Source organism: Musa acuminata, chromosome BXJ1-2, assembly GCF_036884655.1.
Source record: "Musa acuminata AAA Group cultivar baxijiao chromosome BXJ1-2, Cavendish_Baxijiao_AAA, whole genome shotgun sequence".
In the NCBI taxonomy this organism is placed as follows: Eukaryota; Viridiplantae; Streptophyta; class Magnoliopsida; order Zingiberales; family Musaceae; genus Musa; species Musa acuminata.
This window is the reverse complement of record NC_088328.1, coordinates 1,267,016-1,339,104: the sequence shown is the minus strand read 5'-3', so window position 1 is coordinate 1,339,104 and position 72,089 is coordinate 1,267,016. Positions and strand designations below refer to the sequence as shown.

The following is a 72,089-nucleotide window of genomic DNA, read 5'->3' as shown; positions in this document are numbered from 1 at the left end:
AGAAGCTCATTGGAACTCGTCAAGATCAAATCGTGAAGTCTAACAAAGTGTCGGATAACAATTGTGTGTGCAAGATTAACTACGATAACGATGAAGACATAAAGCAAAACAAAGTGTCGGAGTCAAGCACGAAGGATTCATTGCGAGTTCGAGAGTTCGACGGAAGTCCGAAGGTTTGTCGGGAATGCTGCCGGAACTAGCCGAGAATGAGTAAGGAGCTTGCCGAAGGGTTTTTCGGAAGCTCGCAGGAAGGTTCGTTGGAAGTTCGCAGAGCTCGCCGAGAAAGATCGGAGCTTGCCGAAGAAGCTCATTGGAACTCGTCAAGATCAAATCGTGAAGTCTAGGAGCTTGCCGGGAGTCCGCAGAATGGTTTCCGAGAGTTTATCGGAAAACCGTCGGAAGTTCGTCGGAAGCTCGCCGGAAGAAGTCTTGACTTACGGACTTTGTAATAGCTTAGAAAATATCTTTAAATTCATATTTATCACGTTACTTAGGGTTAGGATTAGGTGTTAATCCTATAAACCAAGTAGGGGCCAATTAGGCTCTAGGTCATATTGGTTTGGGCCAATTTTGGAGCCCAACTAGTGAGCTGAAATAGTGTAGGCGGTGGCACCGCCAGATTTGGCGGTGGCACCGCCTAGCACCCGAGAGCCAGGCGGTGGCACCGCCAGCATCGGGAATCAAAGAGAATTCAAATTTTGGAGCCCAAATTTGAATCCTCATGAGGCATATAAATACCCCTCAAATCTCAACTGAGATCACAACCTTTTGAAAAGCAATAGTTTGAGTTAAGAGCCTTAGAATAGTCTTTGCAAGCCTTATTTTTCATATTGCTTAAGTGTTCACCTCCTTCCATCTTGTTGAAAAGAATTGTAAGAGTGTGAACCACTTGTAAAGGTTGTAAGAGGGGTAATAGTCCTTCCCCTACAAGAAATTTGCTAGTGGAAGTTGGAAGCCTCTTCGAAGAAGGCTTCACAAGTGGATATAGGTCATTTTGACCGAACCACTTTAAAAACTGCTGCATTATTTGGTTTGCAACCTACTCTAGCCATTTACATACTGCAAACTTCTCTACTTAGTTACTACGCTTCCATACGTTTCTAAGTTATCAAGCTTCTAAAATCGGTTTCCATTGGTATTGCTTTTCATCGTACGAAAGATTTATCAAAATCGAAGTTTTAATCCGCTGCACTAATTCACCCCCCCCTCTTAGTGCCGCTCCGATCCTAACAATTAGTATCAGAGCACGGTATTTCTCATTTCGGATTTACACCCGAGAGAAATGGCTCATCATGGCTTTCAAGAGGGCTTATCGGTTTTTCGTCTACCGTTGTTTAACGGATTGGACTACACTTATTGGAAAACTCGAATGAGAGTTTTCTTGATTTCTATGAATTTGGATTTATGGAATATCGTTGAAAACAGTTTTCAACTTCCCTCTAAACCGATGAACGAATGGTCGGATTTGAAAAAGAAGTATTTTTCTTTAAACGCAAAGGCTATGAATGCCTTATTTTGCGCTTTGGACAAAACTGAGTTCAATCGGATTTCAATGTGCGAAACGGCTTTTGATATTTGGCGAACACTTGAAATCACGCACGAGGGAACTAGTAGAGTCAAAGACTCGAAAGTTAACATTTTATTGCATGATTTTGAGCTTTTTCGAATGCAACCAAGCGAGACTATAGGCGACATATACACCCGTTTCACGGATGTCGTCAATAATCTAAGTGTTCTTGGTAAATCTTTTTTGAATTTTGATCTCGTGAGCAAGATCTTAAGATCCCTTCCAAAAAGGTGGGATCCTAAAATAACCACAATATAAGAAACAAAAGATTTAAATATTTTTTCACTTGAAGAACTAATTGGTTCATTGATGACATATGAAATGGTTCACAATACACATGATGAACATGATGAACAAAATCACCTTCCAAAGAACAGGAAGGATTTGGAACTCCGGACAAATGAATACCCCTTGAGCGATGACTCAAGTGATGAGGACAATGTTGAACTTGAACTTCGAACACTAAATCTTAATAAGTTTATTAAACAAAAATCTAAAATAAACAATGAACTTGAACGGAGGAAGAGGCCAAAGAAGAGGAAGGCAACCAAGGATGAATCAAAAACTTCCAAAGGCGAAACGGTGAATTGGGCTTTGACGGGCTTCGACTACAAGGTGAGTAACTCAACTCTCTTGAATTATTTTAAAATTACTTAAAGCCCTTCATGAGTGCTTAATTTAGATAGTAGGAATAGGAAATAAAAAAATTATTTTTCAAAAATCATATCATGTTTTTCTTTGTAGCATCTTTGAAAAATTAAAAAATTTGATCATGAAAAGTATATTGCAAAGGTTTCATGCATGTTATGTTTTGAAATGTTGAATGATGCAATATTAGGGATGATAATATGATATGTGATAATGCTTAGGATTAATCCATACATATGTATACGTCATGCATGAGTTTTTGAAGTAAATGTTGATTTGAACCTCTCATTTTAGATTAATAAGCTTTTGGTCTAATCGTTTTTATGATGAATTAAGATGACATTCTCATGACATATTAAGATGACATAGTGCATGTACATCTATGTATGAATTTCTTGATAGTCTTTTGATGATAGACGTGATATCATGATGTGTTTGGTTTTAACGGCTTCATGACGAAACTTATGTTTCAATTTTAAATGATGATACTTGTTTTCACAAAAATACTTGAATACCCTCGCATGAAATCAATTGTATGAAATGGAAATAATTTTCTATCTTATTGAGATTAATGAATTTATTTTACCAATCTTGTGAATCTCATGAAAATAAACATGATGAATATTTTATAAATGAGTTGTCTTATAAGATTTTGCCTTTACGTCTTGAACTTTCATGCTTATATTGATTTGGCATATAAAGACTAAGGCATGCTTAGATGAAAAAGAATCACTTAAAAAATGATTTTCCCATCTGATCGAGATTAATGATTTCATGATATTTTGTGAATCTCGAAATTGATTTTGATGGCTTGATTATGAGTTTCAAGTTATCGATTTGATTTGAATAAGTTTTATTTAAATCATAATCTTGATCTTGCAAAATTGAAATCACAAATAATATCTTTTGGTATTCATGAATTGATACTCACAATACGAAAGTATTGGTATTCATGACTTGAATTTGATTGAAACATTGCATGCTTAAATTAATCATTCTCCTATATTTCAAAAATTCTTTAAAAGCCTTATGAGATGACTGAAAATTAATTTGCTTTATGATGAATCACGAATCATGACTTGATCTATGATATTGATATATTGGTTGTATAATTCTTTTGCTCTATTAAAAGGATTTATTGAATGAATCATGTCCTTCTTGAATTTTCTTGATATCATGACATGATTTTGTAAGTTGGCTTGTATAATGATTAAAATATTTTGGCCATTGATTTCTCCCTTCTTTTCGGTAATGACAAAGGGGGAGAAATATATGAATTGATACTATAAGTGCCATATTTGAATGATAAATATATGAATTAATGCTATAAGTGCCATATTTGAATTTGAATTATGTTAAGATATCAAAAGAAGCTTGCATCGAAATATATGGTAAATTGATAATCGAAATGCTATGATTGCCATATGCCATGTTTGCATCATATTAAGATATCAAGAACTTGCATTATAATTTTACTTGCTGATATCTTGTCATGTGATGAAATGCTACGATTTGTTGCTAAAATGATGCATGCAATACTTATGCTTTTTATGTGATGTATTACATATGATGTGAATCATGATTAATATTGCCTTAATTTGAATTCAAGGTTTATCTCAATTATGGAATTTTTAAATAAGAATGATTACTCACCTTTGTCATGATTTAGAAATTGACATAAAGGGTCTTCCCTTCCTTTTGACAATGACTAAGGGGGAGATAGCTAGCTTGCACAATTCAAGAAGAAAGCAAAAATTGCACTTCTCAAAAGAGAAGAAATTGCTATCTTGAATATCACCGATAATTGCAAGCTTGAAACATCAAGAAAATACAAAAATGTGCTATCGTGCCTATCTCAAGAAAAGCAAATATGCCAACTTGCATATATTTGAATTTGCTAGCTTATAAAACTTGCATATTTCAAGAAGCAAGAGTTGCTTTCTTGAACATCTCTAAATTGCTAGCTTGCAAGTTCTAAAATGTTGTAAAATTGCTAGATTGCATGATGATAAAAATTTAATATTATATTTTTCATGCAATGAGTTGAACCCATATAACAAACACTTAGATTGTGGTACTTCTCCTTTTTGTTGATGACAAAGGGGGAGAAGTATGTTGATGACATGACATGTGATGCATAAGTTTATGCATATGTTCATGATGATGTGTTGCAAGTATTCAAGATGAATATTGCAATGACTTGAATTCAGTTTGAATTCAAGGTTCTATCAATATGGCATATTGATAGGGGGAGTTTGTTTAAACTCCGGGAGTTAAGGTTAACTCCATCATCAAGTGGTTGTCATCATCAAAAAGGGGGAGATTGTTGAATCTCGTATTTTGATGATGAAACCACTTGATATGTGTTTATAATTTAAACTGCATTTTGAGTGATGCAAGTCTACTCGATCAGGATTAGACAGTTAACGCAGGAGGAATTGACGTTGCGCCGGAGGAGATCACATCAAGATATTAGACGGCAGAAGGCTTCGGACGTCGGGCATCGGGCCAAGGAGAGCGAAATTGCGCCAAGGATATTGGGGTTATGGAGGTCAACCTCCGATTGGGCAACAAGCCGCAAGAGAGGACGATGCACCGAAGAATCGGACGAAGCACCAACCAATGACGTGCCGGGCAACAGAATGTCAATTCGCGTTGTAATAATTGTCTAGATCGGAGTAGAGTTTTAGCTTGTGTGTGCAGGATTAACTATGATAACGACGAAGACATAAAGCAAAACAAAGTGTCGGAGTCAAGCACGAAGGATTCATTGCGAGTTCGAGAGTTCGACGGAAGTCCGAAGGTTCGTCGGGAATGCTGCCGGAACTAGCCGAGAATGAGTAGGGAGCTTGCCGAAGGGTTTTTCGGAAGCTCGCCGGAAGGTTCGTTGGAAGTTCGCGGAGCTCACCGAGAAAGATCAGAGCTTGCCGAAGAAGCTCGTTGGAACTCGTCAAGATCAAATCGTGGAGTCTAGGAGCTTGCCGGGAGTCCGTAGAATGGTTTCCGAGAGTTTATCGGAAAACCGTCGGAAGTTCGCCGGAAGCTCGCCGGAAGAAGTCTTGACTTACGGACTTTGTAATAGCTTAGAAAATGTCTTTAAATTTGTAGTTAGCACGTTACTTAGGGTTAGGATTAGGTGTTAATCCTATAAACCAAGTAGGGGCCAATTGGGCTCTAGGTCAGATTGGTTTGGGCCAATTTTGGAGCCCAACCAGTGAGCTGAAATAGTGTAGGCGGTGGCACCGCCTACCACCCGAGAGCCAGGCGGTGGCACCGCCAGCATCGGGAATCAAAGAGAATTCAAATTTTGGAGCCCAAATTTGAATCCTCTTGAGGCATATAAATACCCCTCAAATCTCAGCTGAGATCACAACCTTTTGAAAAGCAATAGTTTGAGTTAAGAGCCTTAGAATAGTCTTTGCAAGCCTTATTTTTCATATTGCTTAAGTGTTCACCTCCTTCCATCTTGTTGAAAAGAATTGTAAGAGTGTGAACTACTTGTAAAGGTTGTAAGACGGGTATTAGTCCTTCCCCTACAAGAAATTTGCTAGTGGAAGTTGGAAGCCTCTTCTAAGAAGGCTTCACAAGTGGATGTAGGTCATTTTGACCGAACCACTTTAAAAACTGCTGCGTTATTTGGTTTGCATCCTACTCTTGCCATTTACATACTGCAAACTTCTCTACTTAGTTACTACGCTTCCATACGTTTCTAAGTTATCAAGCTTCTAAAATCGGTTTCCATTGATATTGCTTTTCATCGTACGAAAGATTTATCAAAACCGAAGTTTTAATCCGCTGAACTAATTCACCCCCCCCTCTTAGTGCCGCTCCGATCCTAACATATGAATCTCCTTCCACCCTCTTCCCTTTTGTTCTTGTTGTTCTCTTAGGTGCCATTATCTAAACAAGATGATAGATCAAGAATATGAAACTGTGAAAAGTAGGCAAAATAATGAGAAGAGGAAGGAAAGATTTCAGATTTTACTTTATGGAGAATTCCTTGGAAGATAGAGAGCTTGAACCAACAGGAATCCCTCTCTTAGGCTTCTAAAGGTTAGAATGAGAGTTAGAGAGGTTTAGAGTGTGTTGTGGGAGTTCTAGGGAGAGTTCTCACGGGTTGGGGGTGGTTCCACCACCGGCCCTAACTGTTAGGATCAAGAGCACTAAGAGGGGGGGGTAAATTAGTGCAGCGGAAAACCTTCTACGATTAAAAGAAAAACTACGTTCATTCGATAAAAGTGATTTCAGTAAGAAAGCCGATTCGTAAATCACTTTAACTTTTGATTAAGCGAGATGCATCAAAGATATAAATGCAGTTTGCAGTTATGGTTCAAATCAGATAGTAGGCGCAAACTGAAATATGATATTCGTACGAAAAAACTGATTTACGTCTAAATGTTGATTCGTAAATCACTTGATTAAGCGAGATGCAGTTAAAGCAAGGATATAAAGGCAGTTTGCAGTTATGATAGAAATCAAAACGTAAACACAAACTGAAATATAATGATCGTATGATAAAACTGGTTTACGTCTAAACGCCGATTCGGAAAGTGCAAAGCTTGAAACCCAATCGTATATGCGCAGAAAGCAGTAAGCTTTTGAGGAGGTTTGTAGTAAAGATAATATGCTCAAAGTAAATGCAAACCGAGATTTAGAGTGGTTCAGTCAATCTTGACCTACATTCACTTTTGGCTTCCTCCACCGATGAGGTCACCGACGTCCACTAGAGGCCTTCCTTCAATAGGCGAAGGCCAACCACCCTTTTTACAGTTTCACTCCTTTTGACGGGCTTAGGAGACAACTCTTACAGAATTTTCTCTCCTCTCTTTAAAGATCAGAACTTGGAAGAAAAGAGGGAGAAGAACTTTTGGCCTTTACAACAATTTTGAGCTCTAAAAATCATAGAATAAGATCAGGATTTCGATGTGTTTGAGTGTCATTTCAGTGCTGAAAGGGTGGGGTATTTATAGTCCCCAACCCAGTTTAAATTCCGAGCTCAAAACTGTCAATTCCCGGAATTCCGGGATCTGGCGGTTGCACCGCCTAACTGAGGTGGTTACACCGCCTGGCAGAGCTCGAAGACTAAGCCTCTGGGCGATGCCACCTCCTGTTAGGGGCGGTTGCACCTCCTGCCAGAGCTCGAAGACCGAGCTCAGGCGGTGCCACCGCCTGACTGAGGCGGTTGCACCTCCTGCTAGAGCTCGAAGACCGAGCTCCGGCGGTGTCACCTCCTATCAGGGGCGGTTGCACCGCCCAGTCTCACTCGGAGACTAAGCCCAGGCGGTGCCACCGCCTGGCTGGGGCGGTTCAACCGCCTAGCAGAAATCAGGGTCCGAATGGGTTGATCCATTCGACCCAATTTAGGTTTTTCAGGGGCCCAATTGTCCCAAGATTAAGTTAATGAGATCACCTCCCATTTCCAACTTAATCATTGTGCTAACTACGATATTTCCTAAGACATTTACTGCAACTTGCTCCAGTGCATCAATCGCTTCTTCCGGCGAGTTTCCGGCGAACTTCCGTCGATCATCCGATGAACCCTCGGTGATGCTCCTGCGGACTTCCGGCAAACTCCTAGACTTGTGACGATCCACTTGGCAAGTTCTGACGAGCTTCTTTGGCAAGCTTATGGACTTCTCGGATTTGTTCTCGCAGAACCTCCGATGACTGTCCAAACTTCCGTCGAACTCTCGAACTCCCAACGTGATCTTTGTCTTGATTCCGGCGCAACTCCTACTGCATATTTTACTTTCATCATAGTTAATCTTGCACACTTAAAACAAAACTTCGATTGAGACAATTAATCCTAAGCAATTAACCAAGTTGTCTGGCATGTCATTGGTCCCTCGACGCTTCGTCTGATTCTTCGGCGCATCGTCCTCTCCTACAGCCTATTGCCCAATCGGCCAGTTGACTCCGCAACTCCGATATCCTTGGCACAATACCCGCTCTTCTTGGCCCGATGCCTGAGTCCACGGCCCGAAGCCTTCTGTCGATACGTTGACCGATCCCCCGGCCCGATGTCCAATCTTCTAACATGTTCTTCCGGCACAACATGATTTTCCTGCTTTAATTGTCTCATCCTGATCGAAGCATCCTGCGTCACTCAAAACGCAGATTAAATCATAAACATATATCAAGTAGTTTCATCATCAAAATACGAGATTCAACAATCTCCCCCTTTTTTATGATGACAACCACTTGATGACGGAGTTAAACTTAACTCTCGGAGTTTAAACAAACTCCCCCTATCAATATGCCATATTGATAGAATCTTGAATTCAAACTGAATTCAAGTCATTGCAATATTCATCATGAATACTTGCAACACGTCATCATGAACTTATGCATAAACTTATGCATAACATCATACTTCTCTCCCTTTGTCATCAACAAAAAGGAGAAGTCCAACTATTCTTGTGTTTGGAATATTAGTTTAACTTATTGTATGAAAAATATAATATCAAGTTTTATCATCATGCAGTTTTGAAACCAGAAAATTTAGCAAATATTACATCATGCTTAGAACATTCAAGCTATCAAGTTTTAGATATGCAAGTTTTACAGCATACAAGATAGCACTTTTAGAACATGCAAGCTAGAAATGTTACAACATTTTAGAACTTACAAGCTAACAATTTAGAGATGTTCAAGAAGGCAACTCTTGCTTCTTGAAATATGCAAGTTGCAAGCTAGCAAATTTTTGCTTCCTTTGCAATGTTTGAGCTCGCAATTTTACTTCCATTGCAAGGTGTAAGTTTAGCATGTTTAATTTTCTTGAGATAGCAACTATTTGCTTCTCTTTATACTACAAGCTAGCAATTTTTAGGATATGCATGTTTTACTACATACAAGCGAGCAAAAATTTCAAAAGCAAATGCAAGATAGCTTTCTTGTGTAAGCTTATGATTCTTGCTTCCTATTGCAATGTGCAAGTTGCAAGTTTTGCTTCTTGAGATAGGCAAGATAGCACTTTTATAATTTTTGTTTGCCAAGCTTGTGATGTTCAAGATAATAAGCTCTTTCTTCTCTTTTAAGAAGTATCAGTTTTGCTTTCTTTGCAAAGTGCAAGCTAGCAAAATGCCAAACTAGCAAGAGATAATGTTTTACATGAGGCAAGCAAACAATTTGGCAAGTGTTACATTTGCATCTTCTCTTTAGAGGAGTGTAATTTTTGCTTTCATCTTGAATTGTGTAAGCTAGCTAGTTTGCCTCTTTTCGTGATGTCCACGCTAGAAATTCTTGCTCCCCCTTTGTCATTGTCAAAAAGAAGGGAAGACCCTTTTTTCAATTTTCAGATTATGACAAAGGTAAGTATCAATTTTATTTGTGCATCATTATATATTCAAATTAAAACATACACAATTTCAAAAACCTTATTTTTCATGCACGATACCGAAAAATAAATCAATCATCATTAATGCGTATATCATACATGATACTCAAACATTAAAATTTTTAAGCATTTATCAACATGTTGATCATGATACCAAACATTCATCATTTAAAGCATTCATAATACATATCATATGCAATACATTATGTACATCATTGTCATAAGTATTGCATGAATCATTTCAAATTCATGAATATTTCATCATTGCATGCATCATGCCAAATCATAAAATATACAATCATCATTAATGCATGATTCCTAATCATCATTTATTTTGCAACATGATGGTACCAAATTTGTCAAATTACATTCTACCATACATGATCGAAACTTCTTATTTGTATACATCAAAACAAATTAATGAATATTTCATGTATTCTTATCATCACATAAGGAATATCAAGAAGAATTATTAGGTGATGAGATAAACATTTCATGAATACAAGGAATTGCATAAAAATCATATCATGAAAGATTAGAACATATGAATACCAAAAGACATGATTTCTTTTTGAAAACCTACTCCATAATTAATCAAAAGAAAATCTTAGAAGAACGATTAATGAAAAATTCTTGATTCATAATAAATCTTAATTTGTAAATATCACGGAACCAAGATCATGATTTTGGATAAAACTCATTCAAATTCAAATCTCCAAAAATCATTTTTATGGTTCACAAAATTCGTAACATAAGTAGATTCATGATTTCATTGATAATATATTTTTCCCTTTTTTAAGTATTTCATTTTAAGTGATTGATTTCATGTTAGCATGCTTTTTTATTTATGTTAAACATGCATCAACGTTTAGGATCGAAAAATGAATTTTATCATAAAACCATCAAGATCAATAGATTCTTAAAAATGAACTATTATGATCAAGAAAATCCGAAAATGAAATTTAACACTTTCATGCATTCGGACAAGGTTTTGCTATAGATTTTCAAGTTCAATCATGAAGATAAAACATGCTCATGATCATAAAAATATTTGTATCCAAAACACATAATTTCCAACATGTTATTAAGGCATGTAATAGTGTAAAATCATCATGGCAATTAAGTGATTTGATCATTGAATCAAGAAAGTCCGAAAAATAATCTTAACAAGTTCATGCATTCGAGCACATTTTTGCCATAGTTTTTCAAATACACTCATGAAAATAACACATGCTTATCATCATGTATAGCTTAAAATCTCATGCATAAAATTGTTAATCAAAATATTTAATATTACATCATTATGCATTTCTTCAAATCAAACATGATTTTTTTTTAATCAAAATGTAAATCAATGTAATACACATTATTACTTCTTAACCATGATTTTATATTTTCAATCAAAATTAATTTATCTGTTTATCATAAAATATGCAATATTATCATTTTCGAAATTACTTAGCATGATCATAATTTTTTTTTAAACATGTAATTTTTAAGAAAATTAATTCTAAACTAAAAAAGAAAATACATCATGAGAGCATCAAGTAATTTCAAAATAAATTAGGGGGATTTCGATTACCTCATCATTGAAAGTGGTTAAGGCGTAGTTTGCCATCTCGCCTTTCTTGATTTTCTCCTCATCTTCGGAGGAGCTCGATTCATCCCACTTTGTGTTCTTCTTCTTTGGCCTCTTCCTTCGTTCAAGTTTATTGTTTATTTTAGATTTTTGTTTAATAAACTTATTAAGATTTAGTGTTCGAAGTTCAAGTTCATCATTGTCCTCATCACTTGAGTCATCGCTCAAGTGGTATTCATTTGTCCGGAGTTCCAAATCCTTCTTGTTCTTTGGAAGGTGATTTTGTTCATCATGTGCATTGTGCACCATTTCATATGTCATCAACGAACCAATTAGTTCTTCAAGTGGTAAGTTGTTTAGGTTTTTAGCTTCTTGTATTATAGTTACTTTTCAATCCCACTTCTTAGAAAGAGAACGCAAAATCTTGTTTACGAGTTCAAAATCCGAAAAACATTTTCCAAGAGCTCTTAAACTATTGACGACATTCGTGAAACGGGTGTACATGTCGCCTATAGTCTCGCTTGGTTGCATTCGAAAAAGCTCAAAATCATGCAATAAAATGTTAACTTTCGAGTCTTTGACTCTACTAGTTCCCTCGTGCGTGATTTCAAGTGTTCGCCAAATGTCAAAAGTCATTTCGCACGTAGAAATCCGATTGAACTCATTTTTGTCCAAAGCGCAAAATAAGGCATTCATAGCCTTTGTGTTTAAAAAAAAATACTTCTTCTCCAAATCCGACCATTCGTTCATCGGTTTAGAGGGAAGTTGAAAACCGTTTTCAACGATATTCCATAAATCCAAATTCATAGAAATCAAGAAAACTCTAATTCGAGTTTTCCAATAAGTGTAATCCAATCCGTTAAACAACGGCGAACGAACAAACGATAAGCCCTCTTGAAAGCCATGAAGAGCCATTTCTCTCGGGTGTAAATCCGAAATGAGAAATACCGGGCTCTGATACCAGTTGTTAGGATCAAGAGCACTAAGAGGGGGGGGTGAATTAGTGTAGCGGAAAACCTTCTACGATTAAAAAAAAAACTACGTTTGTTCGATAAAAGTGATTTCAGTAAGAAAGCTGATTCGTAAATCACTTTAACTTTTGATTAAGCGAGATGCAGCAAAGATATAAATGCAGTTTGCAGTTATGGTTCAAATCAGATAGTAGGCGCAAACTGAAATATGATATTCGTACGAAAAAACTGATTTACGTCTGAATGCTGATTCGTAAATCACTTGATTAAGCGAGATGCAGTTAAAGCCAGGATATAAAGGCAGTTTGCAGTTATGATAGAAATCAAAACATAAACGCAAACTGAAATATGATGATCGTACGATAAAACTGATTTACGTCTAAACGCTGATTCGGAAAGTGCAAAGCTTGAAACCCAATCGTATATGCGCAGAAAGCAGTAAGCTTTTGAGGAGGTTTGTAGTAAAGATAATATGCTCAAAGTAAATGCAAACCAAGATTTAGAGTGGTTCGGTCAATCTTGACCTACATCCACTTTTGGCTTCCTCCACCGATGAGGTCACCGACTTCCACTAGAGGCCTTCCTTCAATAGGCGAAGGCCAACCACCCTTTTACAGTTTCACTCCTTTTGACGGGCTTAGGAGACAACTCTTACAGAATTTTCTCTCCTCTCTTTAAAGATCAGAACTTGGAAGAAAAGAGGGAGAAGAACTTTTAGCCTTTACAACAATTTTGAGCTCTAAAAATCACAGAATAAGATCAGGATTTTGGTGTGTTTGAGCACCCTTTCAGTGCTGAAAGGATGGGGTATTTAAAGGCCCCAACCCAGTTTGAATTCCGAGCTCAAAACTGTCAATTCCCAGAATTCCGGGATCTAGCGGTTGCACCGCCTGACTGAGGCGGTTGCACTGCCTGGCAGAGCTCGAAGACTGAGCCTCTGGGCGGTGCCACCTCCTGTCAGGGGCGGTTGCACCTCCTGCCAGGGGCGGTTGCACCTCCTGCCAGAGCTCAAAGACCGAGCTCAGGCGGTGCCACCGCCTGACTGAGGCGGTTGCACCTCCTGCTAGAGCTCGAAGACCGAGGTCAGGTGGTGCCACCTATTGTCAGGGGTGGTTGCACCGCCCAGTCTCGCTCGGAAACTGAGCCTAGGCGGTGCCACCGCCTGGCTGGGGCGGTTCAACCGCCTAGCAGAAATCAGGGTCCGAATGGGTTGATCCATTCGGCCCAATTTGGGTTTTTCAGGGGCCTAATTGCCCCAAGATTAAGTTAATGGGATCACCTCCCATTTCCAACTTAATCATTGTGCTAACTACAATATTTCCTAAGACATTTACTGCAACTTGCTCCGATGCATCAATCGCTTTTTCGGCGAACTTCCGTCGATCATCCGATGAACCCTCGGTGATGCTCCTATGGACTTCCGGCAAACTCCTGGACTTACGACGATCCACTTGATGAGTTTTGACGAGCTTCTTTGGCAAGCTTATGGACTTCTCGGATTTGTTCCTGCAGAACCTCCGACGACTGTCCGAACTTTCGTCGAACTCTCGAACTCCTAACGTGATCTTTGTCTTGATTCCGGTGCAACTCCTGCTGCATATCTTACTTTCATCGTAGTTAATCCTGCACACTTAAAACAAAACTTCGATTGAGATAATTAATCCTCAGTAATTAACCAAGTTGTCCGGCATGTCATTGGTCCCTCGACGCTTCGTCCGATTCTTCGGCGCATCGTCCTCTCCTGCAGCCTATTGCCCAATCGGCCAGTTGACTCCACAACTCCGATATCCTTGGCACAATACCTGCTCTTCTTGGCCCGATGCCCGAGTCCACGGCCCGAAGCCTTCTGTCGATACGTCAACCGATCCACCGGCCCGACGTCCAATCTTCTGACATGTTCCTCCAACACAACATGATTTTCCTGCTTTAATTGTCTCATCCTGATCGAAGCATCCTGCGTCACTCAAAACGCAGATTAAATCATAAACATATATCAAGTAGTTTCATCATCAAAATACGAGATTCAACACTAACCCCTTCTAAGGGAGTTCTCGGGCGGTGCCACCGCCTGGTGACCAAGCGCTCAGACAATGCTACCGTCGGTTCTGGCAGTGCCACCGCTGGCGTGCCAATGAAGAGAAAGAAAAAATTTCTTTCCTCCCCCTTTTTATTTTTCAGAGGTGTTTGGTTCAAGATAGGATAGGATCTTGGATTGCGCTTTAAGACGTCATTTAGAATTAAAAGAGAAGGAAGAAATCAAATCCATGAAAAAATGGAAAGAGGATGAAAAACTCTTCGGAAAATGCATTCAATCAAGCTTATTCTTAGGGACAATTTAACATGCCTAGTTCCCTTTTAATGAAGTCAAATTGATCTTCAACTAAGGCTTTTGTAAAAATGTCTGCTAATTGATGCTTTGTGTCAATAAACTCTAGAATGACATTATTGTTAAAGACATGATCACGTATGAAATGATGCCTAACGTCGATATACTTAGTTTTAGAGTGTTGAATTAGATTTTTGGTAAGACAAATGACACTTGTATTATCACATTTTATGGGTATGTTTTTCAAGTAAATTCCATAGTTTTCCAATGTATTCTTCATCCAAACAACTTATGCACAACATGTACTTGCAGCAATATATTCAGCTTCCGTCATAGATAGTACAACTGAATTTTGTTTCTTGGAAGTCCAAGAAACAAGTGCATGTCCTAAAAATTGGTATGTTCCAGATGTACTTTTTCTATCTATCCTGCATCCGCTAAAATCGGCATCTGCATAAGCTATTAAATCGAATTTATCGGATTTCAGATACCACAATCCTAAATTAGGAGTTCCTTTAAGATATCTAAAAATTCTTTTAACACTCTTAAGATGAGATAATTCAGGATTAGATTGAAACCTAGCGTAAAGTCCTACACTAAACATGATATCTGATATAGTCGCAGTGAGGTAAAGTAGACTTCCTATCATTCCCCTATACATTTTTTTATCAAAGTTTTCACCATTTTCATCTAAATACATGATTAGGAAGAAGAGAATTTTCAAATCCGGAAGGTTGTTCAACATACACTTCTTCGGAAATAACATAATTTAATAAAGCACTTTTGACATCCATTTGAAATAGTTTAAAATCATTACTACTAACATAGGCAAGGAACATCCTAATGGTTTCTAATTTAGCTACAAGAGCGAAGGTCTCTTTGTAGTCGATACCTTCTTCTTAGTTGAAACCTTTGGCCACTAGCCTAACATTGTTTCTAACCATGATACCGCATTCATCTTGCTTGTTTCTAAAGACCCATTTAGTACCTATGACTAAATGGTCACTAGGTCTAGGAACAACTTTCATACCTCATTCCTCTCAAATTGGTTCAATTCCTTTTGCATTGCAATAACCCATGAATCATCTTTCAAGGTTTCGTCAATGCATTTAGGTTCAATTTGAGAAAGGAAGGCGGCGTTAGCACAAAAATTCTTGAAGGAAGAACGAGTTTGAACTCCTTTTGATGTATCTCCTATAATTAGCTCCTTTGGATGAATATCTACATACTTCCATTCCTTGGGTAAGGAAATTTCGGAAGAAGATACATCCAAGTTGCTATTTTGAGGAGGGGGTTCATTTAAATTCAAATTATCAAAACCAAGATCATCATCAAAATCATTTTTCTTAAACTCCAAAAATTCATTAAAAACTACATGAATAGACTCTTCTATAACTAAGGTTCTTTTGTTAAAAACACGAAAAGTCTTAGAAACGAAAGAGTAACCAAGAAAGATGCCTTCATCGGATTTAGCATCAAATTTTCTTAAGGTAACCTTTTCATTCAAAATAAAGTATTTGCAACCGAAATCTTTAAAATAAGAAACATTTGGTTTTTTGTTATTCCATAATTCATAGAAAGTTTTTGATAGAGATGGTCTTATTAGAACCCTATTCATGACATAGCAAGCTGTATTAATGGCTTCGGCCCAAAAATACTTAGGTAGACTATGTTCATTTAACATGGTTCTTGCTATTTCTTGTAAATTTTTATTGTTTTTTTCAACTACCCCATTTTATTGAGGATTTCTTAGAGTGGAAAAGTTGTGATTATATCCATTTGATTCACAAAAATTTTGAAAGTCACGGTTTTGAAATTCGCCACCGTGATCACTCCGAATTGATGAAATCATGAAGCCTTTTTCATTTTGAGTAAGTTTACAAAATTTAAAGAAACATTTGAAACAATCACTTTTGTGAGCCAAGAAATAGGTCCAAGTGTATCTACTATAATCATCTATAATTACGAAGGTATATTTGCTTCCTCCTAGACTCGTTGAGTCAATTGGTCTAAATAAGTCCAAATGAATCAATTACAATGGTCTAGTAGTTCTAATTTAATTTTTTGATTTGAAACTAATATTTATTTGTTTTCCTAGTTGACAAGCATCACACACTTTGTCCTTAACAAACTTCATATTGGGAATCCCTCGTACTAACTCTCTAGATGAAATCTTAGATATTAGTTTCATACTTGCATGGCCTAATCTCCTATGCCAAAGCCATGCATCATCATTTAAAATGGAAAAGCACATTTCATTATTAAGTTCATCAAGGTTGATAGTGTAGACATTATTTTGTTTTAAGACAATAATTGATATGTTATTGTTTGATTTTTCAATAATGCACACATTAGATTCAAATCTAATGATGTAACCTTTAGTGCATAATTGACTAATGCTTAAGAGATTATGTTTCAATCCATCAACTAGCAACACGTCATCAATTGAAAAACTTGATTTGTTACCTATGGTTCCCTTGCCAATGATTTTACCTTTGTTGTTGTCTCCAAAGGTGACATACCCTTCTTCTTTGCTAGTGAGCATAGAGAAATGAGATGGATCTCCAGTCATGTGCCTTGAGCATCCACTATCAAGATACCATCTCTTGCTCCTAGCTTATGAGTTTGTCTACAAAAGAGGATGGTTTTTAGGTACCCATTTGATTTTGGGTGCCTCAAAAATTGATTTACTAATTTTGTCATTCATCATTGAATTATTTATAGTTCCTTTAGGAACCCATATCAACTTATGTGGACTAATTTTCTTAAATAGACATTTGTAAACAACATGTCTAGATTTACAACAAAAATTGCATTTCAAATGAGGTGAAACATATAATGTGGGTTCTTTAATGAAGGTGGTAGGATTTTGGTGAGATCATCTCACAAAACCAATTCCACTTCTATTTGCGACGTGACCCTTATTTACAAGGATCATGTCCAAGCCTTTGCTACTGACCTTAAACTTGTTTAAGGTCTCTTTAAGTAGCAAATTCTCATCTTTTATTGCTTCTAAGTGTTCACACTTAGTGCATGGAGGAGTTTGAAGATTATCAAGCTTATTTTGTAGTAAGGCATGCTCTTTCTTTAATAGATTGAACTTCTTACTAATAGTTCTACACTCATCAAATAATTCATGAATAAAGATAGAAAGTTCATCGAAAGATAAATCTTCATTAATTAAATCATATACCTCTCCTCCTAAAGTCATTAGCGCGAAGCTTGCCTCCTCTTTGTTGCTAGCTTCTTCATTCTCGGAATCACTTGAGTCGTCCCAAGTCACTTTTAAAGCTTTCTTCTTCTTTGGTTGCTTCTTCTTGGCTTGGGGGCATTCATTTTTAAAGTGCCCTGGCTTCTTGCATTCGTAGCATATTACTTGGTCTTTTTTATGTTCAAGTTTGTTTTTGGTATCATTTTTAAATTTGTTCTTTCTTATAATTTTTTTAAATTTTCGAGTTAAAAGTACAATATCATCGTCACTGTCCTCATTACTTGATGTTCCTTTCAAGTGGTCTTCTTGTATTCTAAGTATCATATCCTTCCTATTCTTTGGAAGGGGGTTCTTGAGCTCTTCATGAGCATGACACGTTATTTCGTAGGTCATAAGAGACCCAATAAGTTCTTCGAGAAGAAATGTTTTAAGGTCCTTGGCCTCTTAAATGCTTATAACTTTTGGATCCTAACTCTTTGGAAGGGATCTTAAAATTTTAGTTACAAGTTTAAAGTTAGAAAAACCTTTGCCAAGAGCTTTGAGTCCATTGATGACATCCGTGAAACGGGTGTACATGTCTCCGATGGACTCACTTGGTTTCATCCGGAAAAGTTCGTAAGAATGCACAAGAATGTTGATTTTGGACTCTTTCACTCGGCTAGTGCCTTCATGAGTGACCTTAAGAGTTCTCCAAATATTAAAAGCCGAATCGCAAATCGAAACGCAATTAAATTCATTTTTGTCAAGTGCACAAATCAAGGCATTCATAGCCTTTGCGTTTAAAGCAAAAACCTTCTTCTCCGATTCATCCCATTGGCACATCGGAAGTGAAGATTTTTGAAATCCATTTTTGACAATATTCCAAAGCTCAAAATCCATGAAAATAAGGAAGATCCTCATACGAGTCTTCCAATACGTGTAATCTGACCCATTAAATATAGGCGGACGTGTACTAGAGTGAACCTCTTGCATGCCGGAGTAAGCCATCTCTCTTGGGTATTAAACCAAATATGAGAGTGAGCCTTGCTCTTATAACAATTGCTAGGATCGGAGCGGCACTAAGAGGGGAGGGGTGAATTAGTGTAGTGGATTAAAACTTATAAATTTGAAAATGATTTCATAAATGCGTAGAGATTTCAATTCGTCAATGACTTAGAGAAAGTAGCTCAAGTAAAGTAAGAAGATGAAAATTGAAAGCTTGCTACTATGTAAATAACGATTTCATAAAAGTAAATACTCACACATTCAAGGAACACACCAATTTAAAGTAGTTCGGTCAAAATGACCTACATCCACTTACGAAGCCTTCTTCAATGAGGCTCCCAACTTCCACTAGCAAATTACTTTGAAGGAGAAGGACAAATACCCCTCTTACAACTTTTTATAAGTGGTTCATACTCTTACAAATTTTCAAAGAGAAAGAGGGAGGTGAACACTCAAGTTATTGAAAACAAAACTTGCTAAAGACTTTGCTAAGGCTTTTATCTCAATCTCTTGCTTCTCAAAAGTTGTATTCTCTGCAAAGAATTGAGGGGTATTTATAGACCCAAGAGGATTCAAATTTGGGCTCCAAATTTGAATTGCTTTTGGGTTTCTCGGTGTTGGCGGTGCCACCACCTGTTAGTGTCTGACCCTGATAGTGTACTGGTGGTGCCACCGCCCAGTCCGGCGATGCCACCGCCGGACCTTTCGGGTGCTAGACGGTGCCACCGCCTAATCCAGTAGTTTGCTGGCGGTGCCACGTTGGAACTCTCGGGTTTTGGGCGGTGCCATCGCCCAGTCTGGTGGTGCCATTGCCTAGACTATTTCAGCTCACTGGTTGGGCTCCAAACGTGGCCCAAACCAGTCCGAACTTGGGCCCAATTGACCCCTAACCGAGTTTTAGGATTAACCCTTAATCCTAACTCTAATTACATGCAAACTACGAAATTAAGACATAGTCCTAAGCAAGATTTTAACCGGCAACGTCGAGTTTCCTTCCGGCAAGCTTTTTGGCAAACTTCCAACGGACTTTCGATACACCCTTGGATTTCTTCCGGCGGACTCCCAACAGGCTCCCAATCTTGTGGCGAGTTCAGCGAGTAGCCGAGCCTTCTCGGTGATCTATGCGAACTTCCGACAATCTCTTCGGTAGACTTTCGAAAACTTCGACAAGTCCCCGATTTCTTCTCGATTGGTTCCGGCAGCATCTCCAACAAATCTTCAGACTCTCAAACACCCATCGAACTTAAATCCGGTAGACTTACTTTATATTTTCAAGCTATTGTAGTTAATCCTGCATACTTAACTCAATAATATAGATTAGATCAATTAACCCATCAATTGATTTCATCATCAAAATCCGAGATTCAACACATTAATCTCTCAAATTTTGAAACTTGTGAACTCTTATACATGAATTCCCCTTCTCACATCTTTTGGATTTCTAAATTTATCGGATACATTCCTTTTTTTTTTTTTTTCGGATCGAATTCTATCTAACAAGATCATGAATCTATGTTCGGACCTTCTTTGGATCACTCACATGAATCATGATCTTATAGTGTGCACAATGAGCCATATGCATTTTTCCATACGAGTTTTACAATGCTAGCGTATAAATTTTATATGATGAATCATGAACTCATTGTAAACATATGAGTTCTATATAATGTTTGGGTATGGCATGCATTTTATGTGATCAATCATTAACGTATAAATCTTCTCCTTTTATAATGTGAATTTTTACATGACAATGTAAATAAGGTTGTGTGCTTCACAAACAAAAACTTCCTTCAAATTGAAATCACCCATATCAGCCTCACACAACCTTGTAAGCAGTGTTCACTACCTTAGGTAGTGGCACCGCCCAGTTGGCGGTAGCACCGCTAGTTGTCACGGGTGGCAGGCGGTAGCACCGCCCAGCTAGCGGTGCCACTACCCGCAACCTGTCCCCTTATAAATCCAAGATAGGGCCAACGGTAGAACCGACCCCAACTCATTCTCCACTCCCCCAAACAGCTCCAAACCCCCTTTGAACACCATTCTCTCCCTCTAGCTACCCAAAAAAATCCCTATTTCCTACTAGATCAAGGATCAATCTCCTACATCCTCTTGAAAATCACAACTAAGATATTCTCTAAATAGCATTGATTTCTCCTTTATATTATCTACTCTTGCTCATTATCTATCTTCATAATCACAGTCTTTTTGGGTTCTAGAAGATCCTCTAGAGACAAAGGGAAGAGGAGATTAGAAGAAAATTATGACTCCCTACTTTTTAATTCTAATCAACATGCCCTACAATTTGCATCTATGGAATCTAGATATGTTCATAAGGGAAAATATGTTGATTTAGATGAACTAAGTGATTTGGAATCTATTCAATGGTTTATAAATCTAGACATTCTCTGTTAGAACCCTTGCAGATTCTAAACTTGGGGTTGATCTCTTTAGGGGATTGGCCTCCTTGGAACTCTATAGGGGTTCCTCCCTCCAAGTTGCTGCTCAAAGGCTGTAGAAAAGATTCATCTATTGCTTAAGAAAAGAGGAGGAATACATGGCTATTTATAGGGCTTCTAAACCCTAACTCCTAATAGGACTCCTACTTAAGACTCTTACTTCTAACCAACTCCTAATAGGACTCCTACTCAAGACTCCTATTCCCTTACAACTCCTAATTCTTCTCTAAGAAAAAACCTCATAACCCTAGCCGGCCTCTTCATCTCTTTAATAGGGGTCGACTTAGGTAGGTTTTACATGAATGTCCCTCTCAATTAGGACTCTTCTAGCTAGAGTCCTAACATTCTCCCAATTCTTCAAATAAGTGAACATATCTACCCTAGACTTGTTAGGTTATTTTACAACAATCTACATGTAGATGAAGAAGAAAGGGTATCTACCTATCTATTAGGACGTCATATATCCATTATAGATAGATCAATTTGCGACATCATAGAAATCCCGGTAAAAGAAAGAGGTTATTATTTTAGAGGACAATAGGATGATGAAACAGTTGGGACCACTTACGTTGATGCCTTAGGAACAATTTTTGGCAATCCTAACTTAATGATACTTCCAAAAAGCTGTGAACATTTACTACCTTTAAGCACCAAAATACTTCATCATATCTTGATTAGTATCATTCTCCCAAAGCAATATCATCATGATGAAGTAAGCCAAATGGAACTAGGTACCATGCATTGGATCATAAAGGGATATAGCAATTGTTTTGGTTACCTAATCCAACAAAACATGATTGAAATATCAAAAAAGGATATGATGCTTCCATATGGTGGCTTAATCACAAGAATACTCCATGCCTACGATATTGTCATTCCACCCGACGAAGAAGTTATAAAACTAGATAGATTTAGTATCTAAATAAAAATCTACTTTGACGGATGAGATGTGCATTCAGAAATGGTATGTGGATTAGACTGCCTAGAAGAACCGATCCCCTCCAACCTAAACCAGAACCCGAAACACCAATATTTAGGGGTAATCAATCTCCTCCAACTGGTCCCTTTGAGGAATCACCTCCCGTAGATCAAGCACCTCCTTCATCTATCAAAGACATAGGGATTCGGATGGATCGTTTTGAACAACGATAAGATTGACTTGAACAATGCCAAGATCAAATCTTAACTGAGCTGTAGTAGATTCACTGATAGTTTGATACCTTATTTAGACATTTAACTTTCCACCACCTGAATAAGCTGTGTATGTATTTGGGAAAAGTGGACACAATTTCTCCTTGTTATGTTGCAATACTATATTGTTTACCTTGATATTGTAAACTTAAAATGCTACTCACTTTGATGATTGCAATGCTGTGCTTTTATGCTACTTACTTTGATAGTAAAATACTGTGCTAACTACTTTGATGGTTAAATTCTAAGCTAACTTTAATGAATATATCACTCTAAGAATTAGATTTGATATATCTTTTGAATGGATAAAGTCCTTGATAAATTTAACTATTGGTATCCACGACTTGATGTATTATTTGATGAGCATTTACGGAGTTAGGAATATTAACATGTCTGAATGCATGAATCTGTTAAATTTTGATTTCGGACTTTCTTGATTCTTTGATCACTCACTTAAATTATGTTCTGATAATTTTATAATGTGAATCTTATATGATGATAAGGTTGTATGCTTCAATAACATGTTTACTTTGATGTTAGAAATTTTGTGCTTTGATGCTAAAAGTTTTTATAATGATAAGCATGTTATCATGATGCAAGTAGTGATAATGACAAAATATTTTATAAATGCATAAAGTATTTATACATATCTTCATGTTTGATTCATAGAAGTCATTGACAAAAGCATCTCTCGGATTTATCTCTTGTGAGGTTTTATTGAGAAATGATTTTGATGTGATGCTCCTCTCATCATGAAGGCTTATTTATGGAATTTCCTTTATCCTTCATATGATGATTCTTTCACATGAATTCTTTCTTAATGAAGGAAGAATTTTTATGAATTTTTTTGTAAGAGATGAACACTTGCAAGAATGAGGATTTGATTTCACATGAATATCTTGATCCTTATGAAAATTGAAGCATGATTTAATGAAACTCTTTTATCATTTTTAACTTCATTTCACAAAGTTAGTTCTCAGTAGATTTTCCTCGTTACTTTCCTTCTTCATGCAAAATTTTGATGAAAAATAAAAAGGGAGAAGTTGAAGGAAGCTATCTCTTTAATTTTTATAACTTTTAATGTTGAGAATTTATGAATGATACCATGTCATGAATACTTGAAATATGATTGGTATACAAATTGAAATGTGGCATGAATTTTTACTACACTTGCATTATTGAATCGTTCTCCTTTTTGTTAATGACAAAGGGGGAGAAATAATACCAAATATGATAAATTGATGACAAATGTATGCAATGTATTCATCATATATACTTGAAATATTTGCATGATAAAATTTGATAAGATATCTAGAGCTTAACTTACAATTTTATAATTGATATCTTGCCATAAAATAATGAATTGCTATGTTTGTTACCCTTTATATTTGAAATATCATACTTAAAAATGAATGTCATGCCTTGACATCATTTTGAGAATGTTAGATCATGATAGGAATCATGATGTGTGTATTGATAAGTTTAAATGAACTTAATTTATCAATTTGTTTCTTGAATTCAAAGACTTTGAATTCAAGAATGTCTTTTCTCAAGTATAGCATATAGATAGGGGGAGTTAAGGTTAACTTCGTCATCAATTGATTATCATCATCAAAAAGCAGGAGACTGTTGAATCTCGGATTTTGATGATGAAGTCAATTGTAAGTTATTTGAACTAATCTATATGTTGAGAAAAGTGTGCAGGATTAACTACGATGGCAGTAAGACATAAAGCAGGTATTGTGCCGAAGTCAAGATCAAGATCACGTTGGGAGTTCGAGAGTTCGTCGGAAGTTCTACGGGAACCAACCGAGAAGTCCAGAAGCTTACCATAGAAGCTTGTCGGAACTTGCCAAGAAGATCATCGCAAAGTCCGGGAGCTTGTCGGGAGTCCGCATGAGCATTGCCGAGAGTTCGTTGGATGTTCGTCGAAAGTACACCGGAAGCTCGCCGGAAGAGCGATTGACACACCGAAATATGAAATGCAGTAATCATGTCTTAATTATCATAATTAGAGTGTAAATTAAATTAGCATTGGGAGGTAATCCCACTAACTTAATTATGGGCCAATTGGGCCCTAAGTTAGGCTAGGTTGGGCCAGATTATAGCCCCAACCAGGACCTTGAATTCCTGGCCGACAGTGGCACTGCCTGGGAGACTCGGTCTCCTAGGAATTTTGGGCGATGGTACTGCCCCTATCAGGCGATGGTACCATCGGCAGTTATTGCTACCAGCGGTGGTACCGCCCTTGTCAGACGGTGGTATCGCTAGAGCTCGATCTTCGAGCTTTGTCAAGCGGTGGTACCGCCCAGTAATGGCGGTGGTACTGCTAGGACCCTAGAAAACTGGGATTAGACACTTTTTGGCTCCATTTTTGAAGCCATTGGGGCATATAAAAACCCTACCCTTTCCTGCATGAAAGGGCATGAAACCTATTGGAATAATCTTTAGTTCTTGAGCCTTAAAGTGTTGTAAAAGTTAGAGTTCTCCTTCATCTCTTAGCCTTGTAACCATCTAAGAAAGAGGAGTGAAACTTATAAGGGTTGTCTCCTAAATTGGAAAAATGAGAAAAGCTGTAAAAGGTGGTTAGCCTTCGCCTATTCAAGGAAGGCCTCTAGTGGACGCCGGTGACCTCGTTGGAAGAGGAAGCCGAAAGTAGATGTAGGTCACGTTGACCGAACCACTCTAAAACTCGGTTTGCATTTACTTTGAGCAACTTTCTTTTATAGAAAACTGTCTTTCCTCCTTACTATGTTTTAACTACGTCTACATACACTTTCATGTAAACATCTTCTGAGATCGGCTTTAATCGTACGAAGAATTTATGAAACTGATGCTTTTCATTTATGCAATTTACATTACTACAAATCACCTTAGTCTTCTCTTGCACTTTCACGAAAGGTTTTAAGTTCAAATTCCTTCCGAAATGGATTAAATTGAAACCATTCTCATTCGAATCGGTTTTAATCGAAATAAGTTTTTTGAAATAGCGAAAGTTTTCTGCTGCTCTAATTCACCCCTCCTCTTAGCTCTTGATCCTAATATATATAATCTACAAACACATCATCATCGGATCCAAAAGTTACAACAATATCGATCTCAAGAAGAACTAGACTTGTCTTATCTTCTTTTTCTATCTTTTATAGATTCGCTATGAGTGATGAATTAGAGACTTAGAGAGATTGAGAATAGATTAGTAATCTCAATAACCAATGTTGAGGTATAATCCTTTTATAAATGAGAGTAAGGATCTAAGATGACAATTACAAGAGTCTCCTATCAATATTATTCCTGAGGAATACTATCATAATTGGAATTCTTTTCTATTAGTCAATAATCATAATTAGAATCCAATCAAATATATAATATAACTTACCTAATTATATATGACCACATAATCTAACATTCTTCCACCTATCCCATTATTTAGTAAAATATAAAAAGATTTAGAATCAAAATATTTAAATCAAATTTTTATTTGAAAATAATTTTACCTAATTAGATTCTGAATGAAAATCATTTTATACATGGTCATAAATTTTAAAATAAATCAATAAGTCTAATAAGTACAATAATACTACATTGGAAATCAAATAAAAATTATTTTATACATGGTCATAGATTTTAAAATAATTCAAAGTCTAATAAGTATAATATTATTATATTAAGTCCGGCTACCAATGCGATTCATAGCAATTGTATGTTATCAGCATCACACTCCCTTCTATGTACCACAATATGATTAGTCTTTTCTAATGTAGTCCATAATGATCCCTATAATTTATCTTGTCAAAATAATCATTAAATCATATTCAGTTATAATATGCATAAACATAAATATAAACAGGATAGTAGAAATAAATAACTTCAATTAAGCAAGAAAAATTAATAATAGTATTCACTTAAATATGCATCACTATATCTATTATGGCTTTTTCATAAAGCTTATTCGAAGAACATATTCTTTAAATATTATAGGTCGTAAATCTTTAGTAAATGGATTAGTAATTATCAAGGTGGTGCTTAAGTTCTCAATTGGTACTTATTATTTCTGAACTTTTTCTCTAGCCACTAAGTACTTTATACCAATATGTTTAGAACTGTTATAGTATCATTTTTTAAGAGGAAATTTGATGTGATATTATTACAAAATATCTTCAGTGGCTTGGCAATTAAGTCAATCATACCAAGTCCTGATATGAAATTTCATAATCATAAAATTTGATTTGTAACATCAAAATATGTCACAAATTTAACTTCAATTGTTAATGACGCAATAAGTGATTATTTTATACTTTTTCAAGAAATTATCTCTTTAGCTAACATGAATATAAATCCTGATATAGACTTCCTACTATCGAGGTAATTTAAAATCAACATTTGAATATTCTATCACTTCAAGCTAATATGATCTCAGCATATAATCTTTTGTCTTATATATATATATCTTATCACTTTCTTTACAGCTTTCCAATGTTTCATTCTTAGATTATTCCGGTATCTACTTAATATTTTAACTATAAAACTGATATATAATCTTGTACAGATTTCAGCATATAATAAACTTTTAACTAGCATGCATAAAAATTATCCTTCATTTGATTTCTTTCTGAGTCATTCTTAGGATACTAGCTTTAAATAAATCTTTCACTTCTAGTAATAGGTATATCATTAACTAAATAAAGCTACATACTAAATCTCTTTAAAACTAAATCAATATATTTTTTCTGAGACAATCTTAGCAATATTTGATATATATCCTTGAATATATCAATACTAATAATACAAGTTATCTCATTTATATCAATCATCTTAAAATTTTTAGTAAAAAAAATCTTGGTTTTGTGTAGTAAACTAATATTATTATTGACAAACAAAATATCATTCACATCTAAAATCAATAGAATAAAATTACTTCCACTAACCTTCAGATATATATATACTAATCAACAACATTTTCTTTAAGTCCGAAGGAAGTAATAGTATCATAAAACTTTATATATTATTATTAAAAAACTTGTTTATGGTTATAAATAAATTTTTAAATTTTGTAAGCTAAATTTTATATTTCCTTTTTTCTCTATGAATTATTTATGTTAATCCTTATATTTTTTTATCCAAATTTTCATTCAAAAAAAATATTTTTATGTCTATCTGATGTAACTCAAGATTATGATGCCATAATAATCCTCAACAAGTCCTTTTATAAACTAGAGAAAATATCTTGTTATAATCAATATCTTCTTTTTTATAAAAATCTTTGGTCAAAAGTCTATCATTATATCATTCAATATTATCCCTTAAGTTGTATTTTGTCTCAAAAATCTATTTGCAACCAACTCTTTTATAATTATTGGATAATTCAATGATTTTTAGACACTATTCTAGTCCATCGATCTTAACTCTTTTTTCATTGTATCATACCAATTTTTAGAATTGTTGCTTTACGTGGCTTATGAAAACAATAAGGGATTCCTTTTGATTTCTTTCATAATCAGATTTTTATAGATAAACTACATAATCATCAGAAATAGCAGGTCTCCTTTTCCTTTGAGATCTTCTTAAAACTATCATTTTTTATTGTTCTACAGGATCATTAGCGATGACATCAATATTATGTGAAAGTTCAGCAATGATATCTTGTTACTCATCCTCATCAAATTTTTTAATGATTTAAGGAACAATAATCTCTTAAAAATTATAAAGGAGTATCAACTTATATGTCCATAATATCAATATCAAATTTTGAGATTTTGACTTTCATTAATTTGTTAATTTCTAAAAATATTGTATCATCATATTCCACTATCCTTGTACTATGATTAGAGTAATAAAATCTATATCTTTTGAAATTTTTCTGGATAACCAATAAAATACATAGAAATAATTCTTAGATTAAATTTCTTTTCATGTGGATTAAAGACTCTTATCTCTATAAAATAAGCCCAAATATATAGATGTCTCAAACTAGGTATTCTACCAGTCCGTAACTCAAATAGAGTTGATGGAACTAATATATTAGAAATCATATTCAAGATATATATATATATATATATATATATATATATATATATATATATATATATATATATATATATATATATATATAACTATTCTAAGAGCTTCTCCCACATCAACTCAGGTGCAGAGGAATAAATCATTAAACTTCTAATCATGCTTGTAAAAGTTTGATTTCACCTTTCAATAACGTCATTCCACTATGACACACTTGGTAAGTCACATTGAACACAAATATTTCACTTTTCTAAGAATCTAACAAAATGATCAGGATCTTAATCGAATTCATCATATCTGTTATAAAATTTACTACCCTTATCAAATCTAATAATCTTATTTTTATATCTAATTGTCTCTCGACTTCATTTATGTATACCTCAAGAGTTTCAAAACTTGAGACTTTTCATGTATTAGATATATATATAGTTATATATTGATATGTCATCTATAAATATGATAAAATATTTCTCTCCACTGAAATAAGAAATATAATGTGATTTATAGATATCAATATTAATAATCTCAAAGAGTTCTTTACTTCTTATGATATTTTTCTATATATGCTTAGTTTTCTTTCCCTTAATACAATCTATACAAACATCAAAATCAATAAAATATAAATTTCTCAAAATATTATCCTTTATTATTGTTTAATCCTTTTTATCGAAGATATACCCAAAATATTTATACCATAAAATAGAATATTTCTCATCATTAAAATTATATTTCAATCTAACATTTTATTGTAGGGTCACCAATATCTTTCCAATATTAAGATTTCAATTAATTCTATATAAACCATCACATATAATTTTATAACTAACTTTTATTAAATCATAAAATATACTAAGTTTATTATTACCAAAAGAAAGATAATATATAAACTAATCAATTATAGAAGAGAAACTATTTTTTTAGAAATAGTAGAAACATAATATGTGTCACAAGATCTATCAGATGACCCATTTTTAGGTGTAGGCGATAATTTTCCTTTGTTATCAATTAGTCTTAAGGTGATTCCCCAATATAATGAATCTTTAATATTTTTTTGGCTTCCAAGTTGAAATATATCCCTATATATTATTAGCAATATGAATTGAAATACCATAATCAATCTACTATATATTAGAATGAACCTTTATAATGTTTGATTCGAAACATACAAAGGTTGAGTCTATACCTTTCTTTTCAAATCAAGTCTTACATTTAATGTAATCCTTTTCCATATATCTTTTTTTGCCCAAAAAAAATAGTTTCCTATGAAGAATTTTTTCATTAATTTACTTAGCATTCTCATATCCGATAAATTCATTTGGTGGATGATGCCTTAATCTTCTTATTTTATTATCAGCTCCTTGAGTAGTAACTAAAACATTATGAGATCTTTCTTATTTTAATCTTAATTCTTCTTGAATATATATACTAGTCAACTTATTTAAGTCTCATTTATCCTTAATAGTATTATGGTGAATCTTGAATAAACCAAACTAAGGAGAAAGGGAAAAGACTCATCCACATTCATGTCTATGCTTTTAAGTTTCATAACCTTGTCAACCAGATGTGACCCAGAATCCCTCGAGCGTCATGTTACTAAACTATAGTCAATTCCTTAATTAATGTATCAGCCAATGACTTATCAACATATTTAAATTTATCTTTTATAGCCCTCAAATATTCTTATGCGCTAGTTACAAGCATTAATAAAGTTTTTATGTTATTTATAATTATCATTATTATAAATATTAAATTAAGTGTATTATATTTTTCTCAAGTATTCATCTCATTAATTTGTTCCACTATACTTTTATTAGACAAGTTTGCAAGCATTTCAATAAATAATACTAGGTCAAAATATAATACACCAAATATGAACCGCATATGCTCTATATTTTAAATAATTTGAATCAGATAATACAAGGACACTAGAAGCATGAGAGTGTGTAGAAAAGAAATATCACTATAAAATATAAAATAATACTAATTTTTTAAGTTTTCAAGATATGATGAACTATTAATATCATTCATATTTCATCCTTGGTTGAAGTATAGACATATCTATTGTTTATTCAAAATTATTTATAAAATACTAATATCATCATTACGGAATAGTATTTTTGTCTTTCGATATACAGTCTTAAATTGTAAGGATATTCAAAACAATATTATCATACCCATCATATAATTATTCGAAGTAATTTTTTCTTTGGATTATCTAAAATTTTTATTTATGTGTGTCATTATGAATATTATTTTTTAATATCATTTAAAACTATTTTATAAATTTTATAATTTTATAAAATATAAGTTTATAAATTATTCATTTAGGCCACTTTGACGACTATAAGACTAACATAATAATATAAGATATAATTTAAAATATTTTATAACTGTTCAAATATTTATTATAATTTATATCTTATAAGTCTATTATCCTATGTCACCTTGATAGTTATTAATTAGATAAAACTTAGGGATATAAGTTATAAATAATATTCATAAAATATTTTTAATTAAATTTATATCAAAATAGTTATTAATAATTAAATAATTATCATAATAATTATTAAACATTAATCAGCAAAAGAAAATAATCATATTATAATTATAATCATGACAAAATATAAATTATATATTTATATAAAAAAGTAAATATTACTTCATCATTTTAAATATATGCATGTAAATAACTAAACAAATATCCCAAAATAATAATTAAAATTTAATTATCACATGAAAATTTTTATCAATATGCTATATGAAAAACTATAAAAGAAAACTAAATTAGACTAGTTAACCCTATTTAATTAAGTAGGCAGGCTAAACATCAATCCAATTAAGTTAATCAAAATTAAATTTAACTTTCCCAAATTCGATCAAAACATGATTGAAAGAATCTAAATCCAATTAAGTAGTCAAAATATAATTAGGATAAAGTTTGATCAAAATATTTGAATAAAATAAAATTAATTAATTAATTTTATAATTAAGGACATAATTCAATTTTTTTAATTTTTGAAGAATAAAATTATAATTTTATTTTGGTATATATAGTGAAAATATATTATTCTTGAAAGGTAGAATAATCAAAAGGATATAAATTGGAATTAAAAGATATATAAAGGTAAAACTATAATTTCAATAGTGAAACTTTTTTTTCCTTTTTTTCTCGGTTGTTGTTGCATGAGGCATCTAGCCACCACTTACACACCGCATATGGTCGTCGCACTAGTGCAGTTATTCTTACATGATCGACCAGTGACCTCACCGATTTTCGTGTTGTGCTATCGCACCATTTTGCTAAGCCCACACATGGCTATTCTTATCGTGCATGTGTTCCTTACTAGTAGAACACTTTTGCGACCATGTGTCACTAACTGTCATCCCACCATGCGATTGTACACACGCATAGACCGGCAGCCCCACACACTCGTCGTAGCGTGCGATTATGCTCATGCGTTGGCCCCATGACCCCATCAATCATCATGATTGTTCTTGTCCATTGCATAGTTGCTAGGACCATGGCCTTCAATATCTAGTTGATGTCGATCGCGACCAGCAAACACCACCATAGTGGTATTGCTATAGTCGTCTAAGGCAACACTACAACTGTCGCAAGTAACGACACTGTTATAGCCACCTACGACCAAGCCAAGGCGACTATCGGAAGGCTACTACACACAAGCAGCCACAACCATGCATGTGATCGCTATTGCACATTGCACCATGCCTCTATTGTGTATAATAGCACTTATCTCCGCTGCAGATATCTCCGTTGTAGATATCTCCGCTGCCTGCATATTTCTCCACTGCAAATTTCTCCAAATCACTATAGATTTCTCCTCCAACAGCATCGCTACTACAACTTCCTCCTACAGCATCTTCCTTTGCCGCAGCAGCCGTTGTAGCAGCAGCCACAGCAGTAGCAACCGTAGTGTTGAATCTCGTATTTTGATGATGAAACTACTTGATATATGTTTATGATTTAATCTGCATTTTGAGTGACGCAGGATGCTTCGATCAGGATGAGACAATTAAAGTAGGAAAATCATATTGTGTCGGAGGAACATGTCAGAAGATTGGACGTCGGGCCGGTGGATCGGTTGACGTATCGACAGAAGGCTTCGGGCCGTGGACTCGGGCATCGGGCCAAGAAGACCGAATATTGTGCCAAGGATATCGGAGTTGCGGAGTCAACTGGCCAATTGGGCGATAAGCTACAGGAGAGGACGATACGCCGAAGAATCGGACGAAGCGTCGAGGGACCAATAACATGCTTGACAACTTGGTTAATTGCTTAGGATTAATTGTCTCAATCGAAGTTTTGTTTTAAGTGTGCAGGATTAACTACGATGAAAGTAAGATATGCAGTAGGAGTTGCGCCGGAATCAAGAAAATGATCACGTTGGGAGTTCGAGAGTTCGACGGAAGTTCGGACAGTCGTCAGAGGTTCTGCGGGAACAAATCCGAGAAGTCCATGAGCTTGCCAAAGAAGCTCGTCGGAACTCGCCAAGTGGATCGTCGCAAGTCCAGGAGTTTGCCGGAAGTCCGAAGGAGCATCACCGAGGGTTTATCGGATGATCGACGGAAGTTCGTCGGAAGCTCGCCGGAAGAAGCGATTGACGCACCGGAGCAAGTTGCAGTAAATGTCTTAGGAAATATCGTGGTTAGCACAATGATTAAGTTGGAAATGGGAGGTGATCCCATTAACTTAATCTTGGGGCAATTGGGCCCCTGAAAAATCCAAATTGGGCCGAATGGATCAACCCATTCGGACCCTGATTTCTGCCAGGCGGTTCAACCGCCTCAGTCAGGCGGTGGCACCGCCTGAGCTTAGTCTTCGAGCTCTGGCAGGAGGTGCAACTGCCCCTGACAAAGGTGGCACTGCCTGGGCTCGGTCTCGAGCTCTGGCTGAGCGGTGCAACCGCCTCAGTCAGGAGGTGGTACCGCCTGAGCTCGGTCTTCGAGCTCTGGCAGGAGGTGCAACCGCCCCTGACAGGAGGTGGCACCGCCCAGAGGCTCAGTCTTCGAGCTCTGCTAGGTGGTGCAACCGCCCCAGTCAGGAGGTGCAACCGCCAGATCCCAGAATTCCTGGAATTGACAGTTTTGAACTCCAAATTCAAACTGGGTTGGGACCTATAAATACCCCACCCTTTCAGCACTGAAAGGGCACCTAGAAACCACCGAAATTCTAATTTTACTTTGTGATTTTTAGAGCTCAAAAGTGTTGTATGAGTTGAAAGTTCTTCTTCCTCTTTTCTTCCAAGTCCTAATCTGTTAAGAGAGGAAAGTAAATTCTGTAAGGGTTATCTCCTAAGCCCGTCAAAAGGAGTGAAACTGTAAAAGGGTGGTTGGCCTTCGCCTATTGAAGGAAGGCCTCTAGTTGACATCGGTGACCTCGTCGGTGGAGGAAGCCAAAAGTGGAGTAGGTCAAGATTGACCGAACCACTCTAAATCTCGGTTTGCATTTACTTTGAGCATCTTATCTTTACTACAAACCTCCTCAAAAGCTTACTGCTTTCTGCGCATATACGATTGGGTTTCAAGCTTTGCACTTTCCGAATTGGCGTTTAGACGTAAATCAGTTTTATCATACGATCATCATATTTCAGTTTGCGTTTACGTTTTGATTTCTATCATAACTGCAAACTGCCTTTATATCCTTGCTTTAACTGCATCTCGCTTAATCAAGTGATTTACGAATCAGCATTTAGACGTAAATCAGTTTTTCCGTACGAATATCATATTTCAGTTTGCGCCTACTATCTGATTTGAACCATTACTGCAAACTGCATTTATATCTTTGCTGCATCTCGCTTAATCAAAATTTACAGTGATTTACGAATTGGCTTTCTTACTGAAATCACTTTTATCGAACGAACGCAGTTTATTTTAATCGTAGAAGGTTTTCCGCTGCACTAATTCACCTCCCCCCCCCCCCTCTTAGTGCTCTTGATCCTAACAATTGGTATTAGAGCCCGGTATTTCTCATTTTGGATTTACACCCGAGAGAAATGGCTCTTCATGGCTTTCAAGAGGGCTTATCGGTTGTTCGTCCACCGTTGTTTAACGGATTGGATTACACTTATTGGAAAACTCGAATGAGAGTTTTCTTGATCTCTATGAATTTGGATTTATGGAATATCGTTGAAAACGGTTTTCAACTTCCCTCTAAACCGATGAACGAATGGTCGGATTTGGAGAAGAAGTATTTTTCTTTAAACGCAAAGGCTATGAATGCCTTATTTTGCGCTTTGGACAAAAATGAGTTCAATCGGATTTCTACGTGCGAAACGGCTTTTGACATTTGGCGAACACTTGAAATCACGCACGACGGAACTAGTAGAGTCAAAGACTCAAAAGTTAACATTTTATTGCATGATTTTGAGCTTTGTCGAATGCAACTAAGCGAGACTATAGGCGACATGTACACCCGTTTCACGGATGTCATCAATAGTTTAAGAGCTCTTGGAAAATATTTTTCGGATTTTGAACTCGTAAACAAGATTTTGCGTTCTCTTTCTAAGAAGTGAGATTCAAAAATAACTGCAATACAAGAAGCTAAAAACTTAAACAACTTACCACTTGAAGAACTAATTGGTTCGTTGATGACATATGAAATGGTGCACAATGCACATGATGAACATGATGAACAAAATCACCTTCCAAAGAACAGAAGGATTTGGAACTCCGGACAAATGAACACCACTTGAGCGATGACTCAAGTGATGAGGACAATGATGAACTTGAACTTCGAATACTAAATCTTAATAAATTTATTAAATAAAAATTTAAAAAAACAATAAACTTGAACGAAGGAAGAGGCCATAGAAGAAGAACACAAAGTGGGATGAATCGAGCTCCTCCGAAGACGAGGAGAAAATAAGAAAGGCGAGGTGGCAAACTACGCCTTAACCGCTTTCAATGATGAGGTAATCGAAATCCCCCTAATTTATTTTGAAATTATTTGATGCTCTCATGATGTATTTTCTTTTTTAGTTTAGAATTAATTTTCTTAAAAATTACATGTTAAAAAAAAAATTATGATCATGCTAAGTAATTTCAAAAATGATAATATTACATATTTTATGATAAACAAATAAAATGATTTTGATTGAAAATATGAAATCATGGTTAAGAAGTAATAATGTGTATTACGTTGATTTCCATTTTGATTAAAAAAAATCATGTTTGATTTGAAGAAATGCATAATGATGTAATATTAAATATTTTGATTAACAATTTTATGCATGAGATTTTAAGCTATACATGATGATAAGCATGTGTTATTTTCATGAGTGTATTTGAAAAACTATGGCAAAAATGTGCTCGAATGCATGAACTTGTTAAGATTATTTTTCGGACTTTCTTGATTCAATGTTCAAATCACTTAATTGCCATGATTATTTTACACTATTACATGCCTTAATAATATGTTGGAAATTATGTGTTTTGGATATAAAATTTTTATGATCATGAGCATGTTTTATCTTCATGATTGAACTTGAAAATCTATAGCAAAACCTTGTCCGAATGCATAAAAGTGTTAAATTTCATTTTCGGATTTTCTTGATCATAATAGTTCATTTTTTATAATCTATTGATCTTGATGGTTTTATGATGAAATTCATTTTTTGATCCTAAACGTTGCTGCATGTTTAACATAAATGAAAAAGCATGCTAACATGAAATCAATCACTTAAAATGAAATACTTAAAAAAGGGAAAATATATTATCAATGAAATCATGAATTTACTTATGTTATGAATTTTGTGAACCATAAAAATGATTTTTGGTGATTTGAATTTGAATGAGTTTTATCCAAAATCATGATCTTGGTTCCATGATATTTACAAATTAAGATTTATTATGAATCAAGATTTTTTCATTAATCGTTCTCCTAAGATTTTCTTTTGATTAATTATGGAGTAGGTTTTTCAAAAAGAAATCATCTCTTTTGGTATTCACATATTCTAATCTTTCATGATATGATTTTTATACAATTCCTTGTATTCATGAAATGTTTATCTCATCACCTAATAATTCTTCTTGATATTCCTTATGTGATGATAAGAATACATGAAATATTCATTAATTTATTTTGATGTATACAAATAAGAAGTTTCGATCATGTATGGTAGAATGTAATTTGACAAATTTGGTACCATCATGTTGTAAAATAAATGATGATTAGGAATCATGCATTAATGATTATTGTATATTTTATGATTTGGCATGATGCATGCAATGATGAAATATTCATGAATTTGAAATGATGCATGCAATACTTATGACAATGATGTACATAATGTATTGCATATGATATGTATCATGAATGCTTTAAATGATGAATGTTTGGTTTCATGATCAACATGTTAATAAATGCTTAAAAATTTTAATGTTTGAGTATCATGTATGATATACCCATTAATGATGATTGATTTATTTTTCGGTATCGTGCATGAAAAATAAAGTTTTTGAAATTGTGTATGTTTTAATTTGAATATATAATGATGCACAAATAAAATTGATACTTACCTTTGTCATAATCTGAAAATTGAAAAAAGGGACTTCCCTTCTTTTTGACAATGACAAAGGGGGAGCAAGAATTTCTAGCGTGGACATCATGAAAAGAGGCAAACTAGCTAGCTTACACAATTCAAGATGAAAGCAAAAATTACACTCCTCTAAAGAGAAGATGCAAATGTAACACTTGCCAAATTGTTTGCTTGCCTCATGTAAAACATTATCTCTTGCTAGTTTAGCATTTTGCTAGCTTGCACTTTGCAAAAAAAGCAAAAATGACACTTCTCAAAAGAGAAGAAAGAGCTTGTTATTTTGAACATCACAAGCTTGCCAAACAAAAATTGCAAAAATGCTATCTTGCCTATCTCAAGAAGCAAAACTTGCAACTTGCACATTGCAATAGAAAGCAAGAATCATAAGCTTACACAAGAAAGATATCTTGCATTTGCTTTCGAAATTGTTGCTAGCTTGTATGTAGTAAAACTTGCATATCGTAAAAATTGCTAGCTTGTAGTATAAAGAGAAGCAAATAGTTGCTATCTCAAGAAAATTAAACATGCTAAACTTACACCTTGCAATGGAAGCAAAATTACGAGCTTAAACATTGCAAAGGAAGCAAAAATTTGCTAGCTTGCAACTTGCATATTTCAAGAAGCAAGAGCTGCCTTCTTGAACATCTCTAAATTGCTAGCTTGCAAGTTCTAAAATGTTGTAACATTGCTAGCTTGCATGTTCTAAAAGTGCTATCTTGTATGCTGTAAAACTTGCATATCTAAAACTTGATAGCTTGAATGTTCTAAGCATGATGTAACATTTGCTAAATTTTCTGGCTTCAAAACTACATGATGATAAAACTTGATATTATGTTTTTCATACAATAAGTTAAACTAATATTCCAAACACAAGAATAGTTGGACTTCTCCTTTTTGTTGATGACAAAGGGGGAGAAGTATGATGTTATGCATAAGTTTACGCATAAGTTCATGATGAATATTGCAATGACTTGAATTCAGTTTGAATTCAAGATTCTATCAATATGGCATATTGATAGGGGGAGTTTGTTTAAACTCCGGGAGTTAAGTTTAACTCCGTCATCAAGTGGTTGTCATCATCAAAAAGGGGGAGATTGTTGAATCTCGTATTTTGATGATGAAACTACTTGATATATGTTTATGATTTAATCTGTGTTTTGAGTGACGCAGGATGCTTCGATCAGGATGAGACAATTAAAGCAGGAAAATCATGTTGTGCCGGAGGAACATGTCAGAAGATTGGACGTCGGGCCGGTAGATCGGTTGACGTATCGACAGAAGGCTTCGGGCCGTGGACTCGGCCATCGGGCCAAAAAGAGCGGGTATTGTGCCAAAGATATCAGAGTTGCGGAGTCAACTGGCCGATTGGGCGATAGGCTGCAGGAGAGGACGATGCGCCGAAGAATCGGATGAAGCGTCGAGGGACCAATGACATGCCGGACAACTTGGTTAATTGCTTAGGATTAATTGTCTCAATCGAAGTTTTGTTTTAAGTGTGCAGGATTAACTACGATGAAAGTAAGATATGTAGCAGGAGTTACGTCGGAATCAAGACAATGATCACGTTGGGAGTTCGAGAGTTCGACGGAAGTTCGGACAGTCGTCGGAGGTTCTGCGGGAACAAATCCGAGAAGTCCATGAGCTTGCCAAAGAAGCTCGTCGGAACTCGCCAAGTGGATCGTCGCAAGTCCAGGAGTTTGCCGGAAGTCCGTAGGAGCATCACCGAGGGTTCATCAGATGATCGACGGAAGTTCGCCGGAAGCTCGTCGAAAGAAGAGATTGACGCACCGGAGCAAGTTGCAGTAAATGTCTTAGGAAATATCGTAGTTAGCACAATGATTAAGTTGGAAATGGGAGGTGATCCCATTAACTTAATCTTGGGGCAACTGGGCCCCTGAAAAATCCAAATTGGGCCGAATGGATCAACCCATTCGTACCCTGATTTCTGCGAAGCGGTTCAACCGCCTCAGTCAGGCGGTGGCACCACTTGAGCTCAGTCATCGAGCTCTAGCAAGAGGTGCAATTGCCCCTGACAGAGGTGGCACCGCCTGGGCTTGGTCTCCGAGCTCTGGCTGAGCGGTGCAACCGCCTCAATCAGGAGGTGGCACCGCCTGAGCTCGGTCTTCGAGCTCTAGCAGGAGGTGCAACCGCCCCTGACAGGAGGTGGCACCGCCCAGAGGCTCAGTCTTCGAGCTCTGCCAGGCAGTGCAACCGCCCCAGTCAGGAGGTGCAACCGCCAGATCCCGAAATTCCGGGAATTGACAGTTTTGAGCTCCAAATTCAAACTGGGTTGGGGGCTATAAATACCCCACCCTTTCAGCACTGAAAGGGCACCTAGAAACCACCAAAATTCTGATTTTACTTTATGATTTTTAGAGCTCAAAAGTGTTGTATGAGTTGAAAGTTCTTCTTCCTCTTTTCTTCCAAGTCCTAATCTGTTAAGAGAGGAAAGGAAATTTTATAAGGGTTGTCTCCTAAGCCCGTCAAAAGGAGTGAAACTGTAAAAGGGTGGTTGGCTTTCGCCTATTGAAGGAAGGCCTCTAGTTGACGTCGGTGACCTCGTCGGTGGAGGAAGCCAAAAGTAGAGTAGGTCAAGATTGACCGAACCACTCTAAATCTCGGTTTGCATTTACTTTGAGCATCTTATCTTTACTGTAAACCTCCTCAAAAGCTTACTGCTTTCTGCGCATATACGATTGGGTTTCAAGCTTTGTACTTTCCGAATCGGCGTTTAGATGTAAATCAGTTTTATCGTACGATCATCATATTTCAGTTTGCGTTTACGTCTTGATTTCTTTCATAACTGCAAACTGCCTTTATATCCTTGCTTTAACTGCATCTCGCTTAATCAAGTGATTTACGAATCAGCATTTAGACGTATATCAATTTTTCCGTACGAATATCATATTTCAGTTTGTGCCTACTATCTGATTTGAACCATTACTGTAAACTGCATTTATATCTATGCTGCATCTCACTTAATCAAAAGTTAAAGTGATTTACGAATTGGCTTTCTTACTGAAATCACTTTTATCTAACGAACGCAGTTTATTTTAATCATAGAAGGTTTTCCGCTGCACTAATTCACCCCCCCCCCCTCTTAGTGCTCTTGATCCTAACACGCAACTCTTCTCACAAGCCTCCTCCCTCCCTCCTTTGCAATTGCTCTTCTCACAAGCCTCCTCCTTTTTTGTAAAGATCACTCTTTAGTGAAAAATAAAACAAAAAAAATGACACAAAATGTCTAGGATGTCTTCCTTATTTTCTTCTGACATTCCGGCTACTATTTCTGCAGGGTCTCATAATACTTCTCTTATAGGGCTTATCTCCATCAATGCTGCCATGCTAATCCCTTTCAAGTTATCAAAGGGTGGCAATTATACATCCTGGCAAGCTTAATTTTCTAATCTCTTATTTGGATACGACTTGCTCGGCTATGTTGACGGCTCCTTCAATTGTTTGCTAGCCATGATCAACATCCCCAGAGAACCCAGTCCAGTACCAAATCCGGCTCGCAAATTATGGTTGCGTCAAGATCATCTTATCCTCCAAGCCATTCAAGCCTCAGTTGCTGGATCTGTCGGTCCATTGATATCCTCATGTGGGACTGCTGCCGAAGCGTGATCTAAACTATAAACTAGCTTGGTGAATCATTCACGTACTCGCAAGCTCAGCCTTCTGTCCAAGCTAATGGTGACAAAACAAGACGGAAGTACTATCATTGGTTATCTACAACATATCAAAGTTATCATCGATGACTTGGCTTTGATAGGTCATTCCCTATGTGATGAGGATATTATCATTCATACCCTAAATGGTCTTGGAGATGACTACATGGAATTGGCGGCTACAATTCGGGCACGCGACTCGCTAGTCTCCTTTGAAGAACTCTATGATAAATTGACTGACTATGAGACGTATTTGAAGCATGCGGACAAACTACCCGGACCGACTATCACAGCTCAAGTCAATCATAAGTCTAAGAGGAAGAACACTTGGTACCCTCCGAACATCACCAAAGGTATTCTTGATCATATGGGTCCCATGCAACACCCCCCTTATCCTTCTAATCATAACTTCTCGCAAAGTGGCAACTCCAATACTCGTCCGCCTTGGTATCCTGCCCCTCCAAGCCAACAACGATGGGTCATCTGCCAGCTGTGTGATATAATCGGACACTCCGCTAAAGTTTGTCGATCTCGATCCCGCCTTCCTGCTCCGTCACATTGGCCTCAGGCAAATCTCCTCACTACTCCGACGACTAGCCAACCCAACTGGATTATGGACTCTGGCGCCTCCCATCACATCATCTCTGATCTTCAGAATTTGCCTCTCCACAATCCCTATGGTGGCGATGAAGATATCATCATTGGTGATGGTAAAGGCCTTCCTATAATTCATACTGGTTCCACAACACTTACTTATGATACTACCACATTTACACTCGATGATGTTTTATGCACCCCTAATATTAAACGTAACCTCATTTCTATTTCTCATTTTTGTAAATATAACAATACTTCAATTGAATTATTTCATGATTCCTTTCTTGTTAAGGACTTGAGCACAGGGGCATCCTTGGTCCAGGGCCCGAATAGAGGCAACATTTACGAATGGTCGTCAGCTCCATAAATAACTTAGCCCACTTACTGTGGTATTTATTAGATTGTTAATTTTTATATATCTAAGCGTCCAATTTTAATATTTAATGTTTATAAAATTTTGTTAAATGTTTAAAACATCATAAGCAATAGCAATCTAAACTACTTATCATAAAATATTTAGGGTTTAAAACCTCATTTACCATATTTTCTATAATACTTCGAATATTAAGAGTGCAATTGTTGAATGTGCAAAACTTTATCCAACATGTTTTCAGGACCCACATATCAAAGATTGATGGTTTGACCTTTTTGTTTTCTTAATATGCTAGCTAGTGAATACTTTGTCGAAAGTATTGCAAGTGTTGGTCAACTGATGCGCCGTGATCGAGGAGTCAGAACGGCTTGGTCCACGGGTTGATGTTCAGAGTTCTCGGTCGGTTGGAAGAGGCGTTAGAGCTAACTGAATCAGGGGTTGGGATGTTGACGTCGTCTTCTGGGATCACGACTCTCGGTTGGGATGCTGACGCCATCTTCTGGGACCGCGTCTCTCGGTTGGGTCGACGGTGCCTCCGGGGGTGGCCGAGCTCCTGCACAAAGGCCCTCATTGGGGGGTTCCTGACTTTGGCCCCTCATAGATTAAGTTAGTGGTCATTTCTCTCTCCCTTTTCATCCCCTGGCCAAATGTCAGTCATGGGCTTTTATTTTGTTACGCGAGGATCAGCCGTACGTAGATTTGGCATGGCAACCGATCCCCCGAGTGATGAGATGGTACCATTGTGCGGCCATCGCCCGGTATGCACGGAACTGTGCTAGACAACGTCGTCCCGAGCTTTCTGGGACGGGACCTGCTAAGTGGGTGGCTCTCTGTATGGGTCTTGGCTCGGCGTGAGGAAGTACCCCTCATGCTGACTTGGCAGGGGTGTGATGCGGCGCGAGTCGTGACGTGACTAGGATACAAAATATACCTTATCACTTCTGCCCCCCCCCCGCTGAGGCATGACTGGAGCGGTTGCACCGCCTGGCAGAGCTCAAAGACTGAGCCTCTGGGCGGTGCCACCTCCTGCCAGAGCTCGAAGACCGAGCTCAAGCGGTGCAACCTCCTGACTGAGGCGGTTGCACCGCTCAACCAGTGCTCGGAGACCGAGCCCAGGCGGTGCCACCTCCTATCAGGGGAGGTTGCACTGCCCAGTCTCGCTCGTAGACTGAGCCCAGGCGGTGCCATCTCCTGGCTGGGGCGGTTGCACCGCCTGGCAGAAATCAGGGTCCGAATGGGTTGATCCATTCGGCCCAATTTGGGTTTTTCAGGGGCCCAATTGCCCCAAGATTAAGTTAATGGGATCACCTCCCATTTCCAACTTAATCATTGTGCTAACTACGATATTTCCTATGACATTTACTACAACTTGCTCCGGTGCGTCAATCGCTTCTTCCGGCGAGCTTCCGACGAACTTCCGTCGATCATCCGATGAACCCTCGGTGATGCTCCTGCGGACTTCCGGCAAACTCCTGGACTTACGATGATCCACTTGGCGAGTTCCAACGAGCTTCTTTGGCAAGCTCATGGACTTCTCGGATTTGTTCCCGCAGAACCTCCGACGACTATCCGAACTTCCGTTGAACTCTCGAACTCCCAACGTGATCATTGTCTTGACTCTGGCGCAACTCCTGCTGCATGTCTTACTTTCATCGTAGTTAATCCTGCACACTTAAAATAAAACTTCGATCGAGATAATTAATCCTAAGCAATTAACCAAGTTGTCCGGCATGTCATTGGTCCTTGGACGCTTCGTCCGATACTTCGGTGCATCGTCCTCTCCTGCAGCCTATTGCCCAATCGGCCAATTGACTCTACAACTCCGATATCCTTGGCACAATACCCGCTCTTCTTGGCCCGATGCCCGAATCCACGGCCCGAAGCCTTCTGTCGATATGTCGACCGATCCACCGGCCCGTCGTCCAATCTTCTGACATGTTCCTCCGGCACAACATGATTTTCCTGCTTTAATTGTCTCATCCTGATCGAAGCATCCTGCGTCACTTAAAACGCAGATTAAATCATAAACATATATCAAGTAGTTTCATCATCAAAATACGAGATTCAACACTCTAACCACATCATAGACCTAGTAGGGACCTTCCCAATTCGGTGCAAGCTTTTCTCTTGCTCGGGTTGGGTCACTTTCTTTGGTCTTTCGAAGGACGAGGTCTCTAGCCTTGATCAGTCGTGGGCGGACCCTGCGGTTGTAAAGTCGGGTTGTGGCCTTTTTGTATGCCAGGGTACATAGGTGCACCTCGGCCCTTCTCTCTTCGAGTAAGTCAAGGCTAGCCCTGAGGCCTTCCTCGGAGTTGTCTTCTTCGAAGGCGTCAGTGCATCGAGTTGGGAATACCATTTCGGGTGGGAGGATCGCCTCGATTCCGAACACCAGGTTGAATAGGGATTCCCCCGAAGCAGCTTTGGGGGTCATTTGTAATGCCCATAAGACGCTAGGGAGTTCATCTACCCAGGCTCCATGCGCTCCGGTCACCCTCCTTTTGATGCCTTCCAGAATTGCTCGGTTCGTGACTTTGACCTAACCATTGGTCTAGGGGTGTGTGACCGAGCTAAACTTCAACTGTATCCCATAGGACTGATAGTAGGCTTTGAACTTGGCGTTGTTAAACTGGGCTTCGTTGTCAGTGATGATGGCCTTCGAGAACCCGAACCAGGTGATGATGTTCCTCCATGTGAAGCCTTAGACTTGTTTTTTCGTGATGGATGCCAGGGGTTCAACCTCGACCCACTTCGTGAAGTAGTCGACCCCGACAATGAGGAAGCATCGTTGCCCCATAGTTGGGGGGAAGGGCCCGAGGAGGTCAAGACCCCATTGGGCAAAGGGCCAAGCCGCGTCCATCGAAGCGAGGGGGACCGCGGGTTGGTGGTGTAACCGGGCGTGCCTTTGGCATTGTTGGCACCACCGCACGTACGATAGGGCATGTTAGCACATGGTCAGCCAATAGTATCCTTGTCTGAGGATCTTGAAGGCCAATGTTCAACCACCGATGTGCTCCCCAGATATTCCCTCATGGAGCTCGTCGAGGACCTTCTCAGCCTCAAGTGGTGCGAGGCAACATAGGAGGGCTTGAGAGAAGGCTCTTCGGTACAGCTTTCCACTAATCTCATAGTGCTAGGCTTGGGTTCGTCTTAGTCATCGCGCGACCATCGGGTCATCGGGTTATGTCCCATCCCTCTTGAAGCGAAGGATTTCCTCCATCCAGTTTGGCGAGACCTTGGCCCTAGCGACATCGCAGGTCAACACTGTCGGGGCCATGAGGGAATCGGTTGTTGGGGCTCCTCCCGGGTTACGAGCGGAGGCCAGCCTAGCTAAGGCATCGGCCTACGCATTCTGTGCATGAGATATCCTCGTAATCGAGAGGCAGCCGAAGCGACAAGCGAGCCATCTTACTTCCGCCAAGTATAACACCATGATTGGGTCTCGAGCTTCGTAGCTCCCACTGATGTGTCTCACCACTAGCTATGAGTCGATGAAGACCTCGAGGTTGCCCACATGCATTTCCAGGGCAAGGCGTAGTCCATGGAGTAATGCCTCGTATTCGGCTTCATTGTTGATGTCTTGAATCGTAGTCGAACCACCTGTTCATAGGTTTCTCCGGTTGGGCTCCTGAGGATGAGTCCGACCCCTACTCCCTTGACGATTGTCGACCCATCCACATATAGGGTTCATGTGCACTCGTTGTGTCCCTGTCCAATAGCATGGTCTTCGGGGGTTAGTTCGGAGATGAAGTCAACCAATACTTGGGCTTTTATGGCCATCCTAGGGGTGTATTGGATGTCAAATTCGCTGAGCTCGACTGACCATCGTAGAATCCGACCAGAGGCATCGAACTTCGGGAGGATTTGCCGTAGGAGTTGGTTGGTTATCACCTTGATCATGTGGGCTTAGAAGTATGGTCGTAGCTTTCGGGCCATCTTTATCAGTGCGAGGATCAACTTTTTGATTGGGAGGTATCGTGCCTCAAGTCTGACAAGAATGTGACTGACATAATAGAAGGGTTAGTGTGCTGATGGTGCCTCTCGGGTTAACACCGAGCTGACCGCTTATGCCGAGGCTGCAAGGTAATGACCAAGGACTTCACCCAACTTGGGTGATGCGAGTCGGGGCAATCGGGTGAGGTATGACTTCAGCTTTTTGAAGGCTTCCTCGTATTCTGAGGTCCATGCGAAGCTATCGGCCTACCGGAGAGCTCGGTAGAAGGAAGGTGAGGCACTGCACTTCCTTGATCGAGTGTGGAGGCTGTATCTCTATTATGGCCCGAACCTTTTCCGGGTTGGCATCAATTCTTCTCTGTTGGATGACGAACCCGAGGAATTTCTCCGAACGGACCCGAAAGACACACTTCAAAGGATTTAGGCGAATGTCGAATCGCTTGAGGGTCCGAAAGGTCTCTGCTAGATCAGCCAGATGTGTGCTTGCTGACTTACTCTTCACGATCATGTCGTCGACGTATATCTTCATGTTCCTCCCGAGTTGTTGCTTGAACAGCTCATTGACCATCCTTTGGTACGTTGCCCCAGCATTTTCAGGCCGAAAGGCATTACTTTGTAACAATATATTCCCCTATCGGTAATGAAAGCAGTGTGCTCTTGATCTTGTGGTGCCATCCAGATCTGGTTATAGCCCGAGAACGCATCCATAAATGTAAGAAGTTCATAGCCTAATGTGGCATCAACCAGCTGATCTATTCTCGGGAGTGGATAGCAATCTTTGGGGCATGCTTGGTTGAGATCGGTGTAGTTAACACACATCCTCCAACTTCCGTTGTGTTTTTTAACAAGGACTACATTTGACAACCACCCGGGGTATTTAACTTCGGTTATCAATCCAACCTTTCTAAGACAGTCTACTTTGTTGCTGATTGCTTTTTGTCAGTCGACGGCAAACTTTCTCGGCTTTTGCTTCATAGGTCATGCCTCGGGGTGGACGTTGAGGTGGTGCTGGGCCACCCCCGAATTGATCCCAGGCATATCTTTTAAGGACCATGCGAACACATCAGCATTTTTCTTCTGGAAATTGATAAGCTAGAGCTGGTTTGCTTCAGGGAGTGTTGTTCCGACTTTCATGGTCATGTTAGGTCGGTCCCTTTTCAAGAGTACTTCGGCAAGTTGTTCAAGTGGTTCCAAGTGTGTTGGTATCCTAGCTTCCTCATGGGGATCGAGGACTTGCTAGGGCCATGACTTCTCCGGAAGAGTGACCGCTGTTAGCTAGCACCGCCTTGATTCTCTGGGGTTACTTCGGGATATCCCGACCCCTATTGAGGTCAGAAACTTGATGACTCGGTGGTAGGTGGAGACCACCGCTTTCAATTTATTGAGTGTCGGGCAGTCGAGGATGACGTTGTAGGCCAAGGTCGACTACCATGAAGGTGATCATCATCTTCTTAGCTCTCGGTTCTTCCCTGATGGTAACGGGAAGGATGGTGGGTCCGAGTGGGGAGATGGAGTCCCCTGTGAATCTGGTGAGCGCCGATGCCATGGGGGTGAGGTCATCATTAGTTAAGTCGAGCTTCTTGAAGGCGTCGAGGTATAGCACGTTGGTAAAGCTCCCGGTGTCAACCATCACTCTCTTCACCCGAGCGTTGGTGATCTAGATGGAGATCACTAAAGCATCGTCATGGTGGGAGTGTTCAGCCTCTTTGGTTCCGAAGGTGATTTCGGGTTTGAACTCGGGCCGAGGAGGCTTCTCCACCGTGCTGCGGGCGTAGGCCTTTCTCACTGTCATGCTGCTGCCGCCAGCAACTAGTCCACCGGTGATGACGTCGATTTGCTTCTTGACGGGACCCCTGGGGTGTGGCGATGCTTCTCTTGGTTCCTTGAGGTAGCGCCTGAGGTGACCTCTCCGGATCAACTCTTCAATTTGATTTCAGAGGTCATGCAATCTTCCATATCATGGTTGTAATCTCAATGGAACCTACAATATTTAGATCGATCCTTATGAGTAGCTTTCAAGGGGTTGGGTTGTCGCAAGAGCCCTTTCTCCCTGATCTGGAGAAAGATCTCGGTACAAGAAGTGTTCAAAGGCAAAGGTGGGGGCCTTGGGAGTAGCTACTTGGGTCGGTAGGGCCTCCTGCGGGGTTGCGCTACTGGTGATCTCTATTAGGATCAAGAGCGGCACTAAGAGGGGGTGTGAATTAGTGTAGTAGAAAAACTTTCGAATTCGAAAGACTTTTGTTTCGATTAAAATTGATTTGGATGAAAATGGTTTTGATTCAATCCGTTTTGGAGAGATTATGAACTTGAAAGCTTTCGTAAAAGTGCAAGAGAGAATTAAGGAGATTTGTAGTAATGTAAATTGCTCAAATGAAAAGCAAACTAGGATTTAGAGTGGTTCGGTCAACATCCACTTTCGGATTCCTCCTCCGACAAGGTCTCCAGCGTCCACTAAAGGCCTTCCTTCAATAGATGAAGACCAACCACCTCTTTTACAATGCTTTCTTCTTTTCATGGGTTTAGGAGAGAACCCTTACAAGTCTCACACCTCTCTTGAATGATCTCAAAACTTAGAAAGGGAGGAGGAGAACTCTAGCACTTGTTTACAACACTTTTACACCCCAACAACTTAAAATTATCTCAATGCTTTCATGTCCTTTCATGTAGGAAAAGGGTGGGATTTTTATAAGCCCCAATGGCTTCAAAAATGGAGCCAAAAAGTGTCTAATCCTGAATTTCCGGGGTCCTGGCGGTACCACCGCCTGACACCTGACATTGGGCGATACCACCGCCAAACAGAGCTCGGAGACTGAGCTCTGGCAGTACCACCACCTGATAGGGGTGGTACCACCACTGGCAGTAATAACTACCGATGGTACCATCGCCCAAATTTCCTAGGGCATTGCTTTCCAGGCGATGCCACCGCTAGCCAAGAATTCAAGGGCTGAATTGGGTGCTTAATTCGACCTAATTCAGCCCCGTTAAGGTCCCAATTAGCCCCTAATTAAGTTAGTGGGATTACCTCCCAATCCTAACATAATTTATGCTCTAACTATGACAATTAAGATATGTTTACTGCACTTCTTGTTCCGGTGTGTCAATTGCTCTTCCGGTGAGCTTTCGACGTACTTCCGACGAACATCCGACGAACTCTCGGCAATGCTTCGGCGGACTCCCGGGAAGCTCCTTGACTTTATAACGATCTTCTTAGCAAGTTCTGATGAGCTTCTTTGGCAAGCTCCTGGACTTCTCAGTTGGTTCCGGCAGAACTTCCGACGAACGTCCGGACTTCCGACGAACTCTCGAACTCCCAACGTGATCTCGATTTTGACTCCGGCATAACACCTGCTTTATATCTTACTGCTATCATAGTTAATCCTACACACTTTTCTCAACATATATATTAGATCAAATAAATTACAATTGACTTCATTATCAAAATTTGAGATTCAATAATCTCCCCCTTTTTTATGATGACAATCAATTGATGATGGAGTTAACCTTAACTCCTCCTATCTATATGTCATACTTGAGAAAAGACACTCTTGAATTCAAAGCCTTTGAATTCAAGTATCAAACTAATAAGTTAGATTCATTTAAACTTATCAATATGCACATCATGATTACTATCATGATTTAACATTCTCAAAATGATGTCAAGGCATGACATCCATTTTCAAGTATGATATTTCAAATATGAAAGATGATAAAGATAGTAATTCATCATTCTATGGTAAGTTATCAATTGTAAAATAGAAAGTTAAGCTCTAGATATCTTATCATAATGAAGAAAATTTATCAAGCAAACATTTCAAGTATATATGATGAAATACATTGCATACATTTGTCATCAATTTATCACATTTTGGTATTATTTCTCCCCATTTGTCATCAACAAAAAGGAGAACGACTCAATAATGCAAGTGTGGTAAAAATTCATACCTCATTCAATTTGTATTTGATGATACCAGTTATATTTCAAGCATTCATGAAATGGTATCATTCAAAAGTTCTCACATTAAAAGTTATAAACATTTAAAGAGATGGCTTCCATCACCTTCTCCCTTTTTATTTTTCATCAAAACTTCGTATGAAGAAGAAAAATAAGGAGGAAAATCCATTGAGAACCAACTTTGTGAAATGATTTGAATAAAGTCAAAAATGATAAAAGAGTTTCATTAAATCATTGCTTCAATTTTCACAAGGATTAAGATATTCATGTGAAATCAAATCTTCACTCTAGCAAGTGTTCATCTCATACTAAAAAATTCATAAAAATTCTTCCTTCATTAAGAAAGAATTCATGTGAAAGAATCATCATACGAAGGATAAAAGAAATTCTAATAAAATAAATTCCATGAATGATCACATCAAATCCATTTCTCATTAAAAATTCACAAGAGATAAACCCCTAAGAGATGCATTTGTCAATTAATTTCATGTATCAAAAATCATTAAGTGATGAAGCAAGGATATGAAATAAACTTGATATGGCATAGACTCATGAAAGCTCTATTCAAGGAATACATTAAGTGAAAGATAGTCCGAAAAAGATATATATCAAATTCATACATTCTGACAAATTAGCATTCCTAATTCTCTTGTAATAAAATCAAACTGTTCTTCACTTAAAGGCTTTGTAAAAATATCGGCTAATTGATGTTTTGTATCAATAAACTCTAGGATTACATCATGATTTTTAACATGATCTCGTATAAAGTGATGCCTAATATCAATATGTTTAGTTCTAGAGTATTGAATGAGATTTTTTGTTAAACATATTGCACTTATGTTATCATATTTTATGGGAATGTTTTTAAGATGAATCTTATAATCCTCTAAAGTATTTTTTATCCACACAACTTGTGCACAACATACACTAGCTGCAATGTACTCAACTTCGATTGTAGATAGTGCAACCGAGTTTTGTTTCTTGGATGACCAAGAAACAAGTGTGTGTCCTAAAAATTAACATGTTCCAGATATGCTTTTTCTATCTAATCTATATCCAGCAAAATATGTATCAGCATATACAATTAGTTCAAAGTTCTCAGATTTTAGATACCATAATCCTATATTAGTGGTACCTTTGAGATATCTAAGAATTCTCTTAACTGCGTTAAGATGAGATATCTTAGGATTAGATTGAAACCTAGTACAAAGACCTACACTAAACATGATATACGGTCTAGTTGCGGTGAGATATAGTAGACTTCCTATCATACCCCTATAAGCTTTTTGATCAAAGCTTTCTCCACTTTCATCAAAGTCTAACTTAGTGGAGGCACTCCTGGGAGTATTGATAGCTTTTGAGCTATTCATATTAAACCTTTTTAGTAAATCTAAAGCGTATTTTGTTTGATTAAGAAATATGTCATTACTTAGTTGTTTAATTTATAAGCCTAAAAAGAAGGTTAATTCTCCCATCAAACTCATTTCAAATTCAAGATTCATACTTTTAGCAAATGATTCACATAGAAATTCATTCGTGGAACTAAAAATGATATCATCAACATAAATTTGAATAATAAAAAAATTATTTTCATAATTTTTTATAAATAATGTAGTATCGACCTTGCCTTTAGAGAAATTATTTAGAATAAGAAAAGAACTAAGTCTCTCTTACCAAGCCCTTGGGGCTTATTTTAAACCATAAAGAGCTTTAGGCAATTTAAACACATGATTAGGGAGATTATTATTCTCAAATCCAGGAGGTTGTTCAACATAAACTTCTTCGGAAATAAAGCCATTAAGAAAAGCATTTTTAACATCTATTTGAAATAACTTAAAATTATTACTACTAGCATAGGCAAGGAGCATCCTTATAGTTTCTAATCGTGCCATAGGAGTGAATGTCTCTTCATAATCGATCCCTTCTTTTTGATTGAAACCTTTGGCCACTAATCTAGCCTTATTTCTAACCACGATACCAAGTTCATCTTGTTTGTTTCTAAAGACTCATTTAGTACCAATAACTAAATGGTCATTTGGTCTCGGAACAAGCTTTCACACCTCATTTCTCTTAAATTGATTTAACTTATCTTGCATTATGATAACACATGAATCATCTTTCAAGGCCTTGTCAATGCATTTAGGTTCAATTTGGGAGAGTAAAGCGGCGTTTGTACAAAAATTCTTAAGAGATGAATGAGTTTAAACCCCTTTAGATGTGTCTCCTATAATTAGCTCCTTAGGATGAGCATTTAAATTCAAAGAATCAAAATTAACATCATCATCAAAATTATTTTTCTTAACTTCGAAGACTTCATTAAAAATAACATGAATAGATTCTTCTATAATCAAAGTTCTTTTGTTAAAGATACGAAATGCTTTAGAAACAAAAGAATAGCCAAGAAAAATTCCTTTATCGGATTTTGCATCAAATGTACCTAGCATCTTTTTCATTCAAAATAAAACATTTACATCTGAAGACTTTAAAGTATGAAACATTGGGTTTTTTTGTTGTTCCACAACTCATAAGGAGTCTTGGAAAGTAGTGGTCTTACTAGAACCCTATTCATAACATAGCATGTCGTATTTATGGCTTCGGCCTAAAAATATTTGGGTAGGCTATGTTCGTTTAATATGGTTCTTGTCATTTCTTGTAAGTTTCTATTCTTTCTTTCTACTACTCTATTTTGTTGAGGATTTCTTAGAGTAGAGAAGTTGTGATTGTATCCATTAGATTCACAAAATTCTTAGAAATCATAGTTTTGAAATTCACCGCCATGATCACTTCAAATTGATGAAATCATAAAACCCTTTTCATTTTGAATAAGTTTACAAAACTTAGAGAAATACCTAAAGAATTCACTTTTGTGTGCCAAAAAATAAATCCATGTGTATCTACTATAATCATCCACGATGACAAATGCGTATTTGCTACCTCCTAGGCTTGATATAGCAATTGTTCCGAACAAGTCCATATGGATCAATTGCAAAGGTCTAGAGATGCTTATTTGGTTCTTAGGTTTGAAGCTACCTTTTATTTATTTTCCTAGTTGACATGCATCACACACATTCTCTTTGACGAACTTAATATGAGGAATTCCTCTTACAAGTTCTTTAGATGAAATTTGAGAGATTAGTTTTATGCTAGCATGACCTAATCTCCTATGCCAAAGCCAAGCATCGTCATTCAAAATTGAAAAGCATATTTCATTACAAAGATCATCAATCTCGATAGTGTATACATTATTTTGTTTTAGGGCAATCATAGTTATATTTTTGTATAGTTTTTCAATAATACAAGCATTAGATTCAAATCTAACGATATATCATTTATCACATAATTGACTAATACTCAAAAGGTTATGCTTTAAACCATCAACTAACAATACATCTTCAATAAGAAGGTTGGATTTGTTACTTATGGTTCCTTTGCCAATGATTTTACCCTTGTTGTTATCTCCAAATGTGACATATCCTTCATCTAGGCTAGTGAGCTTAGAAAAATGAGATGGATCTCCAATCATATGCCTTGAGTATCCACTATCAATGTACCATCTCTTGCTCCTAGCTTATGATGGTATATTTTTCTACAAAAAGAGATGATTTTTAGATACCCATTTGACCTTGGGTGCCTAAAAAATCGATCTACATAGCTTATCATGTTGCATTGAGTCATTTGAGGTTCTTTTAGGAATTCAAATCAATTTATGTGGACTACGTTTCTTGAATGGATAATGATAAGCTATATGCCCAAATTTACAACAAAAGTTACATTTGTTATGGGATGAAATATGCAAAGTATGGCCTTTAACAAAGGTGGTTGGATTTTGGTGAGAGCTACTCATAAATCCAATTTCGCCTTTTCTATGAACGTGACCCTTGTTGGCAAAGATCATGTTCAAGTACTTGCTACCAACTTCAAATTTTCTTAAGGTTTCCTTTAGTAGCAAGTTTTCTTTTTGAAGTATTTCTAGTTCATCACATTTCATACATGGAGCTAAACTATCATTGTGCTCAACTTTTAATCTATCGAAATCACTAACAAGAGAAGCATGCTCCTTTTTTAATAATTTATATTTTCTACTAATTAATTTGCATTCATCAAATAGATCATTAAAAGCATTTAATAGTTCATCGAAGGATAAATTTGCATTAAATGAACTTGTTACCTCATCTCCAATGGTCATTAGTGCATAGTGAGCAACTTGCTCAGTGATGGTAGGCTCCTCTTCTTCGGATGCACTTGAGTCGTCCCATGTAGCTTTCAGAGCCTTCTTCTTTGGTTACCTCCTCTTTGCTTGGGGACATTCACTCTTGAAGTGTCCCGGCTTCTTGCATTCATAACATATCACTTGTTCTTTTTTAGGTTCAATTTTATTTTTAGTATCATTTTTAAATTTATTTCTTTTTATGAATCTTTTGAACTTCTTTGTTAAAAGTGTCAAGTCATCATCAAAGTCCTTATCACTTGAGTTTTCTTTCAAGTAGTCTTCTTGTGTTCTTAGTGCTATGTCCTTCTTGTTCTTTGGAAGGGTGTCCTCAAGCTCTTCATGAGCTTTACATGTCATTTCATAGGTCATTAGTGACCCAATTAGTTCTTCAAGAGGAAATTTATTTAGATCTTTGGCCTCTTGAATGGTCGTTACTTTAAGATCCCAAATTTTTGGAAGGGATCTTAAAATCTTATTAACAAGTTCAAAATCCGAGAAACCTTTACCAAGTCCTTTTAGACCATTGACGACATCCGTAAATCGGATGTACATGTCTCCAATGGTCTCACTCGGTTTCATTCGAAACAACTCATAAGAATACACTAAAAGATTAATTTTTTACTCCTTCACTCTACTAGTGCCTTCATTAGTCACTTCGAGTGTGTGCCAAATGTCAAAAGTCGTTTCACAAATCGATACTCGATTAAACTCGTTTTTATCTAATGCACAAAACAAGACATTCATAGCCTTGGCATTTAAAGCAAAAGTCTTTTTCTCCAACTCATTCCAATCGTTCATTAGAAGAGAAGACTTTTGAAAACCGTTTTTAACAACGTTCCAAAGCTCAAAATCCATTGAAATTAGGAAGATCCTCATTCTAGTCTTCCATAATCAGTCCTATTGAACATGGGCGGACGTGTAATTGAATGGCCCTCTAGGTTGCCAACAAATATCATCTCTCTTGGGTTTAAAACCAAATGAGAGTGAACCTTGCTCTGATACCAATTGTTAGAATCAAGAGTGACACTAAGAGGGGGTGTGAATTAGTGCAGCAGAAAACTTTTCGAATTCGAAAGACTTTTGTTTCGATTAAAACTGATTTGGACAAAAATGATTTCGATTCAATCTATTTTGGAGAGATTATGAACTTGAAAGCTTTCGTAAAAATGCAAGAGAGAATTAAAGAGATTTGTAGTAATGTAAATTGCTCAAATGAAAAGCAAACCAGGATTTAGAGTGGTTCGGTCAACGTGACCTACATCCACTTTCGAATTCCTCCTTCGATGAGGTCTCCAGCATCCACTAAATGTCTTCCTTCAATAGGTAAAGACCAACCACCTCTTTTATAGTGCTTTCTCCTTTTCACGGGTTTAGGAGAGACCCCTTACAAGTCTCACACCTCTCTTGAATGATCTCAAAACTTAGAAAGGGAGGAGGAGAACTCTAGCACTTGTTTACAACACTTTTACACCCAACAACTCAAGATTATCTCAATGCTTTCGTGCCCTTTCATGCAAAAAAGAGTAGGGTTTTTATAGGCTCCAATGGGTTCAAAAATGGAGCTAAAAAGTGTCTAATCCCGGATTTCCGGGGTCCTGGTGGTACCACCGCCATTATTGGGTGGTACCACCGCCTGACACCTCAATCTGGGCGATACTACCGCTCAATCTGGGCGATACTATCGCCTAACAGAGCTCGGAGACCGAGCTCTAGCGGTACCACCACTTGACAGGGGCGGTATTACCGTTGGCAGCAATAACTGCCGGCAGTACCACCGCCCAGATTTCCTGGGGCACTGCTTTCTAGGCAGTGCCACTACCGGCCAAGAATTCAGGGGCTGAATTAGGTGCTCAATTTGGCCCAATTCAGCCTTGTTAAGGGCCCAATTGGCTCCTAATTAAGTTAGTGAGATTACCTCCCAATCCTAACTTAATTTATGCTCTAACTATGACAATTAAGACATGTTTACTGCACTTCTTATTCCGGTGCATCAATTGCTCTTCCGACGAGCTTCTTTGGTAAGCTCCTGGACTTCTCGGTTGGTTCCGGCAGAACTTCCAACGAATGTCCGGACTTCCGATGAACTCTTGAACTCCCAACGTGATTTCGATCTTGACTCTGGCACAACACCTGCTTTCTCAATATATAGATTAGATCAAACAAATTACAATTGACTTCATTATCAAAATCCGAGATTCAACAATCCCGAAGTTGTTCCTTGGGCCTATTCTACCCTCGGCCTCTTGCTATCCTCACGCATACCTGCCATTAAGGCTTCGGCGGCAATGTACTGGTTGGCTATTGGAGCATCTTGGGGATGGTCGCATGTGGCTTCTTGATTAACGACTAGAAGAACCTCGAGGGTCTTAGGCTGATAAAAAATGCTTGCATGATCAGAGGGGGATGAGCGTCCGGGAACCCCGGATCTCAACGGCAAAGCACGCCACGAATTGAGAAAGTGATTCATCCTCGCCCTAGGATAACGCTAGTGTGGCCATGGAAGGCCTGGGTCATACGCTAGCCAGGAAATTTTGCTCAAACTCCCTTGTGAGTTGATCAAAAGAAGAGATCGAGGATAGATGTAGTCGGTTGAACCACACCTGCGTCCTCTGAAGGTAGTCAGGAATGCCCAACACATTAGGGCGTCGGAGGTGTCATAAAGGGCCATTTGAGCCTGAAACGCAGCGATATGTTCTGTGGGGTCAAAGCCGTCATCGTATGTCTCTAATGTCGGGAGTCTGAAGTTGAGCAGCATAGGCTTGTCCTGGATTTCCTGAGCAAAAGGGGATCCACCAGAGCTGCTTTTGCCAGCCTCGCCAAGCGACTTCTGGATTTTGCACTAGAATTCGTCTAGGCAACGTTTGACCACGGATAGTTGGACCCTGAATGAGTCGTCCGCCGAGTCCAATGATAAGGTGTCGGGCTCGAGGAGTGGAGCGGCTCGGCGAGGCGCGAGGGCACTCTGCTCGGGAAGGTTTCTTGGGATTGTAGTCTGCTCTCGAGCTTCTCCTATCTTGACTTGTTCCCCATTTGGCCTCTGGGGTGTCAGGTCAATTGAGGGAGCTGCTAACTACACGATCTGCGGGATGAGCGGGACAATCGTTTGCATCATTCCTGCCAAAGTTTGTACTTGCTTGGCTAAGCCAAAGAAAGCCTCGGGCGAAACGACCGGGGGTCTTATAGTATTCCAAGGGGGAGAAAGTCCTAGGTCATTAAATATGCGCTAGTATTGATCTAGTGTCGAAGTCTGGATCCCCATCCTTGAGGACGAGTAGGGACTGATCACCGAGTCCGAAAGGGAGGTGAACAATTGGTGGTTCTCTCTCAGGGTGAGCTCCTGCGACATCGGCCCTCCTTCTAGTGCCAAAAATGTTGGTGAACTGATGCGTCGTGGCCGAGAAGTTAGCACGGCTTGGTCCACGGGTCGATGTCCGAAGTTCTCGGTCGGTTGGAAGAGGCGTTGGAGCTGAATGAATCAGGGGTAATGATGCTGACGCCGTCTTTTGGGACTACGTCTCTTGGTTGGGTCGGTCGCGCCTCCAGGGGTGGCCGAGCTCCTGCACAAAGGCCCTCGTCGGGGGATTCTCGACTTTGGCCCATCGTAGATTAAGTTAGTGGTCGTTCCTCTCTCCCTTTTCATCCCCTGGCCAGATGCCAGTCATGGGCTTTTATATTATTGCACGAGGATCGATCGTACATGGATTTGGCGTGGCGGCTGATCCCTCGAGTGACGAGATGGTACCGTTGTGCGGTCACCGCCCGGTATGCACAGAACGACGCCAAACGGCGTCGTCATGAGCTTTCCTGGATGGGACTTGCCGAGGGGGTGGCTCTCTGTACGGGTCTTAGCTCGGTGCGGAGAAGCGCCGCCCAGTATGCACAGAACGACGCCAGACGACGCCGTCCCGAGCTTTCCGGGACGGGACTTGCCGAGGGGGTGGCTCCCTGTACGAGTCTTGGCTCGGCGCGGAGAAACACCCCTCGTGCTGACTTGGCAGGGGTGTGATGCGGCACGGGTCATGATGTGGCTGTGATCCAAAATATGCTTTATCAGCAAGGTCTAGATTAATCAATGTATATATATATATATATATATAATAATCAACTTTATGAAAACTGTTAATGCTGTATGTGTCCGGCTAAATTGGCGGATAGCAAGAAATGAGAACAAGGATAGTTCCCGACGGCGTTCCAAGGAAAAGTTAAAATGAAGACATCAGAGATGTGCCTCCGTTCACAGCCGAGAAATTAATCGAGATGCACTTGTTGTTATGTATTGTTCTAAATCAATAACAAGACAAAATGACTAAGTAGATTTTTCTCGGATATATAGCAGGCTAAAGAGTAGCACGTCCAAATCTGAGAGCTGACTTCTCCTACGAGGGAAGTCACATGAAGCTGGAGTCAACCCCATGTTCCGCCTCCTGCCCACTCCTACCATCTCTTTCAGAAACAAATGGAGAACTGCTGATGCATAGGATTCGAATGAAGGAGCGGACGGGCTGCCAGAGGGTGGATGACAGGGGCAGAAGGAGAGAGAGAGAGAGGACTAAGCGAGTGTTGTCAGCGACTCTTGCGGACGACACACTGTTCAGACAGCCTCTGCTCGGTCTCTGCCTCTTCGACTGCAGACAACCCTCTCTTTGTCCTCTACCTCCGCACACTGCTGCTGCTGCTACGCACCGTCAAGGGGGGATTGAATCTGAATGCGACTGCAACAGTAACTCTCGCGCGCGCGCGCATACTCTCTCTCTGCAGTCTTGGTTGTACAAGGTCAAGTTGCAGCAGGGATTTTGATCAGCTGTAATGGCGTGCGGATAAGGTAACGTGGATCCGACAGGGCGACGTGTGTTACTTGGTCGACACGCCACAAGTACTGAAGCAAATCCCTACGAGCAGAATGCCAACTCGGGATACTGAACGCAGAGGAAAGTGACCAGCGGAAAGCTGTGTCGTCGGACACCAATTTGGACTCCCTCAAATTGTAATCTATGTATGCTAAGTACTACAGGCAACGAAGAGGAGGGAATACTTAAGTTTGAGACAATCCACTTCCGATGATTTGGAAAAACAAAGACGATTGAATATGATACATCTTTCTTTCTATATCATTGAGAAAAATAAATATCGAGGACAAGGCATTGTTAAACTAAACTTAATTAGCTCGGGTACAATAATAGTCTGCACGATTCTATCACAGGCGTATAGTCTCGGAAGACGCGTCGAAAGAGAACACGTATCTGAGGTCATGACTCTCTAATTGATATCAAACTAGATAAATAATTGCACGGCCCACTGATTTCATTGTTTGAATAATGCAATCGAATTAGTTTTCTTCCGACTGCCTTTAACTATGCTTATCCTACAAAACATAATTGAAATCATGTTAGCCATTTTTTTTATTTTCTATTGTTTTCGAATAAAGATATATTGGTAGCTACATTGTAATTTACCCAATAAATTAAATGTCATTAAAAAACAACGAGCCTATATTCATCAACTTCCTGAATCATTTAGGCCAAATATTATTTTTGCCATTGACGATTGCCTTGAATTTTCTTTGAAATTTGGCTATAGTGACATTGATATTAGGAAACAACATAACCCCCACCTTGATGGGATATAAAGAGAAATAAATTTTTATATATGAACAAATACTAGTAGGCCATGACACGCAGCGGAATTAAATGGAATCACAATAAAATAGAACACCAAGATATACGTGGAAAACCTCTTCAATATGAAGGGTAAAAACTATAGGGCAAACTAGAGATAATCCACTATAAGAATAATGAATATACAAATCTCAATCTTTTGCCCAAAACCCTAGCAACAATCACAAGAAAATAACTGGGATACAAGGATCATGTCATTGTGCACAAATTCTAAATCCTCCCTAATTCTCCTCAAGTAATCACAGTAAGAATCTACTATAGATTTGATCTAACCTGAAATGAGAACACTGCTAGATGATTGAGAACAGTCTCTTTGCATTGTCCTTATATTCTTTTCTTTCTTTCTCCTTGGATTTTTGTCTTTTTCTTTTCCTTTTTGCTGCCGCAAGGATCACTCCTGCTGCCCTCGTTGTTGCCCTATTTATGTCTTTTTTCATAGCCGCTACATACCCCTTAATATGAATTAGGGTTAGGTTAAGAGAGGAGGTGGACTATGGGCTGTTCAAGCCCACTATGGGCTGATCCATGGGCTGTCAGCCCAACAACCTCCCTCTTCAGCCCATAAGGGAGGCTATCTCATGACTCCTTAATATGAAGCCATGCCGACCAACTATCGGCTTATCTCTTGTCTTTCTTTTGGTAAGGTCTTTGTCAACATGTCTACTCCGATATCATATGTGTGTATTTTCTGAAGCTACAACTACTTTTCTTCAAATACATTTCGAATCCAATGGTATCTGACATCTATATGTTTTGACTTGGAATGAAATATTAGGTTCTTACACAAATGGATGACACTCTGACTGTCATAATGCACCACATAGTTTTCCTATTTCAGTCTCAATTCTTATAATAATTCTTTCATCCATAACATTTCTTTCCTCTATAGCAACAATATATTCTGCCTCTGTGGTGAAGAGAGCAATACACATTTGCAATTTGGATTGTTATGACATAGCTCTCCCTGCAAAAGTAAGTACATAACCTGATGTGGACTTCCTCGTATCTATATCTCTTGCCATAACTACATCTGTGTAACTTATAAACGTAGGTGGTCCACCTCTAAAGCTTAAATAAACCTTAGAGCTCCCTTTGAGATATCTAAAAATCCATTTCACTATTGCATAGTGCTCTTTGCCTGGATTTGTAAGAAATTTGCTAGTAACACTAACTGCATATGCGATGTCCGACCTCGTACATACCATTGCGTACATTAAACTTCCAACTGCTGAAGCATAAGGAACCTTTTGCATTTTCTCCTTCTCCTCATCACTTGACGGACTCTGTTCTGAGCACAACTTGAAGTGACTTGCAAGTGGAGAACAATTGGTTTTGCATTGCTCATATTGAATCTTTCCAATACATTCTCAATGTATTTCTCCTGTGACAACCAAATCTTCTTATTTTTCTTATCACGGAAAATCTGTATACCCAGTATTTGCTTTGTTGGCCCCATGTCCTTCATTGCAAAAGACTCACTCAGTTCCTTCTTCAATCTGTCAATTGTAGACATATCTTTCCTAAAAATAAGCATGTCATCAACATAAAGTAAGAGAATAATAAAATTCTCACCAAACCATTTGATGTACACATAATGATCTGAAGCCGTTCTTTTGTATCCATTTTCTATCATAAATGAATCAAACTTTCTATACCACTGTCTTGGAGTTTGTTTTAGCCCATACAAGCTCTTCTTCAACTTATAGATAAAGTTCTCTTTACCTTTGACTTTAAAACCTTCTGGTTGCTTCATATAAATTTTCTCCTCCAAATCACCATGAAGGAAAGATGTCTTCACATCTAACTACTTAACCTTCAAGTCCTGGCTAGCAACAATACTAAGAGCAACACAAATAGAAGACATTTTAACAATAAGAGAAAAAATCTCTTCAAAGTCAATACATTTCTTTTGACCAAAATCTTTCACAATCAATCTAGCTTTGTATTTTGGTTGAGAACAATATTTTTGAGTCTTCAACTTAAAAACTCACTTATTCTTCAAGGCCTTCATTCCATTTGGTAGTAGTACCAAATCATAAGTGTGGTTCTTATGAAGAACATCCAACTCTTCCTGCATAGCAACTAACCACTTCTCTTTCTATTCACTTTCAACTGCTTTCTAGTAACTCTCTGGTTCACTTGCATCAGTAAGCATCATATAAATACTCATCGGTAGAGTATCTTTTGGAAGGTTGATGTTGTCTAGAAGATCTTCTCAATTGAGGTTCTACGGGAAGCTACTCTCCAACTTTTTCTTGCTCAATATGTCTTGCAGGTAGATCGACATCAGGCTCTACACCATTTTCTTACACATCTCCCCTATCACCCTGATATACTAGAGGAGTAACTAGGTTACAATCTACTAATCCTTCTGCAGAAGTCTTGGCTTGTGTCTTCGTCTTCAAATCCTCAAAGGTTTGATCCTCAAAGAAGACCACATCTCTGCTTCTAAACACCTTTTGTTTTTCAGGATCCCAAAGCCTATAATCAAACTGATCATATGAGTAACTAAGAAAAATAGATTCTTTAGTCTTATCATCCAACTTAGACCTCTTATTATCTAGAACATGTGCAAATGCACGATAACCAAATACTCTCAAATGCTTGTATGAAACATCTTTTCCTAACCATACATACTCTACAACATCACCATCTAGGGTTGTACATGGTGACAAGTTGATCACATCAACTGTAGTCTTCAAAGCCTCATCCCAAAACTTTTTGGGTAGCTTGGCTTGTGAAAGCATACATCTGATCTTTTTCATGATAGTGTGGTTTATCGTCTCTACAATAGCATTATGCTAAGGTGTACTAGGAACTATCATCTCATGTTGGATCTCATGTGACCTGCAATAATCATTAAATAATCCTATGTACTCATCACAATTATCTGATCTTATGCATTTCAATTACCTTTATGTCTCCCTTTCAACCCTGACATGAAACTCTTTGAAGACATTAATAACCTGATCTTTGGTCTTCAAAGCATAGGCCCAAACTTTCATGGAAAAATCATCTATAAAAGTAATAAAATAAAGTGCACCACTAATACCAGAAATATCAACAGATCCACCAGGAGTTTTTATCCTCAAAAGATCACATATATGTGTATAAACACGGTTTAAGACATGTATTTTTCTAGACAAAGCAGGACTAGCAAATGAAACTCTATATTGTTTACCAGCCAAATAATCAATATAAGGGTTCAGATTGAGGTCCAGCAATATCTCTCTCTTGGAAAGAGTTTACAGCCCCTTCTCACTCATGTGTCCAAATCACCTATTCCATAACTCTATGCTGAAGTCTTTCTTTGTAGCATTTAACTGCTCACCACAAGCTTTGGCCTGCAACTTGTATAAGGTGTGACATTTCTTTCCACTAGCTATAACAAGAGAACCCTTACTGAGCTTTCATTGCCCTTTGTGAAATCTACTATCATAGTCTTCATCATCTAGTCTTCCAACTGAAATTAGATTCAGTCTTAAGTCAACCATATGTCTCATATCCTTAAGCACCAACCTGCAGCCAAGGTTGGATATCACTCATGTTAATGATGTCTATTATGCCATAGTTGCCCATCTTGATAACACCAAAATTTCCAAACCTGTATGTAGCAAAAAACTCCCTTCATGGTGTAGCATGATAAGAAACACCTGTGTCAATCACCCACTTAAGATCCTGACACACATAAGAAAAAATATCATCAGAAGGAGACAAAATCAAATAATCACCACCCTGCACTATGGCTGTGATATTATCTTTTGACTTTATAGACTCCACTTTTTGTTCCTTTTTTTTGCTCTCCTTAGGTTGCTTGCATTGGTTCTCACCACAATTATAGCAAACAATATCATTTCTTGATCTTGACTTGCTTCTACCCATACGTAAACTGCTTCTAGACTTTGACCTTCCTCTGTTTTCTGAGATAAGTGCCTGTGAATCATTCTGAGATGTTGCTGAATTCTTTCTTCTCAACTACTCATTCAACAAACTATTTGTTACTTGACTCATGGTGACAATACTATTTGATGCAGAATTACTGAGGGAAACAACCATTGTCTCTCAACTTTCTAGTAATGAACTAAAAAGTAACAATGCCTGCAACTCATTATCAAAGACATTTTCATAGAGGATAACTGGTTAGTGATACTCTGCATTTCATTCAAATACTCAACAATGGAAGCACCCTCTCTATATTTTAGGTTCACAAGTTTTTTGATCAAAAAAGCTTTGTTGCCAACTGTTTTTCTTTCATAGAGACTTTCTAACTTTTTCCAAAGAGAATATGCAGAAATTTCAATACAAACATAGTGAAAAACATTATCATCAAGCCATTGTCAAATAACCCAAACTGTTTTTCGATCTAACCTCTTCCACTCATTATCTGTCATAGTTGTGTGTTTTGTACTATCCCCCTATAAAGGTCCATACAAATCTTTGCAATACAAGATATCTTTCATTTTTGGTTTCCATATCATCCAATTGTTTCCATTCAAATTAATCATGCGAGAAATATTACTGGCCTCCATGTTCAAATACAAAAATAAAATCACCACAACCATGCTTTGATACTAGTTGATGAGATATAAAGAAAAATAAACTTTTATATATGAAAAAATACTAGTAGGTCATAAAACACAGTGGAATTAAATGGAATCACAATCAAATAAAACATCAAGACATACGTGGAAAACCCCTTCAATGTGAAGGGTAAAAACCATAGGGCAAACTAGAGATAATCCACTATAAGAATAATGAATATACAAATCTCAATCTCTTGCCCAAAACCTTAGCAATAATCACAAGAGAATAACTGGGATACAATGATCACGTCACTTTGCACAAAATTCTAAATCCTCCCTAATTCTCCCCAAGTAATCACAGTAAGAATCTATTATAGATTTGATCTAGATTTGATCTAACCTGAGATGAGAACATTGCTAGATGATTGAGAACAGTCTCTCTGCGTTGTCCTTGTTTTCTTCCCTTTCTTTCTCTGATTTTTATCTTTTTCTCCTCCTTTTTGTTGTTGCAAGGATCACTCTTGTTGCCTCGTTGTTGTCATATTTATGTCTTTTTTTGTAGCCACCACATACCTCCTAATATGAATTAGGATTAGATTAAGAGAGTAGATGGGTCGTGGGTTGTTCAAGCCTACTATGGGCTGAACCATGGGCTGTCAGCCTAACACACCCGCCCCCCCCCCCCCCCCCCCCCCCAACCCCCAAATGTTATATTTCTTCATATCACATAGGATTCTCACCAAAAGCAACAACGTCGTCCCCAAATATCATAAATTAATTACTAGACAGTTTAGTGATGAAAATATTTGTCAACCTTTCTTGGGATTAGGTTCCTAATTAAAAGTTTTAGTACAAAAAGAACATAATAGTCACTGAATAATTATTTTTAGTCACAAGTAAATTTTGGGCCAATCTCTTAAATAGGCATGTATTTTTGTGATTTGGGTATTTGTAGTTAATTATAATAAATAGATCGTATCATACAAATCAATACACACTATTTTATTATGCATTTGCCATTAAGGTGTTCGAGCAAATGCGGAAGCTCAAATGGAACATCACTGCCAATCTCGAAGCAAATAGAAAATATATGCACCTACTCCGACGGGTCTAACTAACTATCCAATTCCGGACGCCGTACCATGTCAAATAATATTGGAGATGAGATCATACGATATCAATTAAGAGAGAGAGAGAGAGAGAGAGAGAGAGAGAGAGGGAGAATGAGTGCATGCATGTGTGAGAGCATCTTCTCTTTGAAATTTCAAACAGATTTGAGGTAATAATAGAGGAAACAAAAGAACAAAAAGCAGCATTAATAACGCACATTAATGGCTGCCATTGCAACGCCTGTGCGTGCGTGCCTCCAAAACTGGACGCCCACCTCTCTTTCACCGTTGTCACAGTGCCTTGAGCACTGTGATCCCGATAACATGATCCGTTTCATCTCTCGGGTCTCGTGGTAATATATATCGTCACCTCCTGTCCCATTTCCCAACACGGAATCTTGCGGGTTTTGAGGCATGACATGTAGCAAGTGGATCATATCTTATCGAGCGCCACTGCAGTGCTTCATTGTGACATCTGCAGCCTTCTTCTCGTTTGAATTGATCCCTTCTCCTCGGTTCTTCCTCCTTTCTTCTCCTTTGGTTCCCAGAGAAGAGAAGAAGGGGATGGGGAGAGAGTGGCAGTGGAGTCCAAGGCCTTTGGCTAGAGGAGCCTACAAGGAGAGCCACCCTGGTTGCATGAGCGGCATGCTTCACTACTTACACTTTCAACACTTGCTCTTCGCTGGCAGTAGCAGCAAAGCTCAAGCAGTCTCGTCGCTGTCATTGCCTCCTCGAATCGATCATAACTCTCAACAACTCGAAGGTATGGACGCACCCAGGAATAGCCTAGAGCTGGATGATGGGAAAGCGTCGTCGTCGACTTCGACCGTAGAAGATGAGTTTTATGATGTTCCTGTGAGTCTTCTTCGCTACTTCTCTCTCTCTCTCTCCCCATGGCATTTGATTCGCTTGTTATTGTCAGGTTGGGATAGAAATAGCCCCACGACTAGTTTCACTATCAAAGAACAAGAAGAAGACGTTGATAGAGGAGGAGAAGAGGAGCTCATCGGCCGAGACTCCAAGAACTCCGTGCCTCGTGGCGCGCTTAATGGGCTTGGAGATCTCGGCGGATCAAGCCTCTTCTCCGACACCGAAGACGCCACCGTTGAGGGAGCCGCAAGCCAAATCTCGAGTGAGAAACAACAACAAGAACGTTGGCGGACATCAGTATACTAGGAGAGAGTCACCATCTCCACGGCAGCCACTTGGGAGCTTAAGCTGCAACGTTGCAGCGTCTCCTCGGGTCAGAATGGTCGACGCAGGTTCTCGGTCCTTGCCGGAGACGCCGAGGGTTTCGTCAGCGACGTCCTGCGACGTGGATCCCAGGTTTTCTCTGCAACTCAACAAGAGCACCAGTAAGGCCGTGAAGGAGGAGTTGAGCTACTTCTGCAAGGTGACCGGCAATCACTTGCCGTCTCCTCCATCAGCATACTCGGCCACGAGGTCTATGAAGAACGAATTCGTGTGGCATCAGGATGAGAACAGGAGCCCGAGGAGCCACCGCTATGCTCGTGAGATCGTCGAGCAAGTGAAGGAAAGTATCAGTGGCAGAAGAGGCGGAAGAGGAGGAGATGGCGGCTGCAGTGGCGGGGATGGACTAAAAGCCAAGTCTAAGAGAACCAGACCGACCGAGAAGAAGCTCTCCAACCCACCATCTCCTTGTTCTCCTCCTCATATAAGAGTCTTGGAGATCCGAAACAACGACATTAAAGATGGAACTAAGAAGTCACGAACGCTGCCTCCTAAATCGCTTCGGTCGCAGGCAACCGACCATATGTCCTCATCAAGAACTTCAATAGGCACTCCAGATTATGGTGAAGCAAAGACTGTTAAGATGGTCCTCAGCAAGTGTAAGAAAGCTGATAATGATCGGTTTACTGAGAGGATCATCAGGAAGGAAACACAATCACCGACACCAACATCAGCATCAGTCTTTCAATCAGCTGGGAATAGAAGCAGTCGCAGATCCTCACCATCTACTGTGGAACGGAGAGTGGAAGAAGTATCCCAGCCTGCGTCAGTCTCACGGTCGTCTTTGCCCCTAAACGTCCGTAACTTTCGACCATCAAGCATTCATATGTAGAAAGGCTTCAAATTTAACGCCTTTATTATTCTTCTCTTGCGCAGCTGATAGGAGTTGGAGGTGGCAAACACCAATCAAACAATCCAGAGTTCCGATATATGAAGTCCATATTTGAACGTGCAGGGATCGCCGGAATTCACACAGTAAGATGGTACTCGCCGTCGCTCCCAATCGATCCCATCGTCTTCCATCAGCTGGAGCTCGAGTTCCCTTTCTTCCTTGTAGAAGAAGAGGAACGATGCAAAGACATCGAGGAGGAGGAAGAAGAGGAGGTGGACCTTCTTGTTCTCGGTCCTTTACGGTACCGATCGAACAGGAAGCTCCTGTTCCATCTGGTAGAGGAGATCTTAAGAGATCTCCTTACCGGATGTTGCAACCTCCCACCATCGTTCTGCCGCACCAGCGATAGGGAGGCGCTGCTGCGGCAACTCTGGGGACAGATCGAGAGTTTCCCCGCCGCCGACTGCCGCGTGGTTGGCGACATTGACGCGCTCGTCGCGCGGGACCTACCTGAGGCCCACATGCGCCTCATGCTGCGCCACCCCTCGGTGGTGGAAGAGGCGGACGATGTGGTGTTCGAGGTGGAGCAGGATATCCTCGACGGCCTCCTTGGCGAGACCGCAGCCTGTCTGGCCCTCCCCTCCTCTGCTTCCTCTCAAGGCCGGGGTGGTGGTCACTACGGGTTGAGTACTGTGATGTGTTAATATGCATGCATGGAAGAAGACCTCAGTTTGCTGTAAATGAAGCAGACACGCTTTTTCTTCTCTCTTTTCTCAGATTTGGCGTGTTCTCTGTCTTCATTGTGTGCTTTTCCCGAGAAATCTGTTGCCGTCAGAAGCTAAGCTTTTGTCAGGAGTTTTTGGCAAATGATGAAGGAGATGGATGATGCAGTAACCAATGAGCGCCTCCGTTCCGACAGATCATATGCTTTCGCAACGCAGTCCATTAATCTGATTTTGATAATATTAAATTAATATAAATAAAAACGGAATTAACCTCCGAATTTTTTTAATAGAATTTTTTTATTGATACTTGAAATATCCTTTTCCCTCTTTTTACCGATCCATGTGTTTTAGTATTTTTAATAATATTATAAAATATTATAACATAATTAAAAAATACTACAACATAAAATTTTTATTCAAATTTTATAAAAATCCTGCATTTATGTTTATAGTGTTTTTACATTGTGTTATATTACACTATTTTTAACAATATCAGAAAATTATTATAACGTAATAGAAAAATAGAGTTACATACCAATTTATATATTACGTAATAATATTTTTTGATATTATTAAAGTTATTATAACACAATGTAAAATTACTATCGGTTGATTCTTAGGAAAATGAAAGGAACGACTATCCTATGGATTGATCTGTAGGGAAATGAAAAAGGATAGATGGCTAGAGTTATTTTAGGTATTAGATAAAAAGATCACTCCCAAAGAATTCTCAAAATGAAAGACACTTGGAGGATTCTTTTTTTTTTTTAGAATTCGTCCAAACTTTTAATATTTTTCACAAAATTACCAAATACAATTAGACAAGTGCGGTAAGATGGTGATGTCAGAAGTCTTTTGTTTCTCTCTCTTCTCGTGAAGTCACTAGGATAACATAAACTATATTTTCTTCGATCAAGTTCTGTAATTTTCTTGGATAATATAATTTTCTAAAATATAAAAAATAATCTTGGCCTATATAATTTAATGAAAATAATAATTTTACGTAAGAGAATAGGTCAGTTAAACTAATCAACATTGTTATGCACCCAATTAATGTGTATTTGGATCCCTGTCTTTATTCCTTAGTTTGACGATTCGAACATATTTTTCAATATATTCTCCTATGTAATATGTATCATTTGATTTGAATAAAAAATAGTTCTTATTGAAATTTTTTTATAATTCTAATTTTAATGTAATTTATGAAAGGATCAATATTTCTTTGTAATGGTTAGATATTAATATAATATAAAATAAAATCTTGAACAGTTATAAATCATATTATGGTGGTTTCTTAGTCTGTTGAAGATAAGTCTTGAGTAAGCTCCCTGTTGTACAATTGACATTCTATGATATTTGGGTGAAAATTGATTCAGTTCAAGTTGCAAATATTAAATGGCTCTCTCATAGTAAATTAAAATTATTTTGTGGGTCTGTTCTAATGTAGCCCAAAGCTTTAATTGATGACTATAATTTTTTTTTAAATAACAATTGTAGTAATTAGACTTGATCGAATGATTGTATTAGAAAAAACCGAAGATGGAACCATCGATCAATTTGATTTGTTTATGGGATCAATTTTGTTAAAAAACTGGGAAAGAAAAAAACCATTTTATCAACCGATCTTTGGCTAACTTGAATGAATTGACTTATTCAAATAAATTGATCGAGTTTTAAATGCAATTAAGATCACTTGAATATATATATATATATATATATATATATATATATATATATATATGTTTTGATCAGTTCACCCACCAATTCTGGTTCTCGATGAAGGCTTCTTCTGCCCCGCCCACGGACAAGGGGCGTCAAGATCTCGGGCTCAGTCATCCTCTCGAAGGTTAGGGCTCTTCCATCTTTCTCTCTTCCATTCGCTAATGGTTAGGGCTCCGCAGATTGATCCCCACGAAGCCGGTGGGTCGAATGACAGAAGACCTAAACTAGAACAATAACATCCACATGTTCCCATTTGTCCATCTTTTTCATGTCCTGTAATTTCTAGGGCTCTTTTCATTACCTTTGCATGATGTTTTCAATTTTCCGGCTTATCGAGGATCTGCTAGTCCATTTAATGCCGAAATGTCTGCTGTAATTCGCTGGTCGAGTTGAAGCTGGTTATGTGTTTTCTTCATTCAATGTTCTCTTAACAATTATCTCTTACCCTAATATTTGAATATTTTTAGAGTTTATTTTCTTGAAATCGTAATATGGTTCTTCCAGGATTAATTATGAATTTCTAGCAGAATAACATACTTATCTTTCCTTACGAAAAGGGCAAATTCTTTCATAAAAGAGCAAATTCTCCAGGATTATGTTTCATGCCATGCATGCAGTGACTGATCCATATGCAGAACCCATATTTGTGGATCGCCTTGGAACTGGCCTGGTTTGAGATTGGAGCTTTTGCAAGAGCTATATTTTTAGACATGCTTTAGTTTTAACCTAAATGTTATTATTTTTTTACACAGGATAGCATCTCAATTGGAGTGCCTTTAGAAGATTTTAGGCATGGTCAACCTGCTCCTATCTTATGTGAGAAAACAATTTAGAGTCCTTTTCTTCTGCACTTTTGATACTTTTTATCTCTCGATAATCTTGGAAAAGATAGGCTAAATATCTTGCTAATGTTATGTTTGCTGAAAACGTACCAGATTTGGGAACAGCAAGCGGCTGTTAGTTCATGATATATGTGATATGTCAACGTAGAGTTTTGTATTCTTGCAAATCTTTAGTCTATTATATTAGGAAGAAATCATTTACAAATGAAGACCTGCTATGTTATGTAAGCCTGTTACATGTAGTTGCAAAAATGCTTCTTTACAGTCTCACTTTTCACAATTGGACAAATTCATTTACCTTTGTAGCAAAATATTTATGTCCAGGTGAAACTGATGAGAGCAGCTTAAATTGGATAATAATTTTTTTTTTGCCAGTACAAAACAAAAGATGCCAAACCTGATTTACAATTTAAAAATGTGGACCACCAAAAATTTTCCAAGAAAAGTAGTTTACTGCAAATATTTGCCTCTGGATGCAACAATTTTCAATGTTGATGGGTATAGGACCACAAAGATAGATATCAATGCAATTGGCTTTACAGTTAATTTTTAACTGTGCTGTTTACAATTAGTGCTTATTAGTGAAGAAGGTAGTAGCTATAAGATTTTCCTAGGATCCTATTTTTATAAGAAAAGTGTATTTCTTTGAAGATTAAGGATGCACATGGTCCATTGTGTTTGACCTGTCATTTTACCTACTTCAAACATTGTAATCTCCTCCATGTCATTTCCATCTATTGGAAGGTCAAAAGTGCATATTTTGAATGAGTTCATTCTCATAATGAAAAATTAAATTGCCTTCAGGTGATGGTGATCAAATATGATACTTGGAAGACCTGTTTTTCATTACACAATCAGATTGTGTTGCAATTCTTGCAGGTAACACACAGGCACCCATCCTTTAATAGATGATTTCAATGTGAAAAGAAGTATCAGTTCATCATCTTCTTTGACTAACAAGTGCAATTTCTAGCTACTAATGGCCTTTAATTCCCTTCCTAATTATATGTTATCTTTCATTGACATGCTAAGTCTATGCGTACAAGTGGAGCTCTTGATCATTCAACAACAAAATTGAATCTTCCTTTCATCGAGGTTTAATATTGGATCCAATTAAATCTTTTTCATTTAATATGTTTAAAAATGTATGTTCATGTATGTGCATATGAATATGCATGAAGTAAAACAGTATCCGCCCTTGGACTCTAGGTTGGCAGTATCCACAATACATGTTGGACGTTGGCATTTGAATTGCAGTACGTAAGTCACATTTTCAATCATTGTCTTATTCTACTTGGTAGATGTCTTCATTGCCCAGACTGTGGTTCAGGTGGATGCATTGTCCCCTTAGGCTTCATCATACATCTAATTATGTTCACCCAGGATTCGGCATATGAATAAAATTGACAGACATATGTACATAACTCTTTCTTTTTTGCTTCTCTCTGTGACCAAACTTTTCATATACAGGTTTCAACAGGCTGAGAATTCTTTGAAAATTTGATGGATGGGGGAAGTTACCTATCTGTAGGGAAGAAAGCTTTGGAAAAGGTTCTGGTTACGTCAGGGAGAAGGATGGGATATGGTAAGCTTGGTTATAAAAGTAGAAAGAACTAAAATTCTTTGCTGTCTTTTAATGCAAAACAAAATCTGCTTTGCTCCAAAACATTTTGGCCCAAGAGGGGATTAGTTTGACTGGTTGCTTGCTACTTGCCTTCCACCAACTGAATCTTATTCGTACTTGTCTTTTTTGTGGTAATTGATTTTAATCGTGTCCCTAGATCAAAAAGAAAAAAGGAAGTCTTGAACTTCAGCTT

The 72,089-nt window shown here is 38.1% G+C and overlaps 1 protein-coding gene across 1 annotated transcript; it reads left to right on the top strand.

Annotated features, from left to right (window-relative positions):
- Nucleotides 1-65,232: 65,232 nt before the first annotated feature.
- LOC135612186 (uncharacterized) lies at nucleotides 65,233-67,755 on the top strand. Its single transcript, XM_065108113.1, has 3 exons — nucleotides 65,233-65,755; nucleotides 65,823-66,947; nucleotides 67,028-67,755. The coding sequence occupies exons 1-3, from the start codon at nucleotides 65,315-65,317 to the stop codon at nucleotides 67,685-67,687; spliced, it is 2,226 nt and encodes a 741-aa protein (XP_064964185.1). The 5' UTR covers nucleotides 65,233-65,314; the 3' UTR covers nucleotides 67,688-67,755.
- The last annotated feature ends 4,334 nt before the right edge of the window (nucleotides 67,756-72,089 follow it).

Coding starts and splice junctions, on each gene's coding strand:
- LOC135612186 (XM_065108113.1), top strand. CDS start 65,315: ATGACATGTAGCAAGTGGATCATATCTTATCGAGCGCCACTGCAGTGC. Junction 65,756..65,822: donor ATGAGTTTTATGATGTTCCT/GTGAGTCTTCTT, acceptor TGTTATTGTCAG/GTTGGGATAGAAATAGCCCC. Junction 66,948..67,027: donor GGTCGTCTTTGCCCCTAAAC/GTCCGTAACTTT, acceptor TCTCTTGCGCAG/CTGATAGGAGTTGGAGGTGG.